Source organism: Salvia miltiorrhiza, chromosome 7 (genome assembly GCF_028751815.1).
Source record: "Salvia miltiorrhiza cultivar Shanhuang (shh) chromosome 7, IMPLAD_Smil_shh, whole genome shotgun sequence".
Classification (NCBI taxonomy): domain Eukaryota; kingdom Viridiplantae; phylum Streptophyta; class Magnoliopsida; order Lamiales; family Lamiaceae; genus Salvia; species Salvia miltiorrhiza.
The window spans coordinates 37,143,060-37,215,148 of NC_080393.1; the positions used below are offsets into that span (position 1 = coordinate 37,143,060).

At 39.9% G+C, this 72,089-nt stretch overlaps 3 protein-coding genes and 1 long non-coding RNA gene across 13 annotated transcripts; 2 read left to right on the plus strand and 2 right to left on the minus strand.

The window, feature by feature from the left end:
• Window positions 1-7,840: 7,840 nt before the first annotated feature.
• On the minus strand, window positions 7,841-10,602 carry LOC130993740 (uncharacterized). Its single transcript, XR_009091760.1, has 3 exons — window positions 10,305-10,602; window positions 8,344-8,809; window positions 7,841-8,135 (listed from the first exon to the last, which is right to left on the minus strand). It is a non-coding gene; the product is annotated as an uncharacterized LOC130993740 (long non-coding RNA).
• Window positions 10,603-11,971: 1,369 nt separating this feature from the next.
• Window positions 11,972-19,122, minus strand: LOC130993104 (ubiquitin-like-specific protease 1C). Of its 6 annotated transcripts, none has more exons than XM_057917837.1 (7): window positions 18,838-19,101; window positions 18,634-18,730; window positions 14,266-16,098; window positions 14,024-14,161; window positions 13,001-13,112; window positions 12,486-12,593; window positions 11,972-12,349 (listed from the first exon to the last, which is right to left on the minus strand). In XM_057917837.1, the coding sequence occupies exons 3-7, from the start codon at window positions 14,367-14,369 to the stop codon at window positions 12,236-12,238; spliced, it is 576 nt and encodes a 191-aa protein (XP_057773820.1). In that variant the 5' UTR covers window positions 14,370-16,098; window positions 18,634-18,730; window positions 18,838-19,101; the 3' UTR covers window positions 11,972-12,235. The 6 variants fall into 6 exon arrangements, with proteins under 6 accessions (XP_057773820.1, XP_057773821.1, XP_057773818.1 ...); XM_057917838.1 differs by having other exon boundaries at window positions 18,811-19,101; XM_057917835.1 differs by having other exon boundaries at window positions 14,266-18,730; window positions 18,838-19,122.
• A 3,612-nt stretch (window positions 19,123-22,734) lies between these two features.
• Window positions 22,735-25,198, plus strand: LOC130996242 (uncharacterized). Of its 5 annotated transcripts, none has more exons than XR_009092456.1 (4): window positions 22,765-23,315; window positions 23,407-23,489; window positions 24,308-24,469; window positions 24,908-25,198. XR_009092456.1 is itself a non-coding variant. In XM_057921753.1 (4 exons), exons 1-3 carry the CDS (start codon window positions 23,149-23,151, stop codon window positions 24,415-24,417), a joined length of 360 nt encoding a protein of 119 aa, XP_057777736.1. In that variant the 5' UTR covers window positions 22,774-23,148; the 3' UTR covers window positions 24,418-24,441; window positions 24,908-25,198. The 5 variants fall into 5 exon arrangements, 3 of the variants coding, with proteins under 3 accessions (XP_057777737.1, XP_057777735.1, XP_057777736.1); XR_009092455.1 differs by having other exon boundaries at window positions 22,768-23,315; window positions 24,308-24,824; XM_057921753.1 differs by having other exon boundaries at window positions 22,774-23,315; window positions 24,308-24,441.
• Window positions 25,199-64,282: 39,084 nt separating this feature from the next.
• On the plus strand, window positions 64,283-67,726 carry LOC130994185 (uncharacterized). The gene has a single exon (XM_057919217.1). The coding sequence runs from the start codon at window positions 64,283-64,285 to the stop codon at window positions 67,724-67,726; it is 3,444 nt and encodes a 1,147-aa protein (XP_057775200.1).
• The last annotated feature ends 4,363 nt before the right edge of the window (window positions 67,727-72,089 follow it).

Consider the following 72,089-nt stretch of genomic DNA (forward strand, 5'->3'; position numbering starts at 1 on the left):
ATCTTACGCAGATACCCGCCGCACAGAGTTACATTTCAAGATAGAAGACAAAGTTTTCTTGAAGGTTTCACCCTCGAAAGGGATAAATAGATTTGGGGTAAAAGGGAAGCTTAGACCCAGATTTATCGGCCCTTATGAGATCTTGGAAAAGATAGGTCCAATAGCATATAGGTTGGCTTTGCCGCCTAGCTTTGGAAATGTGCATAACGTGTTCCACGTATCACAATTGAGGAGATATGTTTTCGACCCAAAGCATGTGGTCTACCAAGAAGAAATGGTCTTAGAACCAGACTTGAGTTATGATTTAGGTCCCGAGATAATTTTAGATCGTAAGATTCAACAATTGAGAAGCAAATCAATTGCATTGGTTAAAGTCCAATGGAGACATCATGGTTACGAGGAAGCGACGTGAGAACTTGAGGACAAGATGCGGGAGAAGTACCCGGAACTTTTTCAGGATGGTATAAATTTCGGGACGAAATTTTGTTTAAGGGAGAGGGTATGTAATACCCGGGCTTTTGATGACTTGTTTAATTGCTAGAGTTTGAGTAATTAGGGTTTAGATCCCTTGTTTGATTACTTTGTATTGAGATGAGGAGTTATTTGAAGTTCTCTTGTTATATTTTTACAATGGTTGAAATGTTCTTTTGATGATGTGAGGATGATGTGGGATTTTATATCCGTATTTGAGTTTGAGTATTTGAATAATTCGAGATAATTATTTGAATGAGAATGATGAACTCGGAAGTGAGATCTGAGTCCGTTACGACGTTTTGGAATTTTTGACTTCTTGACGATGAATAGTAATATCTCGAATTTGAGCTGAATTCTGCAGAGCTGACTTCTGCAGAGCTAACTTTCTGCAGAGCTGACCATGTGCAGATGTCGCAGCCCGCCCCAACTAAGGATAGTTAAGCCGAGTGATCCACGACTAGGGATGGGGTTAAAGAAGAAGGGGAAGAAAGGGGCGTCATTTAAAACCGTAAAACTTACTCATCTTAAGAAAACTCGTCATAATTACTCATTAATAACATTAATGAAAGATGGCATAAAACTTAATTAAAACATTTAAGGGAATTTATCTAAAAGCCTTATGTTTTCTAAACTCATTTTCGTTTCTCAAAGTTGACTGGCCAGTCTATGTTCTCAAGTAAGTACCATATCTGTTAACTCATGTACTGAGAGGGAGGCCTCCCTTTGCAGCACTGCAATCGGCCAACCTGAAAGCCGACTCATGATCACTGTGTACACTAATTCTACCTCGCGTAGAACCATTATCATGTCTCATACAGATAGATAACATACTAAAATCTCAAATATTTTGGCAATGCAATAACTTCAAAATAGGTTTTCAGTTCATCATACATCATTAATTAAAACGCGTAAACATCTTGATTTTAGCGTAGAAAAACCCACCTTGTTGCGTCTCTGCAAACAGGTAACGTCACACTCTCTCTCTCAAGTCGTCACTTCCCAAACGGACCTTCATCGTTATGAAGAATCGATGAGAAGAAGGGTCATTATAACAAAAAACTCACTTACTAACTTAAACTCAAATAAGGAATTAAAACTTAACACTTTAAATCCTAAGTCTTGCCAGCACTGACTTGGCAGCCAGAGCTGACAACTCGACATAGCTGGACATCTCATTCCAGCGCTGACTACTCGACATAGCTGGATATCTCATTCCAGCGCTGACTACTCGACATAGCTGGACATCTCATTCCAGCGCTGAATACTCGACATAGCTGGACATCTCATTCCAGCGCTGACTACTCAGCAGAGTTGAACTCGACATAGCTGCGTTCAATAGTCAAAGCTGACCAACTCAACATAGCTGGACATCTCATTCCAGCGCTGAATACTCGACATAGCTGGACATCTCATTCCAGCGCTGACTACTCAGCAGAGTTGAACTCGACATAGCTGCGTTCAATAGTCAGAGCTGACCAACTCGATAGAGCTGAACTCAGCAGCCAGAGCTGGCAACTCGACAGAGCTGAACTCAGCAGCCAGAGCTGACCAACCCGACAGAGCTGAACTCAGCAGCCAGAGCTGGCAACCCGACAGAGCTGAACTCAGCAGCCAGAGCTGACCAACCCGACAGAGCTGAACTCAACCGCAGAGCTGACCAATCCGACAGAGCTGAACTCAACAGCCAGAGCTGACCAATCCCACTGAGCTGAACTCAACAGCCAGAGCTGAACTTCAACAGCTAGAGCTGAACTCAACAGCCAGAGCTGAACTCAATAGCTAGAGCTGGAATCCACACGTCAGAGCTGACCAACCCGACAGAGCTGAATTCCGCCACCATAGCTGACTAGCTCGGCAGAGCTGGAATTCACACGCCAGAGCTGACCAACCCGTCAGAGCTGGATTCCGCCGCCAGAGCTGACTTGCTCGACAGAGCTGGAATTCACGCACCAACTCAAAAAGCTCAACACTCACTCACTCATGCCTCAACAAACAATCAGGTCCTCATGCTTCTCTCTTCTAACATTCCTCAAAAACTTCTAACTTAATCTAACATGCTCAACAACCAACCTAGAACACATATACATACAAACATTCTTCATGCAACGTTCATAACTCACGACCAAATTCAGCCATGCACTACAAAAATAATACAACTTTCATGCTTGGAAAAATACAAGTTTAACATATAACAATCCTAGCATGCTGACTCAACCTAGACACCTCTAGTTTGACTTGCAATAGAACAAGAACATCCTAGTGATGGTAAGTTGACCCAGTGTCATCTCTCAAGGAAGATTTTTAAGGGCTTCTAATTGTATCGCAGGAAAACAATAAAGGTTTTGATAATTAAACTAAAACTTAAACTTAAAAACTGAATTAAAACCGAATTTTAGAATTACTAGACGAATTAAACTATTATCCCTAGGCAAGATTTAAACAACTTAAATTAAACCTAACTTAAGAAATTAAATACTTGTAAATTAAAAACCAACTAATCTAGACGTGAAACTAAAGTGCATGATTTAAATTGCATAATTAAAAAGAAAGCATAAACATGAACGAAAAACGTAAACATGATTAAACGAAATAAATTAAATTGAATTACGAAATACCGTAAATGTCTTGAACGTGCAATTGTGTCACTCAATCACAATCCAAGCATAAACTAAAACAAGGCTGAATCAAAAATAACTAAAACAATGAAAACCGAAAACTGAGAAGAAATTAAGAAAACAAGAAAACGCCTAAGACTTGGCTGCAACGCTGGACTACTTTCGCAAGGCAACACATAAATTAGGGCAAGGAAGATTCGTTTCAATGAAAACTAAGCCTTATTTATAGACTTCAAATAAAATCGTGTAAGATAAGGCAACTTCCAGCTGGACGCGCGCTCTGGAAAAATCAGCAAACTCTGGAAATTCAGCTCTGGAAAGTTGACTCTGTCGATTTTTAGCTCTGGCGCGTAAGTCAGCTCTGGCGATCTTTAGCTCTGCTCTGATACGTTTATTCTGCTCTGGAGATTTTAGCTCTGATAGGGAAGTTCAGCTCTGGAGATCTCAGCTCTGACTCTGCAAGTCGGCTCTGCTCTGTTACAGTGCTGGGCTCGCAGCTCTGCTCTGTTACAGTGCTGGGCTCGCAGCTCAGCTCTGCACACCAGAACACCTAAAAAACGCCAATTTCATCCAAAATTACACTCTTCCATCTATAAAACCTAAATCTTTTGCAAAGCATAAAACAACACATAAAACGCACCAAATTCCAGAAGATTTAACTCAAATCATGTATATGCAAACCCTTAAAAATAGAACAATTAAGCATAAATCACATGCTCCTAAGCACATATATCAAGTCATAACGATTAAATAAAAATCGAAGGACGAGCTATGACGACGAACATAGACGGGCTGCCCTCATGGGTTTCATAGCTAGGGTTCGAACCGTTCTTAACTCTTTCATTAAACATGCTCAACAATATGCTAAGAACAACATACTAAAAACTCACGACGATCCGACATCGTTTCAAAATAAAGTCGAGAAATCGACGTTTTTCGACGTTGACAAATCTCGAAAATCTAACCATCAAAACGTAGGTAAGGATGATACCTACCTAGATACGTGCTCGAAAAGGTGCTCGGGGCTCGTCTCCTTGCTCAAATCGGAGCTCAAAAGCTTCACCAAGCTTTAATGGAGGAAAAACGTGAGTGTATTGTGTGTTTGTGCGTGTGTGCGTGAGAGTGGGGAGAGATGGCTGGCCCACAGCCGCCTAAATAGAGAGGGGGGGGGACCTTTGGGCGGTTGGGGGGTGGTCAAGGTAGGGTAGGCCCAAATATTTAGGATATTAATCTCACTTAGTCGTTAAATATCTCATTTCGTCTCGTCACGTCTCGTTTTAACGACTAACTATCCCGTACTCTTCGTTACTCACCCTCTCGACTCTCACTCACTTTCATTATACTCGTAATTCTATATAAATATAGAAAACACAAGCTCGTTCTTGAAATTCTGATAAACGAGCTCGGTTCGTTTATCGAGAAATTCTAGTTTACTATTCACTCATCGTCCAAAAATAAAAACTTTCATTATTGGACTCGTATCGAAAAGCTAAGAATATTTCTCGACGACGTGCACGTAAGATTTTGAAAGTCGACAAAAAGACGAAATAGCAATATATTACTATTCATCATCAAGTCGTGGATCACTCGGCTTAACTATCCTTTCTTCCCCTTCTTCTTTAACCCCATCCCAAGTCGTGGATCACTCGGCTTAACTATCCTTAGTTGGGGCGGGCTGCGACATCTGCACATAGGTCAGCTCTGCAGAAAGTCAGCTCTGCAGAATTCAGCTGTGCAGCCATGTCAGCTTTGTAGAAGTCAGCTCTGCAGAAAGTCAGCTCTACAGCCAGGTCAGCGCTGCGCACCACTTTGAGCCATAATACGCAATTTTTTATCCAAAAACTCCAACTTAGCATTTTTCCTCCTGTTTTATCAAAAGCTCCTACAAAGCATCAACAAACTCATAAACGCACCAAATTCCAGAACTTTTAACTCAAATTTAGCACAATCAAACCCCCACAATAAGAACAATTAGGCATAAATCAAGCCTTTTTAGCGAAAAACCCCCTTGTTGTACTGTTTATGATGGCATGACAATTTACAATTTTATAAAGCATGTTATATTTCATATACGGGCTTATGTGCCCACTGAGTACTCTCGTACTCAGCCCTGCATATATTTCTAAATGTGCAGGTTGAGTAGCTGCCGGTTGTGATGAAGTGACGAGCGAAACTCTTTTGTCTTATTTTTATGTATTAATGAACTCTGGGGATACATGTCTTCATACATGTAATCAGAACCTTATTCCGTTGCGTACTCAAAAGTTTTATGTTATTTTGGCTAAGTCGGAGTTATCCGAACTTACTAGTTTATTTGAGTCTATATGACTTGATGCAGCCAGAACAGAGCTAAGCTCGCGCCAGAGCAGAGCGGAATCCCGCGCCAGACCAGAGCCAAGCTCGCCAGAGCTGAAGTCGTTGAGCCAGAGCAGAACAGATCGCCTAAAGCAGAGTTGAATAGATCGCCAGAGCAGAGCAGACTTCCAAAGCAGAGCTGACTGAAGTTCTGAGCAAAGTTAAGTTCCAGAGCTGGCATTCCAGAGTTGGCGTTTTCAGAGCTGGAGTTCTTCAGAGCTGGAATTTTCCAGAGCTGGCGTATTCCAGAGCTGGCGTTTTCGCTAGCCTTGTCTAATCGTGCTGAACAAGTTTTCTTTTGTTTCCTTGTTTTCTATTTTCCTTGTGTTTACGTTTATTTCCTTCATTAGATTAGGGTTTATTTTGCCTATAAATATGGCTGTTACTTGTTTGGACGAGGTTAGCTAATTTTTGATATATGATATTTGTGAGTTAATCTCTCTTGAGTTCTTCGAATTCCTCTTGATTGTGCCAAGACGAATTCAATTTATCGACGTAACAGGCGAGTTCATCATCCCTCGTCGCGTGTCATTCAGCGTCCCCGAGTTGCTGCATCAATCATACATTGGGGTTTAGGGATCTGTTCTCTAGATAATTTCGTAGATTAGATTCAGGGGTTTTGGGATATTCCACCCTTTATCGTTCAATTTATTTTATCTCTAATTTATCAAGTCTTCCGCGCGTGTTTGTTTGATCGAACCGGCAGAGCTCATAGCAATACCGGCAAGATTCAGCTCTACACCGGCGAAGATCATATCATGACTAAACCTCCGATACATTATAAATATCCCTTTTGTTAACAATGATAGAATGCGATCCTCCCTGATTGATTATTCCTCTTTCTACCCCGCTTCTAATCTCCCTCCCTTAGTCACGGTTTCCCCGGCTTAATTATCCTTAATTAGGTCCGATCGTGACAAAAATAAAGCGATGTACACGTTTTGTTAATGGTGAGTTATACAATTTTTTACAATTTTTATAACCTTTATATTATATATATTTTCAAAATTGCCACTCAAATCAATTTGAAATTGAGAACTCTCTTTTTAATATAGTATAGATATATAGATATAGATTACACGATAAATAAATATTTCATATATAAACATAAATAAAAAATTATAAAATTTTAATGAAGAGATATAAAATAACATATTTTAAATTTTAAATTTTTCAAAACTTATTCGTTTTAAATTCATTTTTGATGATTTTTATACTATAGTATTAAATTTAAAATGCATAATGAATATTTTTTTTCATCAATCAAATTTGATAATTTTTCGAGCTTTGTATTGTATTTGACACCTTGGCCTATAAATATTCTTTATATTTTTGGTGTGGGCTTTCGCTCGAGCTCGGCTGCTTTGCTATGCGGTTTCTCTTGGTTGTTTTTCTTTTGTAGTTTTTGCTTTGTTGTTGTCTTTTCCTCGGTTTGGTTTTTCTGGACCTCCCCTTGTTTGCGTATGTGCTTTCAAGGTTTTTTGCACTTTCTTCTTCAATAAAATTTCTATTTCAGCCTTGGCCTATAAATACCCTTAAAAGATTCAAGAAAAGACCCTAGACTTCACATTTTCTTATATTGACACTTGGAGATTGAAGAGACACAAGACTTGAAGATTGGAAGCAATAATTGAAGATTCATGGAACCAATTAGAGGACTTTTACTTTCCATGGTTTATTAGATGCACGATTGAGTAATTTTATCCTCGTCATTAGTATTTCTCCAATCTCCTTTCAATGGGGAATATAAATCAAACAAATTTGGTTCAAATGATATAAATTAGGGTTAAGGTACAGATACCCCCCTAAACATGACCCCCTAGAACGTATACCCCCCATTCTCCAACTTGGTACAAATTGCCCCCCAAACTCGACGGAAAGTATACAACTAACTCCAGCCCACAGACGGACGTTAGACGCCGTCCACAAAAAGGCAGGGCTGAGTTCAAGAGTGCAGGGCTGAGTTCAAGAAGGCAGGGCTGAGTTCAAGAGTGCAGGGCTGAGTTCAAGAAGGCAGGGCTGAGTTCAAGAGTACAGGGCTGAGTTCAAGAGTGCAGGGCTGAGTTCAAGAAGGCAGGGCTGAGTTCAAGAGTGCAGGGCTGAGTTCATGAAGGCAGGGCTGAGTTCAAGATGGCAGGGCTGAACTCAGCCTGCACTCTTGAACTCAGCCCTGCCTTCTTGAACTCAGCCACACCTTCTTGAACTCAGCCCTGCCTTTTTGTTGACGGCGTCTAACGTCCGTCTGTGGGCTTGTCGCAGCCCGTCCCCTAGCCAGTGATAGCGTAGACCGGGTATTGATACAACTAAATAAATTAATAAGGTAAAAAGAGAATATTAGATTGAACGTCAAGCGGAAGCAATCACTGAAACGTGTTAAATCAAGAAAGACGACATCATTATCAATAAAAATATTATTGGCTTTATAACTTTTAAATCATCGAGATTCTTGTTAAACTTTACAAAGTAGACATAGCTAATTACTCACAATGACTCGGGATATACAGAGTATCGCAGCAAAATGCGAACAGACTATATGTATGAAGACATATAGCCTAGAGTAAATTTCTTGATTAAGTTCAAAATAAACTTCAACATCTTGATGTTACCGCAAGGAATATAATTACGGTATAATGAAGATTATCTCAAACAAAATCCCTGCCAGCACCAGTCCAATCTCTCTCCTCGCTTATCCTGCACGTTTAGAAATACATGCAGGGCTGAGTACAGAATACTCAGTGGACATAAGCCGAAAAGCAATGAAAACTAGCTCTTAGAGCTATAGATTGAACTTGCCACATAAGCAATACACGAGAATTTTACTCAAAGAACCCGTGTAAGCAGTTAACAATCATAAACATCATAAATAAATGACCGGTCAAAATTCTCGTTATGTATGTACCACATCTACGAATCATCATCATAAAAGGTACTGAGAAGTAGGCCTCCTTCTCAAGTAGCGTGACCGGCCGACCCGAAGGACAGCTCACAATCACCTCTGACCGGCTGACCCGAAAGACGGCTCACGGTCACCTCTGTGTACACAATCCCGCTTGTAGCAGGACCCGAATTCGTCTCATCAGTAGAGGGTGACATACAGGCTCATCGTCATCAAAACTCGGCAAGTCAATTAGTTCAACATCAATAAATCTCAAATTATTTATCAAACTCATAAACATCATCATCAGTAATGATTTTCATCAAACTGAAATTTAACAGTTAACTCATATCATTTACTTCATTTCGTATAAGAGGCCTACGATACGCAGGTGATCTCTATATACGTATAGTAAAAATAATGCTCACCTGATGTCCTAGCTTACTCTCGTAGCGTTCGGGGTGGACTCACTGCCGTTCTCTGCTCGTATCTTCAGATACCATCACATCAGAGTAGTTCATGATAAGAATAAAAGAGATTAGTCAGAAACTTCCTGACTAAGAATACCATTCCTATCTTAGTACTATTTCATCTCCTCATCACTACACTCCGTCTATCTCGATCTCACATCGTAAACACTTTCTAAGTAATCACTATTATATTCTCAACTTATCACCTAATTTAGGTCTAGGCTCTGTCAAGGAACAACTCATAGATAAACAATCCATAAGCATATAGCAATCACATACACAACTCATTTTTTTTTTTTAAAAATAAAATATTTTTAGTCGGGGAAATTTCCCAAAAATCTATTTTATAAATCATTCTTAAACCAATTATTCAAAAATTAACTCACATAACAAGTTATGCCATTTTATTTCATTTTTCATGTATAAGCTCAATTCATCCTCACTAAGCCACATATAGGCATCTTTAATTCATATCTCATCTCATAATCAAAATCTTATTCAATTCACTCTTTCTGCACTGTCTTAACTTAAGAGAATAAATTGTTTCTCCTCGGAACTATCCTGGGTTCGAGACTCATACTATTGGAAACCCCTTTAAGTCTAGTTTCATTTAAAAAAAAGTAGGTTGAAAAAATCCAAGTGGTTTAAGAGATATGACCGTTTTCCCACAGCCTACCATATTCGGCAGTTTTGTGCAACTGGAAGTTTTGATTTTTGAAAAATAGTAGATCTTGTCATAATGACTTGAAATTTTGTGGGTAGCTAGCTAACATGTTCATCTCGTTCATATAAAAATTTGGAAACCATAAACTCAGGGGAAGCTACTGAAAAGGGTGACTCTAGTAACTGTTTCTTCCAAACTTTCGGTGGAAAGTTGCAGTTGGAGATTTATATTTTAAAATGGTAGTAAACGATGTCCAAATGACCTCAAATTTTACATGAACGTTCCTAACACTTATATATACTTACCATAAAATTTTAAAGATTTTTGGTATACGTTCCTAACACTTATATATACGTTCCTAACCCTGTCGAATTACATCAAGTCAGTAGCTCTGTAAGCTAGCCAAATTAACTCATCAAACTGCCCACTTATGCATGATAGCCAACTATACCCTATTTCTCATCAAAGTAATTTATTTCAATCTCCATCAATCATCTCTAATCATCATTCTAATCCATTAAATATCATCTCAACAATCTCAATAGCTCATATTCATAACCAAATCAACAATCCATCCATGAACTTCAAACTTCTCAAAATCATGTAAACTAACTCATCTAAAAATTCACATATCAATTTAAATCCATCCTTTGCATGTAGAAATGGACTAAATAGGATCTCAATAGTATGAATATATTCTCAATATAAGATTAGAAGATGAATTTTTTTTGAAGGGGTATGAACCCTAATTTTCGAAAATTGCAAGAATGAAGTGGGTGATGTTTTCTTGCTTGATCTATCAATATATACTCATATCTAACTCAAATGATCTAAGTAAATCTAATACTTACTCAATGATTCTTGAGTAGAAAAATAAAATCCTCCTCTTGACTTCAAGCTTTAGAATCCTTCAAATGTGCTCTTGATTCAAGGATATAAGGTGTTTAAAGCTTGCTCTAATGATGTTTGTTGGTGTAGAATTAATCTAAGAAGCTTGGAACATGATCAACAATGGAGGAAGAAAGAGAAAAGAGTGAGAGAGGGGGGAGAGGCGTGAGGTTTGGGAAGAATGAGAGAGATAAATTATTTTGTTCATAATCCCAAACTTGGTCACTAGGCTAGACATTTAATTAATGCTCAATAAATGCTACTTAGCCCACTTGGCCACTTGCTTTATCTTATCCACTTGCTTTACCTAGAGCAGAGCTCGCTAGACTTCAGCTCTGCTTCCAGAGCAGAGCTAGCTCGACTTAAGCTCTGCTTCCAGAGCAGAGACAACTCAGCTTCAGCTTTGCTACCAGAGCAGAGACAACTCGGTTTCAGCTCTGCTACCAGAGCAGAGCAGAGCTCGACTTCAGCTCTGCTACCAGAGCAGAGCTCGGTTTCAGCTCTGCTACCAAAACATAGCAGAGCTCGACTTCATCTCTGCTACCAGAGCAGAGCTCGGTTTCAGCTCTGCTACCAGAGCATAGCAGAGCTCGATTTCAACTCTGCTACCAAAGCAGAGCTCGATTTAAGCTCTGCTACCAGAGCATAGCAGAGCTTGATTTCAGCTCTGCTACCAGAGCAGAGCTCGGTTTCAGATCTGCTACCAGAGCAGAGACAACTATGATGCCAGAGCTGCTAAAAATTATCAAAAGAAAAGAAATTAACTTCATCCTTGTTCAACCAACATCTCTATAAATCCTTATTCTCTCAAAGTACTTCATTCACTAGTTCCATCATTGAAAATATAATAACTCAATCTATTGGGATATCTCATCTCGTCATATGCTATTGTTTATATCTCAATGCTCTTAATAATAAATCTCAAAATATTTAAAATGAGGAAAATGCGGGGTGTTACAGGGCTGGGGTTAGTTGTATACTTTCCGTCGAGTTTAGGGGGCAACTTGTACCAAGTTGGAGAATGGGGGGTATACGTTCTAGGGGGTCATGTTTAGGGGGGTATTTGTACCTTAACCCTATAAATTATCAAGGGCCTTGAATTACCCCAAAGTTCCAATCCATCTTAGTAAATAATGGATTAGCCTATACTATGTTAATATATTGAGGCTAATCCTCAAAAGTAAACGTCTTCTTAGAGTATTGAAACTGATGAATTTATATACTACTTGTAATTGTTGTACCCTTTACTATGTACAGTCATATTTTTGTGCCTTATGATCCATAGTTGTAGACATGTTATGCAATCAACCTAAGAAATTTGTCCAGAGAGTCAATTCACTTAAATCATCTGAAAAATTTGCATTGTTTGAGAGTCAATTCACTTAAATCCTCTGAAAAATTTGCATCGTTTTTATGAGACGAGAGTTGATTTGTGGAATGTTGTATGAAAAACTCAGAATTGATAATGGTGCAATCAATCATTTGCTCCCTGCATCTTATGAAGACATGATTGTCAAAGTTTACACCAAGAAGCCTCACCTGGTCAGAAGATTGCGAGTTTCCTTATAGTCATACAATAACCTTTTGTGGACTGAAATTCTACCGAAAAAATGTACAGGTGGAAGACATATGGGAAGAAAGTATGTGGAAGATTGCGAGTTTCCTTATAGTGAAGTGGATTCCTAAGCTCGATAACTGTTAATCTTTACATTGTAGCTACCATCATATACATCAAAATTCCCTCAATATTGTGTTAACACCAACGCGATACTTTCTAAAATTAGGTTAGGTCAGACTTCATTTCTAACACTTCTCAGGTGTGTACAAAAGTCGTTCCAAAATCTGTCTGGACGGATGTGTCAATATTCACCGTATATCCACTTCATCCTTCAATCTACACAGCAGTGGTCGGGATGACATTTGCTTCCTTAAACTCTTGTTTTAGCAAATCGCGAATTCTGCTTCTCAGTTCCGAAGCTTCTTCAGGTTTGAACCATTCCTTTTGTAACTATAGACAAATAACAATGCGCAAAGCAAATAATAAATAATACTGGGAGAAATAAGTGTGATGAACCACAAAGAAAAAGAAAATTAAAAAACGATACAGGCATCATGCAACACATTATTAGAGAATGGAAAAGTACCATATCCAAATGCTGAGTCTTCAGACGTTCAGGCACATCATTAATGAAACGCTCAATAAAGAAAAGAACAAAAAGACCACAATCGTATCCATTTGTTTGTTGAGGCACCTGTTGCACGAAAGAGAATGAGGCAGTTAGTTAAATAAACAGGCCTAGGGAAGGAGAAAGCTTAAGCCATGGTATGGTATCATCCTGTTACAGAATTGCATCCATTCAACAAGCTAAGTCGCATTTTACTCTCTTATCAACATCTTTCGCTTAAAGCCTTTTTTCACATAAGAATCAATATGGTTATGGATTGCCTTAATGATTTGTAAAACACTCAGGTTTATAAATAAGTACAGAGATGTAAAGATATTAAAAAACATAAGAAAATGATGAAACAGCATAATGCAAAAAATCTTAAACATGCCTTGTTGGAAAGAACCATACCATGTATCCTGCAGTGCTGCAGGAATTGAGATTCTCCAGAGCAGACATATACAGAATTTATTTCTTAGGAAGAGGAACTTTACCTTAAGTACTTTCTGTCCAATTCTTTGAGAGAGCTCATTCCAGATATTCTCTGCCAGGGGCAGTTCAGGCAGCCCTTCTTTTTTTAGCAACTCCCATTCTTCTACAAGAAAGCTGCCGGATAACAAATCATGGTGACATATCAATTGAATAAATCTATTTTAATAACTTTAGGTAAAAGGTCAATTAACATACATCATTCCAATTTCCAACTAAAGTGACATTTTATGATACGAGCAGAAAGAGCGTATGTTGTAAGCATAATTAATGTTATTTTATTTGATAAAATAAAAAATATAAATATAATATTTATTATATTTAATTTTTCAATTAATAATTTGGTCTATTTAAATATGCTCCTACAATTTAGGAAATAAATACCAATAGTAAATAGAGAGAACCGAATGAGGTTAGAAAATTCAGATGAAAGAACCATGTTGAGCAAGTTTTGTCATTTAATAGAACAATTTACTATGCACCCACAGCGAAATTGCATAGTCATTGACAGCTAGATACTTGCCATACAGCAACAATTTTATCTCTCCTACCACTTCATGGACCATGTACACTAATAAAATTTTCATAGAGTACCAATGGAATGAAAAATGTCTAGAAAGTCTCAAAGACCACACAAATATACTCCCTTATTGTTAAGACTTAGAAGAGAGACAAGGTTCCCAGTGTTCCATCAAAATATTACAACTTCTCATCGACTAAACTCCACCAGGGACAAGTTCACTATTATTGTATATACTTTTCTTTTTTTAGAAAAAAAAAAAAGAACCTACGCACCAACTTAAAGAGAATCAAATGTATAGTAACCAATTAACTAATAAAAACTCTCCCACTATGATATCAGAATTAATACCCAATATAAATGTCCCTAAAACACATCGTAAGCTATCTGCTGCACACACTTTGACCGTCTTTTGGCAAACTATCAATTTCTATGATGTAAAACTAGTTTCAGTTACCAGTATGATAGTGCTTGTCTCATGACATAACCAAGAACAAAATTTACTGACCTCCTCACATTATTGAAAATTGACTCGCTGACATGACATCTATGGAAATCCGAATGCAAGGAATCCAAATGCAGCATCATTGGCCCGAAGTCATCTTCTTTACTTGGCATGCTTACAATAACCAAGCTCCAATGGTCACTGAGCAATATAAATATAATATAAAAGGCAGAAATGAGATATTGCAAAATATGGTCACTGAGCAATACAAAATGCGGTTAGAAAAGAAGATCTGATATGCTTACGATCCACCAATTGGGAGGAAAATGTATGGTTTCTGGAATATATTCTCATTTTTCCAATGAGATCTGCTCCTCCTGAGCCTGAGATCAATGAGGAGATTGTTCATCTTCTCAATCAGGAGACTGTGATTGAGAATGAGAAGACTGCTCCTCTGGAAACTGAGTCTACCGTGCGTGACAGGCGGAATCCGTCTGAGAATGGGGGTCCGAATCCGCCTGAGAATGGGGGTCTTGGGAATTCGGCTGAGGATGGGGGTCTTGAGAATCCGCGTGAGGATGGGGGTCTTGAGAATCCGGCTGAGCCTAGGACTGCTCCTCCTGAGCCTGAGATCAATAAGGAGATTGTTCCTCTTCTCAATCAGGAGACTGTGATTGAGAATGAGGAGACTGCTCCTACTAAGCCTGGGTAACAATCTTGATCCTGATAGTGATTGAGATCATTGAGGAGACTCACCTTGAACTGAAACTTCAACGGCATATAAGGTTCATCTTGAGTAAATATGGAGGAAGCTTCATTATACTAGAAGCCATGCTTAAGACTTTTTTAGAGGATCTTCCTACCGTACATCATCCGATGAAAAAAGATGATTTTAAAGGAAAAGTCCTTACTTTCCTTGCAGAAAAGTATGCTTTTGAAGAAAGTTTATACAATTATCATAACAGTTTCAATCATGTAGAACAGTTTCTGAGGACTTTAATTGATGTGGATGTTGAATTGAAGATTTTATTAAAAGATGATGATTACTATTTTAGCAGAGATCTGACCGCAGAAGATGTAGAATGGAATAAGCTGCTGATCAAATTAAAAGAGGAGGTCAAAGTCAATCAGTCGAGGTAATACAGTTGTACAACCGCACTGTAATATGTATCAGGAGTGAAAGCTCTTCCTCTTAATTTGTTTCAGGAGTGAAGATGCCGTTATATACTACCCATCAAGGTACCATCTTTCAGTGCGGTTCTGCATGTACAACTGTATTACCTCGACTGATTGACCTTGACCTCCTCTTTTAATTTGATCAGCAGCTTATTCCATTCTACATCTTCTACGGTCAGTTCTTTGCTAAAATAGTACTCCTCATCTTTTAATAAAATCTTCAATTCAACATCCACATCAATTAAAGTCCTCAGAAACTGTTCTAGATGATTGAAACTGTTATGATAATTGTATGAACTTTCTTCAAAAGCATACTTTTCTGCAAGGAAAGTAAGGACTTTTCCTTTAAAATCATCTTTTTTCATCGGATGATGTACGGTAGGAAGATCCTCTAAAAAAGTCTTAAGCATGGCTTCTAGTATAATGAAACTTTCTCCATATTTACTCAAGATGAACCTTATATGCTTATGAAGTTTCAGTTCAGGGTGAGTCTCCTCAATGATCTCAATCACATCAGGATCAAGATTGTTCCCAGACTTAGTAGGAGCAGTCTCCTCATTCTCAATCACAGTCTCCTGATTGAGAAGAGGAACAATCTCCTCATTGATCTCAGGCTCAGGAGGAGCAGTCCTAGGCTCAGCCGGATTCTCAAGACCCCATCCTCAGCCGAATTCCCAAGACCCCCATTCTCAGGCGGATTCGGACCCTCATTCTCTAACACAGGCAATATGTCCATCCAACCTTTGGACTAAAAGCAACGATATTTGCTATGCAGCTTTTCATAGATAATGTGGTATGAAGTAATACTGCATTCATGATATCTTTCACCTGCCTCTAAAGCTTATGCAATAAACACTCTTATTTGTAGGTGTGGAAGAAGGTGAACTATCTCGATCGACTTCTGCAGCTATTCAGATATGTACCTCGCTAGCAATTGAGCATTACAGATTTTGTGTTTCCATCTGTTCACCGAGTTGTTTGTGAGGCGCTGCAATGATGTCTTGCAAACGAATATTATGTGATGCATGCATGATCTTGAAGTAAATGGAGAGAAAGGCGTGATTGTTGATCCAAGAACAAAACCAATCTCAAACTGATTTCGATTTCACTGATCACTTCAATTTACTTTCTTCAGTATGAGTCTAGATACTGACTTCAGTATTGTTTCTAAAGAAGTAATAATTTACCACTTGATGCTTCACATGTCACTTACAACATCTGAAATGCATACTATGAATAACATGTCCAATGAAGCAGCTACAAGTTTGATGACATGAAAGAAAACAGTGTTTATAAATTTAAGATACCTCAAACAACACATTGAAATAGTGACAAGAAAACAGAATAGATCCCTCAAACAACACATTGAAATAGTGACAAGAAATATAAAAATATTCTTGTGCATTATAGAGGTACAAATGGTAAATGATAGTAGATGTTATTATAAGTTTGACATTGTAATTCAAGTATGGTTGGTGGAGTAACCTGTTCAAAGCTTATTCCCCTTATGTCGAAATCTAATGCAAATTATACAAACTCAAGACTAAAGTCTTCAAGTTCAAGCAATAAAGCTATAAATGTATGGCACCTCCAAATCGTCATGCAACTGAAGATGTTATGGGAAGAGTATAATAGCATTTAATTAGAATTCTATTGTATGGATCAAAACAACAAATTAAATGCACCTAAAACAAACATATATAAGTTTGCAATCATAACAATATATTCAGAATGTCCGGCCAGTAAGACCTAAACTATAAGTTCGATAATAATCTTTTAACAACTTAACAAAATAGAACCCTCTTTCATTTAAAGCTAAAGGAACTATCATCCAGTTTTCTTTTACCCATGGTATGCTGCAAACTGGTCTACAAAATTGAGAAGTCGAAAGGTTAATTTGTATATCTAGGAGAATCCATGTAAATAGGACTAAACTCATAACTCATTCTCTATTTCACCATCTCTAATAAGTAATTAGTAGATGTAGATGTTTTACACATTCATACATCAAAAGGGCTTTCTGATCACCACATGCCAGTTTCCTCAAAGACTTGATAGAAAAGATAATTAACATTGAATGCATCTGAACATGTCATAAGCTTGCCTAAAGCCACAAACAGAATGAAAGGTGCTGCTATCAAATATCAATTAGTCAAAACACTCAAAACAACAAAGAAGAAAGTTAACCATTACTAGAAAAAATAGATAACAAACCCAAAAAGAAAGAAAAAAGAAAACAAGTAGAATAAGAAAATGAAGAAGCTGCTGCGAAAGATTACAAACAACTATTGTATAAGGAATGAATAGAGACGTGTACATGTTTCTAAAGAAGTAATAATTTACCACTGGATGCTTCACATGTCACTTACAACATCTGAAATGCATACTATGAATAACATGTCCAATGTAGCAGCTACAAGTTTGATGACATGAAAGAAACTAATGTTTATAAATTAAAGATCCCTCAAACAACACATTGAAATAGTGACAAAAAAACAGAATAGAAGCCCTTAACTTAACCACACGAGGCTGTTCCTATGCACTACATACCCGAAGGAACTAGCAGAATTAGGTAAATCAATGGACTGGAATTCATCTGCATCAACATTGTAGATAAAGCAAAAGCGACAAAACCCCCCGAAAACAAACGCAAACACCTCCGGATATTTAACCCAACCAACTATGTAAAGGGAATACACACTCTCCGAAGCAAACTCTTGGATTCTACACTTATGAGCTGTCAGGTCAATGTCGCGCAACAGCTTTCTCCATTCCCCAGTTTCCGGTTTCATCTCCCAAACTTGCCACAACAAATGTCCATAGCTAAGCAACAGAGAGAGATACCTCCCTGTTGAACGATAAGAATACGCGTGCATCCTCTCGTCATAATCTGGAGGAAAAATGGGGACATGAATCTCTCTCATAACTTCAGTCTCCACATTCAATGTCATGATACGAGTCCTTTCTAAAACCCAGAGCATAAATCCTTGAATGACAAGCGGAGTCCGTAAGATGTCAATTGATTGATCAATGGTGACACATCTCCAAGTCTTGTCGACTCCAACAGTTAATATAGCACATTTACAAATCGTTGACTCAAGATATGTTAGGACCACTTTATACTCCATGGAAGCTGCAGCACAAGCTATCCCGAGGAAACCAAACCTTACTTTAACAGGCAATGGAGGGAGGCTGAAGCGACACTTTGTAGTAGGATTCACAATAAACGGAACAAACTTTTCACAGAATTCGAACCCCACAGTCAAACCATTACAACTAGAGATATGTGGGAACTTGATTTCGTAATTTAACTTAGATACTTCAATTCGGCCTTGTGTTGTTGCAGTTATAAAAATTCCCGAGGATTTTGAGAGAAGAAGTCCATAACTAGTATGGTTAAGGTGTGCGTACACGAAAGGTTTGGAATGGATTAGATGGTACCATCTGCGACACACCAGCCTTACATTGGCGTAAAGATCATCAGTTGAGAGACGTACCAGGATTTCTATCAACAGCTCCTCCAACAGAGACTCTATGTTTGTCGGATTCACCTTTTTACACCTCCTAAAATAGTAAGGGCCGAGTTCTACCACTCTGCAAATAACAAAATAATCAATCGCTACTGCTCGAAATTCTAATTTCAATTAATTGAACAATTCATATGCTAAACTAACCCATCCAATTTCTTCTTCTTTACTTACCGTCCGAGCAGGAAACTGAACCCCAATCAGCGAGCTTTCACTGCACCGGCGGTGGAAGACTATCCATTGCAAAAATTTTGTTTTCTGTAGATTAATTATTTCATTCGAGGGAGTGACTGACAATGGGGGATAGAAAAATATACCTTTATCAATCGCTACTGCTCGAAATATATATGTTTTCAGATTAAATATACAAAATCTTGTGGTGGTCGGGTGGATAAAGCATCAGTTTTTACTCTTGAGGTCAAGAGTTTGAAACTCTTAATCCCCAATTCTCCTCCCCTCACTATTTTGATTTTCAACCATTTTTTTTGTTTTATTTCTTTCTTTTTTCTATATTTTTGTCCTTTTCCTATTTTCTTTATTTTTGTTTACAATATTTTTTTTCTTTTGCATTATTTTTTAATTTACTGTTTTTCTTTTGCTTTTTTAATATATTTTGGTTTTTTTATCCTTTCGGTATTTTCTTTATTTTTCTTTTGTTTTTTATTTTTTGTTTTTCTTTTGTATTCCATTTTGGAGTACATTTCTTCATAAACGTTACATTTCTTCATGTCAATAATTATTTTTTTATTATAATAATAATTATTTGATAAAATAACTAAATGTAATGTTTCTAAATAATTACATTTGTTCACGATAATTGTTACTTTTATTTTTGAGAATTTGTACTTTTAGTTATTTGATCAAATAATTATTTGTGTAAGCAAAAGTAATAGTACTTTTTGGGTTTAGTATTCCCTATTTAGGGTTTAGTATTCCGTATTTAGGTTTAAAAATATTGAATGATGGTTAATATTAATATTCACATAAGTATACATTTATGCATGAAAATGTATATCTTAGATAAAATAAAAGTAAATATTGTCATTTGGGTTTATTATTGAATGATTAGGGTTTAGTATTCAGTGTTTAAGGTTTAGTATTCCGTATTTAGGGTGTAGTATTCAGTGTTTAGAGTTTACAAAATATTGAATGATGGTTAATACTTATATTTACATAAGTATACATTTAAGCATGGAAATGTATATCTTAGATAAAATTAAAGTAAATATTGTCATTTGGATTTATTATTGAATGGCTATGGTTTATATATTATTGAATATAACTAGGGTTTAGAATTCAAGGTTTAGGGTTTAGTATTCCCTATTTAGGGTTTAGTATTCCGTGTTTAGGTTTAAAAAATATTGAATGATGGTTAATACTAATATTAGCATAAGTATACATTTATGCATTAAAATGTATATCTTAGATAAAATAAAAGTAAATATTGCCATTTGAGTTTATTATTCAATGGTTAGGGTATAATATTCAGTGTTTAGGGTTTAGTATTCCCTATTTAGGGTTTACTATTCAGTGTTTAGGGTTTACAAAATATTGAATGATGATTAATACTTATATTCACATAAGTATACATTTAAGCATGGAAATGTACATCTTAGATAAAATAAAAGTAAATATTGCCATTTGGATTTATTATTGAATGACTAGAGTTTATTATTGAATATGACTAGGGTTTAGTATTCAAGGTTTATGGTTTAGTATTCCTCATTTAGGGTTTAGTATTCAGTGTTTAGGTTTAAAAAATATTGGATGATGGTTAATACTTATGTTCACATAAGTATACATTTAAGTATGAAAATGTATATCTTAGATAAAATAAAAGTATACATTCAGTGTTTAGGTAAAAGTGAGTATTTCCTTTAGGGAGTAAATATTTTCATTTGGGTTTATTATTGAATGGCTAGGGTTTAGTATTCCGTGTTTAGGTTTAAAAAATATTGAATGATGGTTAATATATACTTATATTCACATAAGTATACATTTATGCATGGAAATGTATATCTTAGATAAAATAAAAGTAAATATTGCCGTTTGAATTTATTATTGAATGGTTAGGCTTTAGTATTCAGTGTTTAAGGTTTAGTATTCCCTATTTAGGGTTTAGTATTCAGTGTTTAGGGTTTACAAAATATTGAATGATAGGTAATACTTATATTCACATAAGTATACATTTATGCACAGTAATGTATATATTAGGATAAATAAAAGTGAATATTTCCATTAGGGTTTAATATTCAAGGGTTAGGGTTTAGTATTCAGTGTTTAGGTTTTAAAAATATTGAATGATGGGTAATACTTATATATTTAACTTTTTAGCCAAGTATTTATTGTCGTAATAAAAAGTAATTATTATTACAATGAAATGTAACGTATCTAGATAATTACATTTGTTCACGGTAATTGTTACTTTAATTCTTAAAAGTTTATATTTTTAGTTATTCAATCAAATAATTATTATTGTACGAAAAAAATAATCATTGATATGTATAAAAGTAATGTTATTTTTACTCGTTAGAACTTGTAATTTTGTATATTTGGTCAAATGATCATTGTCGTAAAAAAAAGTAACTATTGATGTGAAGAAAAAGTAATGTTTCAAAAACATTACATTTCTTCATGTCATTAATTATTTTTCATTTATTTTATGATTTAGAGTTTAGTTTTCAAGGTTTAGAATTTAGAAAATATAATACTTTATATTGAATGAAAGGTAAATATTATATTAACATATATATACATTTATTAGCACAAATGTATATTTTATACTTATTAAAAGTAAATATTCCTATTAGAGTTTAGGATTTAGTGTTTAGGGATTTAAAATATAATATTTTATTGCTTCCATTATAAAGAAATATCTCATGGGTCAAGTCTCAAGTGTTGGGAAAAAGTAATAAATGAAGTAAAAAATCACAAAAAAAAGAACAAAAAAAGAAGCAAGTAAAAAAGCACAAAAATAATAAATAAATAAATAAAACCCAAAAAAGAAGCAAGAAAACGAAAAAAGTAAAGAAATATCTCATGGGTCAAGTCTCAAGTGTTGGGAAAAAGTAATAAATGAAGTAAAAAATCACAAAAAAAAGAACAAAAAAAGAAGCAAGTAAAAAAGCACAAAAATAATAAATAAATAAATAAAACCCAAAAAAGAAGCAAGAAAACGAAAAAAGTGAAAAAGATGGGGGATTTGGGTTTTGAACCCTTAACCTTTGAGATAAAAAGGCGCACATAACCACTGCACCACTCAACATTATTGACCTCATTTATGAAACTCTAAAATATAACATTTCGATTCGGGTCGGGTCAAGGCGGACACGACCCGGCCGCATACTATGCGGGAGTCCGCACACAAGTCCTACTCTTATTAATCTATCAAGCCAGTGGAATACTTACAACAATTCTAATATTCTATTTTTCCGCCCAAACTTAATTCGATTTTTTTGACAAAAATTTAGTACTAGTAATAGAGTTAGACTTGGGTGCGGGTGTCCGCATACTATGCGGACCCGCCCACCCGACTCCATATATTATAAATTTTGATAACAAAAGCCAAATTTGTTATATGGTGCAATGGCAATTATTGTTGTTCATGCACTTACCCCGAGAGGTAGTCTATTCCATTTTTTCTAAACTCTAATAGGAGTTGTTGAAATGAAAATTTTATTGAAAAAAAGAGAGAATGGAAAAAACTTGGGCATACCCAAGGTAAATACAACCCCCAAAAACACACATCTCAAATGAGATAGGTGGTGGCGGAGGAGGGAAGTGCTTTCCAGAGAAGAGCAGAGTACATACAAGGCACATCCTTTGCATTTGGATGGGTGCCATGAAACAGAACCACAAATTGTGGCAAAACATCTATCAATTATATAATACAATACATGTTCAAGCCCCCATATTCTTTCTCTTTCCTACGTGGCACACTCACAATGCTTTATTTTATACTATCTGAAAGCCTTTTTTTCTCAATTTTTCAAAGCCTTTTGCGGTTCTGCCTTACAATTTTTGAAAGCTTCTTCATTCTCTATTATTCAGCCGTTACTTTTCTCATACTTATCTCACAATATGAGATGATTGAAAAACCCGTTTCTTTTCTCAAGTTTCCAAATTATTCAATCAATCTTCCCACAAATCATAATACAATACATGTTCAAGCCCCCATATTCTTTCTCTTTCCTACGTGGCACACTCACAATGCTTTATTTTATACTATCTGAAAGCCTTTTTTTTCTCAATTTTTCAAAGCCTTGTGCGGTTCTGCCTTACAATTTTTGAAAGCTTCTTCATTCTCTATTATTCAGCCGTTACTTTTCTCATACTTATCTCACAATATGAGATGATTGAAAAACCCGTTTCTTTTCTCAAGTTTCCAAATTATTCAATCAATCTTCCCACAAATCTCAAACAATCGGCGCTGTAATTGAGAGATTCAGTCTCTCTCTCTTTCAATTTCGATGGCACAAATTAGAGATGTGCTTCATCCATGGCTGCAAACGCCTCTTCTCGACAACTACAGATTCATCCATGGCTGCAAACGAGGCAGATTCAGTCTCTCTATCTCTTTCAATTTCAATGGCCCAAATTTGGGAGGTGCTTCATCCATGGCTGCACCCCACGCTACAGATCCATGATTCAAGGTAAGTAATTGAGAGGGATAGATTTGGAAATGCAAATCAGTGGATTTCATCCTTCCCATACGCCTTGATTTTTTATATAAATTCTTTACAGCCTATTCCTCTACAAGTGGGCTTTAGAAATTGCAGAGAGAGGGAAAAGTTGCATGTCATTTTTCATCCTTGGAGCAACAACAGGTAATTCTTTCAACTTTGACGTTCTGAGATTTGTTTTCTCATTCGAAAATATATCTATAGAATAAAGTGTTCATGTACTACTGTATCGCGAGATTTTGAGTTTGAATATCACTTAAGTTTGAGTTGTACTTCATTTTTATTATGATTTGATCCAGTTCTGCATACACATAATAAAAGGCAATTTGCTCGTGAGGTTCTGAGAATATTTCAGTATTTTTCTGATGTATAATATTACTGTCTTTGCTTTTTGTAGGTATATTTGCTTCTTATATTATTGTCGTTGGTTACATAAGTTGTGGTCTTTGTTCAAATCATAATTGTTGATTTTGCTTTTTGGGCAGCGACTTAATTTCCTCTTTCCCTTTTCCCTTTTTCCCTATTGGAGTGTAAGATCACTATTTAGTTAAGAATTCCTTGATAAATACACTTCTGAGTATTTATTTTTATTGAATTTAAGACTGCCCATTAATTTGCTCAAATTTTGAGGTTTATTGTGTGTGTCTCGGGAATTTCTTTCACCTGTGCTAGATTGTGGAAGTTCTATTCGATTGAGGTTTATTTTTCTTCAATGGTTGCTCTAGGATTGTCTCGGTGCAGATTTATTTATTTTTTCTAAAATAGATATCTCTCTTTTCTTTGTTTGTTTGAATTTTCTTGTAGTTGTATTCACATTTTGCATGATTTCTCTGCCTTTAATCTTTTCTAGGGTGGAGGAAAAGATGCTGCTGCTTTCTCTAATTTTCGGACCTCACTAGATTTTTATTTTTAGGGGTCCAAATGTACAACCTAACCTCATTGCAATTTGTCCTGTATTCCAGTTAATATGGCAGGAAAACAGAGGGACTTTGGAGGAGTGGAGAAGGGAGATGATCAGGCTACACGGCTTGATCCTCGGAAAAAAAACATTAGCTCAGATTTTTCAAGATGACTCTTTTAGGGAGTTTGAGTTCAGGTAGTATTTATTTGCCTGTCAAGCTAAGGTATGAAAGTTAATCATAAACATGCTTAGGTTTGTTTCGTAATATGTGTCATGTATGCCATGATGATCTATCATAATACAGGCTTCCCTTCTATTATTATGTTTTTCTACTACAATATTTTTACATTAAGAATTATGTTGTGGATATCTCAATGAATTGGTTGTTCTATGTGACATATTCTCTTTGTTTTTCTCTAAAAAAAATTATTACTGCTTTCATTATCTTTTGCTTTAACCTTCACGCATGCTCCAAAAAGGGTTTCTGTGACTTCAACTTCTCTTTAAATTAAAACGTCCATTTGAGGTTGCATCATTCTTTCATAATCAGCTTCTCAGGGGCATTAGCTTTGCATGAGGTATTAGCATTGAGTTCTGATGGATTCTTATCTTAATTACATTGTGTTGAATTTTTCGCCTTTTATGTGTTGGGTTCTCTCAGAGTATGTTGCCATTTTGTATGCGTGAAGTCTGGGTAATCACAGCTTGCTTGGCGTTAATCGGTGCAACTGCTTCTAACTATGAAGATGGATTAGCAGCACCTTATGTTGAAAAGGAGTTTTACTTGGTCCAAGGGGAGTTATATACTTTAGAAAAGGTAACAATGCAATTTCATAAGAGTAGTTTTAGAAAACTGAGAGTGTATAGTATCTCTCTGTTTCCTTGCCAATACAAGCGCAGAGAATGTACATTTGCCTGGAAGTTGGTCATGAAATGCTGATATTTGCTAGCATACTGTTTTAATTTGCCTCGAGATTGGTCTTAAATTTTTTAAAATTAATTCACTTTCATTTATTATTTCTTGTCTAGATGGCCAATGCCACCAAATATCAAACCTTAAAAATAGCCAATTAGATATTAAATTTTGTTTAACATATTATTTTCGTTCAATTTTAATTTTGTTTTATTGAAAACAAAAAATCAATCTTACAAAATGATTATTCACATGTCTTTGTCTAAGTTATGTGATGATGAATTAGTCATACATATAACTTGCTTTAAGTATATGTATTTTTTAAATGACAAATAAAGATTATAAACTAGAAGTGTACCGTAAATCATTTAAAGAAGTGTACCGTAAATCATTTAAAATGTTTTTTAGAAAATATATAAACATTAAGATAATCATTAGTATTTTAAATCAATTTGTATGACTAATTCATCACGATAACTCATTATAAACATTGTTTACCTTTTCTTAAAAGCTCTTTTGATTTATATGTATATGGATTACCATAAACTATATAAATTATTTTTTTATAAAATATTAAATGAGTGGATTTTTAAAATGGCCACTTTCATATTGTAAAATTAAAAATTGTCCACTAAGATAAAAATATTAAAAAATGGCCACTGTTACCAAAATACCCTTCCACATTAAAAATTAAAAAAATGTCCACTTTATATCACCCCTTTAAAAAATCCCGCAATTCACAACCAGTGTGAATTCACAACCAAAATTTTTTGGTTGTGAATTCACACTGGTTGTGAATAGTCGAATTCACAACCAGAATTTTTTGTTTGTGAATTCACAACTAGTCGAATTCACAGCCAAAATTTAATTCACAACCAGTCGAATTCACAACCAAAATTTAATTCACAACTAGAATTTTTTGGTTGTGAATTCACAACAAACGAATTCACAACCAAAATTGAATTCACAACCAGATTTATGTTGGTTGTGAATTCACAATTAGTCGAATTCACAACCTGAATTTAATTCACAACTAGAATTTATTTTGGTTGTGAATTCAAGTAGTTGTGAATTTGAGTTTTTAAAGTTTGAATTCACAATTAAAACTGTAATTTATTTTGATTGTGAATTTATAGATTTGGTTGTGAATTCATAAATGTGGTCGTGAATTCAAGAACATTAAATTGTGAATTCATAAATTTGGTTGTGAATTTAAGAACATTAAAAAAATAATTATACAGCTCAATCAAATTGCTGTACAACACCAAAATACAACAACTCAATCTACCATCAAAATACATCAATTCCTCTAAATCAACAATCGAAATACAACAAAATATTATCCGAATCAATTCAACCTACAATCAAAATACAACAATTCATTCGAATCAACAATCTCAGCATTCAATCTCCAAATCAACAATCTCAACAGATCTTAGAACGAAAATCATTCACATGTAAGACGGCAGGAATAAGACCCATTATATTACTTATTCCATAAAATTTGATATCATGGCCAAAAACCCATTTCGATCTTCACAAAAAAAAAGGGAAGTCCTAAATTTAAACGAATTCTGGACATGCTCATGTCCTTACAATCAATTCATTCAATGTTTCTATTTACTCCAAAATGAAGATGAAGCAATGCCTAAAAACGTTTTCTATAAAACCATCCTTGAAGCAATAACAGAGCAACTACACCCCTTGTCGTAGTTACCACACCATCGCCGACGTCGCGCCATCGCCATCGTTGTTGCCGCTGCCTCTCTGCCGCCCTATTTCTCCCCTCTCTAGGTTTCTCTCGTTCATCAGCTGTAGCGCGTTCGATTGCACTTCGTTCCGCCGCCTATAGCAGCGCCGTTCGTCACAACATCGCCGTCGAGACTCGAACCACCGCCTGATGAAATCTGCTTCAACGTGCCGTCGATTCCAATCTGCTACTTCAGCGATGCCCTCGGCGACAGAGCCTCCTCGCCGCCATCGCCGCCACTCGATTTCAGCGAATCTGCATCCGGTAATTTTCCTCCGCGCTCCGACATCGTCGCGGATGTTTCCACGATCTCCTGCGATTTAGATTGGCTGGTAGAGAGCCGCGCCGTCGTCATCGATTCCAATCTGCTACTTCAGCGATGCCCTCGGCGACAGAGCCTCCTCGCCGCCACCACCGCCGCTCGATTTCAGCGGATTTGCATCCGGTAATTTTCCTCCGCGCTCCGACATCGTCGCGGATGTTTCACCGATCTCCTGCGATTTAGATTGGCTGGCAGAGAGCCGCGCCGTCGTCGTCGATTCCAATCTGCCCGATCAGGATTCTATAAACTTCCATCAAGTTCTTGGGGAAAGAAGGCGAAATTCTCCGGATGACGCCGCTGCTGCAGTGAAGAAAACTCGCGACCGCGGCGATCTGAGCTCGATGGGAGGGAGGGAGAGAGAGAGAGAAGGGGGAAGGGAGTACCGTGGAGAAGAGAGAGAAAGAGAGTGGAGAGAGAGAGAAGAGAATGAGAGAGGCGAAAGACGCTCGAGAGAAAGAGAGAGAGTATATATATTTATAGAAGGGTATTTCTGTCTTTTCAATCAAAAAGTGGACAGTTTTTATTATTTTTATCTTAGTGGACAATTTTTATCTTTACAATATGAAAGTGGATAGTTTTATATATTAACTCATATTAAATCCTCTTTATAATATCCAATTCATACTAATCCATTATTATCCTTTTGTGGATTATTATTAGATATTACATGAGAGTGCTTAATATAAGATGATTTTCTAAACATAATATTTACATATAAAATAAATTAAAATATGATAAAATCGGCTTAATATATTTAAAACTAATTTGCATTGACATGTCACCATAAGTTTTTTATTGGTTCAACATGACAAAGTTATTTTTTTGTATTAAATTAAGGACAATACAAATTGACTAATCAATTGATAAGCATTTGAGCTAGGTATATGCTTATTTATAGCTCTAGACGAGATGATTCTCAAAATTCATTTATGCTATTTCAAACTTCATACCGAGATAATCTTAAAAAGTTAGAGGTGGTCTATCAAGTTCCACGAGACGTACTCAGAACTCAGTTTTGGTTCCAAACAATATGATGCTCACAAGTTAGAAGTAGTTTGTCAAGCTTCAAACGAGATGATGCTCATAATTTAATTCCGACCTTTTAACCTCAAAATGAGTGGTGCTTAGCACTCAACTCCGATTTTTCAAGCTCTAAATGACTGATGCTTAGAACTCAGCACCGTTCTATAAAAACTATGGATTGGATGATGCTCACAAGTCGATTATGGTCTTTCAAGCTCCACATGAGATGACTCTCACAAGTCAGTTTAGTCTTACGAGCTCCAAACCAAATTAGATGTTGCTCACAAGTCAGTTCTTATTTTTCAAGTTGCATATGAGATTATATTCAAAAGTTAGTTATATTTTTTCAAGCTTCAGATGGTGATACTCATAAATGAAATGTCACATTTCAAGTTTCAAACAAGATGATGATTCGAAGTTCGACGTACAAAAGTCAAATGAATATTTCGAGTTACTGACAAGATGATGCTCACATATAAGATGTGGTCTTATTTCTTACCTATTTAAGATAATTATACTCACAGCTCACATACAATATTAGTAAATCTTTTCTATATACGATTAACAAGAAATATGATATCAATACTCTAAAATCCCCAATCCCTCATCAACTTTTTATGAAATTTCATCAAATGAAAACTTATATAAAAAGGGGCCATCTATTCTAACTCCTAACAAAAAATAAATAAATAGTTAATTGACGAAAATTATTTAAATTATTATAGTTTAAACTGTACCACTAATTTAATTCTATCAAGTAAATTAACTTAAAAAAATCATATAAAGAACATTTCATATGTTATTACTCCCCCGTCCACGAAATGAGTACCTATTTGTGGATGACACAGATTTTAAAAAAATGTATTAAGTGCGGTGTTAATGGAACAAGGCTTTCACTTTTTGAAGGTATTAATTAAAGAGTTGTGTGTGGTGCACTTGCTAAAAAAGGAAATGAGTACTCATTTTATTAACGGACTAAAAAAAATTATAAGTACTCATTTCGTGAACGAAGAGAGTACTATAAATAACGTAATAATAATAATAATAATAATAATAATAATAATAATAATAATAATAATAATAATAATAATAATAATAATAATAATATAAAGTGGTTCCCCGTCGAATTTCGACGGGTTACACACTAGTTCAAAAGAAACATGAAATTCAGGCAGACAGCTCTGGAGTAACAACGCTGGAGTATCAGCTCTGATGGGTAGCTATGGCGGGCAGCTCTGGTGTGCAGCTCTGGTGGGCATCTCTGAAGCCTCCGCTCTGGAGCCGCCGCTCTGTAGCCTCCGCTCTGGTGGTCAGCACTGGAGTCTCCGCCCTAGAGCTTCCGCTCTGGCAGTCAGCTATGGCGGTCAGCTCTGGGTCAGCTCTGGTGGTCAGCTCTGGCGATCAGCCCTTGCGCCTCCGTTCTGTAGCCTCCGCCGCTCTGGCGGTCAGCTCTGGGGTCATCTCTGGGGTCAGCTCTGTCGGTCAGCCATGGAGCCTCCGCTCTGTAGCCTTCGCTGTGGCGGTCAGCTCTGGGGTCAGCTCTGGCGGTCAGCCCTGACGCCTCCGTTCTGTAGCCTCCGCTCTGTCGGTCAGCTCTGGCGCCCCCGCTCTGGAGCCTCCGCCCTGGATACTCCGCTCTGGCGGTCAGCTATGGCGGTCAGCTCTGTCGGTCAGCTTTGGCGGTAAACTCTGGCGCCTCCGCTCTGTATCCTCCGCCCTGGAGCCTCCGCTCTGTAGCCTCCGCACTGTAGCCTCCACTCTGTTGTCTATTAGATACCGTCAAGGAACTTCCTGATATCCTTGTTCTTGACATGGCATTTCTGTCAAACAAACAAAATGAGCCATGGTTAGGTTAGGCAGGCAAGGAACAAAACTGTGAGTTTGGAGAAGAAAGTTGAGCATTTGGTGATGGGCTTGTGCGGAGGAGGAGAGATTAGAGCCGTTGGATCTGTGCGGCGGATATCTGAGCGCACCCTCACCGCAAGATGAAGTCTTGGCCATTTTAAACTCTCTAAAATCTTCCTCATTTATTGCTCTATCTTGCTTCAGAAATCCGATCTGTCCAGATCTAGGCATCTTCAGAAATTCGAGCTCAGCAAATATTAATCACTTCATGTATCAGCCTCTACCTGTTCTTCATGAGTTTCTCTGTGCTCATTGTCAGAAAAGTTGTTGCCCTTGTATAGAAAAAATCGAATGAAATCATAAAAGATTATAACTGAAATAAACAAGCGAAATTGAAGGGCTGATTCCAGTAAATTAGAAAAATCCCTGGACAACGTAATTTCGACATAAATCGGCACGCTGCAGAGCCTTCAACACCACTGGGAGATGGCCAATTTTGTCTCCCAAGTCAAAGCCCCCATCGGAGGTCTCCTCTGCCCTAGACTGACGGAATGGAAATAGAGGAGGCAGGGTTCTCACACGTCGTGACCCCGGACGCGGCGATGGCGTGGCGGTGCGGACCAGGCCTGGCCGTGACCGGTGGTGCGAGCGACTCCCGCGCAGCGCTGGTGCGCAACATCCTGACGATGTTTGATGCAGAAGCAGCTTAGGGCACTGGATTTGCGAATATCCTTATGGCTCTTCTTTAATTTGGGAATTTGCCGAGAACTGGAGATTTTCCCAAAAATCGAAAGGTGATTTTCACAAAAAAAAGACCTGTTGGAATGTAGTGATGGCGTCGGCGAGCGACGGAAGGGCTGAGAAGTCGAAGGAGACGGCGAGGAGGGTAGGGCCGATCGATATCGCCTCGCGTTGGAGTTTTTCTGCCCTAGCTCTGTCAGAGGCGCGAGCGCGAGGAAGGAGAGGCCTGGGAGTCGGAGGATACGACGAGGGAGGGGAGGACCGATGGATATCGCCGTGCGCCGGTGGTGTCGATGTCGGAGATCGCCGAAGACACGATTTGGGGAGGGGGAAGGCGGAAGGATAGAGGATTTGGGGCAGACACGATTTGGGGGTGGAAGATGAATTCTATGAAATTAGATTGTAGATGACGTGAATCAATTTCTTGTCGTCTATTAGAGATTTTGTGCGGTAATAGAGGACGTGCAGTAAACCACGTCGTCTATAATGTGAACACACGACGACACATAACTACGTCATCTATTATAGGCGGTTATAGACAACGCGAGCCAAAACCACCGTTGTCTATATAGCCAATAGACGACGCGGAATAATGAATGTCGTCTATGACCGCATTAATAGACAACATACATATGAAAGAACGTCGTCTATGAGTGAATAGACAACATGATTTTAAACTTGTTGTCTATATTATGTAGTCTATTAGCAAAATTCTTGTAGTGAAAGTAGAGAACCGCGGCAGGGAAGGTGTCAGAGAAGCAGTTTTTTCTGAGGTCAATTCGGTGAGGGAGGCGAGGTCTCTGAACAACGACGGTACGCTGCCGCTAAAGCGGTTGCTGTTGTTTTGACCAGCGTGCCTTGCAAATTGGCGTGATTGAGAACTATCGCCGCCACCACTTGGCCGGCGAAATTTCCCATGAAATCGACGGAATCGGAGCAGAAGACGCCTTTGAAGAAGCAGAGTCGTCTGAAATGGCGGTTTTCTAGGCCTGGAGGGCGGCGAAGGCGACGCTGAACTGAGGCGGCGGAGGAGGAGGATGAGGAGGTCGGAGGGTTCCGCCGCCAATCCACACACCTCCGCCGCTGCCGTTAAACTCTAATAGGAGTAATTACTTTTAATAAGCATAAGATATACATTTGGTCGCACAAATGTATACTTATGGAAAAGTAAGTATTATTACAACAAAAAGTAATTATTGACAAAAAGAAAAGTAATTTTTTTGAAGCATTACTTTTCATGATTTCAAATATTATCGTGAATAAATGTAATAATTTGGCGGTTGTCGGCTTAGCTAGCTGGAGATGGAGAAACAGCGACGCGAAGCAAGGAAAGAGAAGGGGAGGTGTGAATGAGAAGTACAAATTCTCATGAATAACATTTTTTTTTTGATCGGACAAAGTCATGTTAGATGTTAGTAATTAGTTCCCCCATCCACTCCAAGAACCACCTTATCTCTCCATTCACCAAAATCCACCTTATAACTCCAATCTCCAATTCGCTCCCAAGAGGGATTGAACCCGGGTCACTTCACTTAAGTGAGGACCCGGTGGCCAGTGGGCTAAGCCCCCTGGTTTCTCATGAATAACAATTATTTGATTAAATAACTAAAAGTAGAAATTCTCATTAATAAAAGTAATAATTATCGTAAACAAATGTAATAATTTAGAAATATTACATTTCTTTGTAACAATAATTACTTTTTATTACGACAATAATTACTTGGCCAGATAGTTAAATATAAAAATACAAACGAGTGAAAATAACATTACTTTTCTTCACATCAATGATTACTTTTACTTACAAAAATTATTACTTGAGCAAATAGTTAAAAGTAAAAGTTCGCATGATTAAAAATAAACATTGTTATGAAGAAATATGTAACATTTCAAAAACATTACATTTATGAATATCAATAATTACTTTTAATTATGATAATATTTTCTTCATCAAATATTACATTTGTTTATAATAATTACATTTGTGAAAATATTACATTTGTTTATAATAATTATTACCTTTATTCAAGTAATCATTGTCGTAAGAAAAAGTAACTGTTGATATGATGTAATGTAATGTTTCTAAATTATTACATTTGTTCACGATAACTGTTACTGTTATTTATAAAAATTTGTACTTTTAGTTATTTGCTCAAATAAATATTTTTGTAAGTAAAAATAATTATTGATGTGAAGAAAAGTAATATTTTTTTTACTCGTTAATAAATTTATTCTTAACTATTTGGTCAAATAATTATTGTCGTAACAAAAAGTAATTATTGTTGATGTTTCTAAATATTACATTTGTTCACGATAATTGTTACATTTATTCATGAGAATTTATACTTTTAGTTATTTGATCAAATAATTATTATTGTAAGAAAAAATAATTATTGAAAATAATTATTACCCAAACAATGAATACTAAATCCTAAATAGTGAATACTAAACCCTAAACCTTAAATGCTAAACCTAATGGAAATATTTACTTTTATTTAGCCTAATATATACATTTCTTTGTACAAATGTATACTTATGTCCTATAAGTATTTCTTGTCATTCTATATATTTTGTAATTACCTAAACACTGAATACTAAATCCTAAATAATGAATACTAAACCCTAAACCTTGAATACTAAACCCTAAATAATGAATACTAAACCCTAACCCTTGAATGCTAAACCCTAATGGAAATATTTACTTTTATGTAGTCTAACATATACATTTCTTTGTACAAATGTATACTTATGTTTCTATAAGTATTTCCTATCATTCTATATTTTGTAATTACCTTAACATTGAATACTAAACCCTAAATAGTGAATGTGCTAAACCCTAAACCTTGAATATTAAACCCTAAATAATGAATACTAAACTCTAACCCTTGAATGCTAAACCCTAACGGAAATATTTACTTTTATTTAGTCTAGTATATACATTTCTTTGTACAAATGTATACTTATGTTTCTATAAGTATTTCATGTCATTCTATATTTTGTAATTACCTAAACACTGAATACTAAACCCTTGAATGCTAAACCCTAACGGAAATATTTACTTTTATTTAGTCTAGTATATACATTTCTTTGTACAAATGTATACTTATGTTTCTATAAGTATTTCATGTCATTCTATATTTTGTAATTACCTAAACACTGAATACTAAACCCTAAACCTTAAATACTAAACCCTAAATAATGAATCCTAATACCCTGATTATTTTTTCTTACAATAATAATTATTTGATTAAATAACTAAAAGTATAAATTATTAAGAATAAAAGTAACACTTATCGTGAACAAATGTAATAAACTCGAAACATTACATTTTATTATAATAATAATTACTTTTTATTACGATAATAATTACTTAACCAAATAACTAAGAAGAAAAGTTATAGCGAGTGAAAATAACTTTACTTTTCTTTATATAAAAAATAAAATAAAATCACAATAGTAATGTATTCAATATTACTTTTCATTATGTCAATAATAACTTTTTGCCATAATAATAATTATTTTTCAATAATGTAAATATAAATAAAATACAAACAAAATAAAATAAAATAAATATTGTAAAAAAATCAGAAACAAAGAAAAAAAATTGAAACAGTAAAAGAAAACTGAAATAGAAACATAAATAAAATATAAAAAGAAATGAACCAAAAAGCATATTTTTTTGTAAAAAAAAAGAGAAAAAAAAACGAATATATAAAGAAAACAAAAAAAACACGAAAAAAAGGAGAAAAAATGCTTAAATAAAAAAGAGGGAAAAATATGTGACAAGTGGGTTTGGAACTCATGACCTTCAAGTTAAAATGAAGGTGAGGTGGAGACCACTACACCAAGCATTACTTATAAATTAAAGTTGTGAAACAAATAATATATCATTTAAATCCGGGTCGGGTCAAGGCGGACCCGACCCGCCCGCATACTATGCGGGAGTCCGCATACAAGTTTCTGCGCTAGTAATATTTTTGAAAACCTTTTTGGCACAATACTTTTCTTTAAAGAGTATTACAGTATTATTCGCCGTCCACTAAAAAACTTTGTAGTAGAGGGTGACATATTGAGTGAATGTATTATAATTAATAGGGGTAATTGTCTGTAAATTCCTAACGTTTACACGGAATTGGTTTTTGCACCTTTTTTTATTTTTCTACTTTTAAATACCTAACCTTTCGTTTTTGTCTCGAATTTATCCGGTGATCGGTTTTTTCTCATGCCAGCGCCGGAATTGACACTGTGGCAGCCAGAATGGATGAGGTGGCAGCCGGAAATTGACACCTAAGCACATTTAATACATGTGGAAAAAAACTTAAAAAAAATAATAAAAGAAATCCACCACCTCATCTTCCCTAACCTCCCCAACTCCCAAACCCTACCTTTCCCTCTCCCCACCCGCTGCCGCCGTCGCCTGCCACCAGGCCGGCACCCGCCGCGCGCTGCCCCTTCCCCATTCCCAAAACTCGTCGGCCTTCCCCCTCCCCAAACCCCGTTAGCCCTCCCCCTTCCCTTTCCCTGATTTCGCCGCCCCTCCCCCCTCCCAAGAACCCCGTCATCCCTCCCCTCCACACATCTCGAATAAATTGGCAATTTCATGGAGATTTCGAGCCCTGCACGACGATTTGGTGAAATCGAGCCAATTACCCCTATTTCATGGCGATTTGGTGACCCCTCGGCTCTTGGTGCAATTGAGCAGCGATTTCATGGCGATCTCTGGTGTAGGCGACGGTGGCGAGGGGCGGCGGGTACCGGCCTGTTGGTGGTGGTGGCGATGGTGGTGGTGGCGCGGCAGGGGCGGCGCGAATTGGTGGTGAACTGGGGATCTAGGGCCGAATTTGAGAGACCAGAGATAGAGAGAGAGTCTATCTGGAGGGTGTTTCAGGCGCCGGTGGTTGTGGTGCGGGCGTCGTCGCCAGCGGCAGCGGGTTGGGGGATGGAGGAGGGAATTAGGGTTTGGAAGCATGAAACATTGAGGAAGATGATGATGATATGTATTTTTTTTTATTATTTTTCAAGTTTTTTTTCCACATGTAATAAATATGCTTAGGTGTCAATTTCCGGCTGCCACCTCATCCATTCCGGCTGCCATAGTGTCAATTCCGGCGCCGGCATAAGAAAAAACCGATCACCGGATAAATTCGAGACAAAAACGAAAGGTTAGGTATTTAAAAGTAGAAAAATAAAAAAAGGTGCAAAAACCAATTCCGTGTAAACGTTAGGAATTTACAGGCAATTACCCCTAATAAATATAAAGAAGTGTGAAAAAAATAAAAAATATAAATATAAATAATGGGATATAGTTCAAAAATAAATAGAAAAATATATTATGAATGTCTTAAAAAGAAAAAAAAAGGATGAATAGAGTATTTTTTAATAAAATTAGGCATTAAAGTTCAGTGATGATGAATAAAGTGGGGTTAGTTAGGCTTAGGGATTTAAAAACAGAAAATGGGCTTTGATGGTTAATTGTGGATGCATAAAGAATTAGGTAAAGTTTGTTATATTTTATTTTTCTCTTTGTATGCCAGAATGGGGTGATTCACCACGAGTGATTTTATTCATAATTTTTATTTTATTCATTATAATTCTCGTCTAAAATAATAGTAATAAAAATAATTATAAATTTATCATTTTATTCAATATTTTATAGTTTTAAAATTAAATACTCCATTCGTCCCAACTTAAATGATGCACTTCTTTTCAGCATGTGATTTAAGGAGTTAGTGTTTAGGGGTTTAAGTGTGATTTTAATTTCGTCATTAATTGTGAATTCTTCAAATTAATGATTTTACTTATATTTTTTAAGTTTAAAGCCAAAAAATTAATTTATTAAACTTTTTTTTGTTAAATTTATTAAACATTTTTTTTCATAATTTTTTTTCCAGTTTTATTTAATTTTACCCTGTTTCATAATTGAATAAATTAAATAAACTGAAATGTAATGAAAAAACAAATGTAATGAAGAAACAGATGTAAGGGTCGAATGCAATTCATTAAATTAAAAATTGAAGAATACATGGCAGCCATTCTCAAAGTTAGGCGCCAATCTGAAATTTTCAGAATTTTCACTTACAAAATATTTAAAACTCCCTCCTAAATTTTGAGGACTAGCCTATACATGACACAAGCCATTTCAGATTCAATATCACTGCTACAAACACAAAATCAGATGGCCCCCAAGGATAAAAATCTCTCTACACAGCAACAAAATGCTCTTGTCCAATTTATTCTTCGTGGATGCGTCAATGGAAAACCACCGAGAGGCTTGCTAAAGGAGGCGCAACTGAAGTTCTTGGTCTCGCGCAACACGGTGTCCAGGACCCAACATAACTCTTCTTCTGAGCGGTTAGCATAATTGACTCTCGATCTATGGATTGTATCCAACCTGCAGGCTTCGTTAGACTTGATTCATGCCTCGAATCCTCTCTTTTCAAATATTAGACCCTACTCAAATCTCAATTAGTGTAGTATTCATATTTTAGGTTATAACTTATAACGCTAATCTCTCCCAATCAAGCTAATCTCTCACAGTTCACTTGCAATTCATCAAGCACCCATGTCTGCTCTTTTCTAAAATTTAGCCGTGTAGTAGCATTTACGCTGGTATTTTGAGATGATTTTCTTAAAATATCTCTCAATTCACAACATCCTCATGTTCCACTATAAATAATGGTTTGAAGATTTATTTTTTTACCAACTCCACTCCAATCAAAATCCTACCTATTCCACTTTAGAAATCTGCCGCTCGCCGACTCCGCCAATTCTATCTCTACCAATAAAAGGTGTGTTGTTTTTTATTTTTCTTTTTGATAATTAGTTTTTATTTTTGTCTAGTCTATTGTTTGACATGTGAAATTTGCATAGGGTGAATTGTAAACTGTTACATTTTGTTTCAAACATTTAAATGTGTGTTTGATTGTGTTGTTGATGAATGGGGTGATAGATTGCATTTCCTTCCTTTGTTGTTTGCATTTTAAAAACATAATATGCTATTGTGTACTAATTGTTCGAAGAAATGCCTAAATCAAGTTCGAATATTCTATTGTCTACCAACTATGGTGAGCGTGTTGGGATCTGTTAATTGTATTTGGTCCTAATGTTTGACCTTATGTATAACGTGTAGATGCTTTAATAATTAGCAGCAAATCTCGATTTTTATTTATATCATTTTAGCTTATTAGCTCATCTACAATATTGGATGTACTTCATGGAAAAGTCTAAAATGAGAATTTTTAACTATTGGATTGAGTGAACTTTTTTTATTCGATAGCTATTAAGTCATGGAAAGAGATGGATTTAGTCCAATTTATTTTTGTAGTTGGACCCTCTATTTATTTTATTTTTTGTCTCCCTAATCGTCAATATAATAGTTCACTACAATTTTAAGTGATGAAAAATTAGATCTTTTATTTAAAAAGTATAGGACATCAAACTTTTTATACATATTGATATTGTAACTTCTTATAATATAGTTAATATTCAAATTAATCTATCATTTTTTTTATACTTATTTATTTTTATTTTTATACTGCTTTAATATATGTAATTGTATATGATAATATTAGTAATTGTTGAAAACTTAATGAAATATCCTAATACTAGTTTTGATGATACCAAAATCAATAGGTTTCACTTGTAATAGACTAGAACTGTTCGAACTCGAGTGTTAGAGTTCTTTCTCTAGTTTAGTTGGTGTTCTGAAGACTGAAGAACGAATGACTGAAGACTGAAGATACCGACTGATGTAACGATTAAGGCGAAGTCAAATACTAATATTCGAAGGATCAATTTCGACTGATTACTTAATGCGCGCCACGTGGATTCAGCGGACTGATACTAAAGTCAAGTATCAGTTAAACATTCTTCCTCGGACTGAACCTCCAATGTTCAAAGGAAGCCACGCACTCCAGAAGTACAACCGCATTAAATGCAGAGATCTCAGGATCGTCATTTCTCTGCAGGGGCTATTCTTTTTTGGTGATTACCTTTTCAGAGATGTCGCATCTCCTGCTCTTCAAAGTAACCGTTCTCACCAAACAAGGAACCTCGAAGATTGAAGCCTCAGCCCAAGTTCAAATTCTCTCTAACGGAAGAAATCTTGAAGACCATCTCCGCCAACGGATCTATTCAAGACGTCTCCTATAAATTACGCTCGAGGATCACTTCAATCTTCACCGATTCAACAACATAAGCTGAAACGCTGCCGAATTCGTTACTCAACAAAACCAAGCCTCCCCAAAGGTTGAATCGAAGAAGAGGATCACAAAGCCAAAAATCAGTCACTGTTGATTACATACATTCTCTTAGAACTTAGGGAAATATTGTATATCCAAAGCCTAGGTAAAACTGACTGCAAAGAACTTGTTCTTTGTGGTTTAGTTGGCAAGTTTTCAAACCTCTCTTCAACGAACCGAATTGAGTGTTTGTGTCGAAAAGGAGTTCAAACCAGTGTTCTGTCTCCGTGAGAATTTAGTGCCCAGTGTGCGCTAGGAGTGAGAATCCAACCCAGTGCGTTGGTACTGAAGATAGGATCTTCAGTCGTCTCGATTTGTTGTGCACCCGCAAGCACACGTTCAGGTTTGCTGTGCACCCGTAAGCACACGCATCGGTTTGCAGTGCACCCGTAAGCACTTGTCCAGTGAAGTTGTTGGTCTGATCAACCGACCGTGGATGTAGAAAGTGTTTTCCGAACCACGTAAAAATCTCTGTGTTATTTACAGCTTTCAGTACTTACCTTTTTACTTGTGCTCTTACCTTCCTAAACTGAAAACTGATTAATTGCAAAGAGAAACTTAAATGCTGACAATGTGATTAATATCACAGGCTATTTCGAAACAAAAGTTTTTCGCTGCGTGTGTTATCAGTCTAACTGATCTATCTTCTGATAGTAAGTAAGATTCATAACATCTCTCTGTTTATCAAACTCGACTGAAGCCTTACGTGTATCAGTTAAAGTCTTTGACTTAACTTGATAACTCCCTACTGAAGAGTATTCAGTATCAGTCGTCAACCCTGTTTTGACAAAACTCTTTTCAGTAAACAGGTTGAGTCAGTTTGTATTTAAAGTTTCATTTTATCGAAAAATAACCCATAGGTGTATTCCCCCCTCCCCCATACACCTATTCGAGACCCTTCGGACCTAACAATTGGTATCAGGGCAGGTTGTTCGCAAGAACAATTTTTCTTTGATCAGGTTCTACAGAACTAGATCCTTTTCCTTAAAGGTCTCGAAAACCTTTTTTTTCAAAAAAGTGCTTACTGCTTTTCTTATCTGTTGTTTTCTGTTTTCCTTTTCTATGGAAACTAACCACAACAGAGTATCCTCACTACCTATGTTTAGTATTGAAAAATACGACATATGGAAATTTCGACTTGAAAGCTTCCTCACCGCCCAACATTGCCGAATATGGGAAGTCATCACCAAATGACCCATCATCATCACGGAGGTGATCAAAAGGGTTCCTCTAGACACATCTAGAGATCCTTTTGATGAAGTCCAGATCAAATCAAAGGTTGACTTCACCACAGAAGAAATGAAGTAAGATGAGCTCGACAACCTCGCCAAAAGCATCATCTCCGGCACAGTTCCAGACAAGCACGTCACCAAGATCATCAAGTGCAGAACTGCAAAGGAGATGTGGGACATTCTTGAAGGAATGTGCATTGGATCAGAGGAGATAAAGGAGAACAAGTTATCAATAGCTTGTCAAAAATTCGACTCCTTCCTCATGCTAAAAAATGAATCAGTCGATGTTAGGTCCGGAAGGTCTCGAATAGGTGTATGGGGGGGGGGAATACACCTATAGGCTATTTTTCCTCAAAATCAGAGGGATCTCAAGATAGAGATCAAAACGAAACTTTACACGCAAACTTAGACGCCTGTTAACTGAAAGAAGTTTTGACCAAACAGGGTTGACGACTGATACTGAAATACTCTTCAGTAAGGAGTTATCAATTAAGTTACTGGAACTTAACTGATGCACGTAAGGCTTCAGTCGAGTTTGCTAAAACAGAGATGATATAAATCTTCCTGACTATCAGAGGATAGATAAGTCAGACTGATATCATACGCAGCGGAAATAACTTTATTTCGTAATAGCCTTTGTTGAGCACGTTGTTAGTCTTAGGTTTCTCTTTGCAGTTAATCAGAATTCAATTTATCAAATGTAAGAACACAAGTAGGAATGTAAAACTGAAAGCTGTAAATAACACAGAGAATTTTTACGTGGTTCAGAAAACACTTCCTACATCCACGGTCGGTTGATCAGACCAACAATCCACTCTGCAAGTGCTTACTGGTGCACTGCAAACCTATCCGTGTGCTTAGCCAGGTGCACACAACCAAATCCACTGAAGATCCAATCTTCAGTACCAACACTTCACTCGCGTTGGATTTCTCACTCCTAGCACGAACCTGTACTAGGATCTCACGGAGTCAGAGTACTTTCCTGAACTCCTTTTCACTTAAACACTCGATTCTATCTCTCGAAAGGAGGTTTGAAATCTTGCCAACTAAACTTCAAAGGGCAAGTTCTTTGGATCTAGTTTGACCTAGGCTTCTGGGTGAACAGAGGTTTGCCTAAGGTCTAAGAGAATGTGTGTAATCCGCAGTGACTGATTTTTGGCTTTGGAATTCTCTTATTCAATTCAAGCTTTGGAGAGGTTAAGCTTTTGGCTGAGAAACTATTTTGGCAGAGTTTCAGCTTATGTTGTTGAATCGGTGAAGATTGAAGTGATCCTCGAGCGCTATTTATAGGAGAGGTCTTGAATAGATCCATTGGCGGAGAATGTCATCAAGATTTCTTCCGTTGGAGAGCTTTTTGAATTTGGGCTGAGGCTTCAATCTTCGAGGTTCCTTGTTTGGTGGGAACGGCTATGTTGAGGAGCAGGAGATGCGACGTCTCTGATAAAGTAGCCACCAAATAGGAATGACCTCTGCAGAGAAGGATGATCCTGAGATCCCTGCATTTAATGCGGCTGTACTTTTGGAGTACGTGGCTTCCTTTAAACGTTGGAAGTTCAGTCCGAGGAAGAATGTTTAACTGATACTTGACTTTAGTATCAGTCCGCTGAATCCACGTGGCACGCATTAAGTAATCAGTTCCAAACTGATTCTTCAACTGATACTTCAGTTGGTAACTTCAGTCTTCAGTCTTCAGTCCTTCGTCCTCCAGTCTTCAGTCTTCAGAACAACAACTAAACTAGAAACGAACTCTAACACTTGAGTTCAAACAGTTATAGTCTATTACAATTAAGGCCTATGGATTTTGGTATCATCAAAACAAGGATTAGGATATTCCATTAAGTTCCCAACAATTTCCCCCTTTTTGATGATGCCAAAACCACAACAGTTTTAGACAAACAAAAGACTGAACTCAGAGCACAAGTTCTAAAATAGGGTGAATACTATTCCCCCTTAACAATAGAACCTAATAACTTGTACTTAGAGCCAAGAACGCAATAGTTCTAATACAGAACGAGGAGAAGACAGGAAAACATTAATCAGAGCCTAGACAAAGAGTCATTGTCTTCAGGTTGAGATCAAAAGAAGTTATTTTCATTACAAGTAAGACTGATGAGACATCAGTCGAGGTACAGAGCAAAACTTACATTGGAGTAAAAAGAAAAACAAAAACACATGGAAAACCCATGGACTCCAGCAGTTTGCATGGCTGCGCCTTGAACTTCTTGATCTTCATCTTCAGTCTTCATGTTCCTATGCTTGTTCCACTCACACTTGTTTTCCGTTGATTTGAGGTCCTACTGGCTAATCTTCCTCATGATCATTTCGCTTGATCGGCTTCAGTCTTTTGAGAGAATGAGTCTCTGAGAACTTTCCCCCTTTTTGGCAACATCAAAAAGGTAGAATTGACTGAAGGATGAAGCTAAGACCATGCGAGTAAAGGCTCGCAGGAGGGTCCAGAGAAAGATGCTGGACGTGTGATGGAGGTGGAGAATGCGGAGGTTTAGAAAAAGAAAGTGAAAGATGAAGAAGAAGGGAGGAGGATAAGGGAGACGGAGAAAGGGGCAGGGGTGGATTTGCATGGCTCTCAAGAATGGAAAGAGAAGAGAGCATCTATCATGCAAACCGAAGAGGGCTGAGGAGAGGTTTCTGGAGAAAAGAGAGTGGAGTAGAGAGAAGTGTGTGGGAAAGGAAAATCGAATCAGTGACAGTCGTGAGGACAGCCACTGTCGATGACCCAGCACCAGGCCCATGAGGAGAAGACCTTGTGCAGTGGGTTGCGCTGGCTGACAACGAGCTCCTGCTCATTGTTGTTGCACCATATGGAAGCTTCACAAAAAGGTGTGAGGCTTTCCTGAGAATCAGGTGAAGTCCGTCTTCTTGAGACAGGTACTTCAAACCATATGGTCCGTGTGATTAGCCAGGTGCACACAACCAAATACATTGAAGATCCAATCTTCAGTACCAACACTTCACTCGCGTTGGATTTCTCACTCCTAGCACGAACCTGTACTAGGATCTCACGGAGTTAGAGTACCTTCCTGAACTCCTTTTCACTCAAACACTCGATTCTATCTCTCGAAAGGAGATTTGAAATCTTGTCCAACTAAACTTCAAAGAACAAGTTCTTTGGAGCTAGTTTGACCTAGGCTTCTGGGTGAACAGAGGTTTGCCTAAGGTCTAAGAGAATGTGTGTAATCAGCAGTGACTGATTTTTGGCTTTGGAATTCTCTTCTTCGATTCAAGCTTTGGAGAGGTTAAGCTTTTGGCTGAGAAACTATTTTGGCAGAGTTTCAGCTTATGTTGTTGAATCGGTGAAGATTGAAGTGATCCTCGAGCGCTAATTATAGGAGAGGTCTTGAATAGATCCGTTGGCGGAGAATGTCTTCAAGATTTCTTCCGTTGGAGAGCTTTTTGAATTTAGGCCGAGGCTTCAATCTTTGAGGTTCCTTGTTTGGTGGGAACGGCTATGTTGAGGAGCAGGAGATGCGACGTCTCTGATAAAGTAGCCACCAAATAGGAATGACCTCTGCAGATAAGGATGATCCTGAGATCTCTGCATTTAATGCTGCTGTACTTTTGGAGTACGTGGCTTCCTCTGAACGTTGGAAGTTCAGTCCGGGGAAGAATGTTTAACTGATACTTGACTTTAGTATCAATCCGCTGAATCCACGTGGCATGCATTAAGTAATCAGTTCCAAACTGATTCTTCAACTGATACTTCAGTTGGTAACTTCAGTCTTCAGTTCTTCAGTCTTCAATCTTCAGTCTTCAGAACAGCAACTAAACTAGAAACGAACTCTAACATTTGAGTTCAAACAGTTCTAGTCTATTACAATTAAGGCCTATGAATTTTCGTATCATCAAAACAAGGATTAAGATATTCCATTAAGTTCCCAACAGTCGACGAGATGGAACTTAGATTCAACCAGATCCTGAACGAAGTTCAATCCATCTCGAAGGACAAATACACTCAACGAGATATCAACCTAAAGATTCTACGAGCACTTCCGCGAGGAGATTGACAGACCTATGCAGTGGCTCATCAGAACTAGCCAGGATTCAACTAGCTCCCAACGAACAAGCTTTTCTCTGATCTCGTGGCAAATGAGTTTGACATCCAGAGAAATCTTGAAACAAAGAAAGCTGGAGGATCAGACGAAGATGCTCCATCAGCCTCAAAAGGAGCGGCGCTGAAAGTTTCAGCAAAAGAAAACAAGAAGCAGTCAAAGGAACCAACGGAACTCAAACCAGAAGACTTCTTTCAGTCAATATGCCCTATTGACTGAAAGATTCAACAAGATGGAATCCAAATTCCGCAAGTACAGAAAGTTCCACAAGCAGCACTACAAAGAAAAAGAAACAGAAAGCACGTCCAGATATTCCACTGACAGAAGCGGAGAAAGGAAGTCAACCGCTATTAATCTAAAAGATGTGGAATGCTATGGATGAAGAAAGAAAGGGAAATATCAATCTGAATGCCCTGAATTGTTGCAGTCTGAGCGCAAAGAGATGAAAGCTAGGAGAGAACGCAAATATGCAAAGAAGAAAGCGATGGTTGCTGACGATGTAGGATCTTCCTAATATGCATTAGAATCATCTGCCTTTAACTCCACCAGCTCAGATGATGAGAGCCAAGCCCTTATGGCCAACGACACCGAAAGCGTGGCCGACAACAGCTACGACAATGGAATGAATGGGCCAGAGGTAAACTCTTACTCAAAAACTCCTTATACTGATAACTCCTTATTGTTTACAGGAGACTACTCAGAATTTGGAGATAGCTCAGTCGATGAAACTGAAGAGTACGATCAGCTCATGACTGATCACTGTCAGTTAAGGAAAATGTTCGAAGATCTTCTCATGCAGAATCAGAAAATGGAAAAGAAGATCAATGAATAACGAATCAAGAATCAGACGATCATCTACTTTCCAGATGAAACCTGTCTTGATGGACTTATCATGGAGAACAGTCGACTGGAAGAAAAGCTCAGAATTTCTACATCAGAATGTGATAGAGCATCTCATGAAATCAAGAGGCTCAATCACAAATTGGAGAAAACAGTCAAGGATTGTATGATGAAATATCCCATGATGACTAACTTTCCTTCAAAAGCTCTTGTGGAAAGCATCAGAGGAAAGGTGGTTCCTGCCAATAAAGGAAAAAATATCATGATCAAAGAAGAACTGACACTTATGAAGACAACACTTCAGAAGAGTCTAGGGATCATGATATGGAATAAATTCAGAAGCGTAAACTGATGGAAAGAAGAAATGTTCCTCCTCCTCAAAGCTACAGACGAGCTAAGGAGGCCCCCAACCAGTTCATCCTTCTAAGAAGACTGGAAAGCAGATTTCAGTCAAAATATGGGGAAGGAACATCAGGGACTGAAACAGAGTCTTCCTCACCAATCCAGGGGGAAGAACAACAGAAACAATCAGAAGCTGAAATCAGTTCAGTTCCGAAGAGAACAACAACCATGGAGACAAAGCTATGATAAGTCCAGATGAGCTAAAGGTCATCCACAACAGTGTGCAACTGGACATCATAAGACTCATGTTCCACAACATCAGTCAAGACTCCATCAGTCGAGGATAACTCACACATCTCAAAGGAGACCCTCATTGGAGCAAAGGAGACCTCAATACTGCACCAGACAAAGCTTCTACAAAAATGAGGCTCCTAAAAGGAAAGCTCAACAGAAGAAAGCTCATGTGCCAACTGAAGCACCAACCACTTCAGTCAGACAACCAGCCAAGCGGAAAAGATCAACACCAATACCAGTTCTGAAACAGATATGGGTTCCAAAAGGAACACGAGCTAACAATGAAGGACCTAAACATTGATTGGGTGCCTAAATTAACTCTTTCTTGCAGGGCAAAAATAGGAAACACAAAAAGAAGGAAGAAGTTAAAGCCTCAATCAGAACATGGTACCTGGATAGCGGTTGCTCGAAGCATATGACGGGCTACAAAGAATATCTCACTCAATATGTTGAGAAAGCTGGATCAAAAGTTGCATTCGGAGACAACTCAATCGGAGAAACAAAAGGCTATGGTGTACTCGACATGGGTAACGCCAGTATCAGTAATGTTAGCTATGTTTCTGGACTAAATTATAATTTTTTTGTCTGTGAGTCAATTTTGTGACAGCGGATTTGCAGTGAAGATCAAGAAAGATGAATTCACTATAAGAAATAGTCAGAAGAAGGTAGTTCTGAGAGGGATCAGACAAAGAAGTCTCTACGTCGTATCATGGGAAGAAAGCCCTCCTGAAACCTGTCTCATCAGCTAAAGCAGCTCGGAGCTCAACTGGCTATGGCACAGAAGACTCAACCACCTCAACTTCAAAACGATCAACAAACTTGCTAAGCATCAACTGGTAGAGGGCTTACCCTCTATTGTGTTCCAGAAGAAACAAGAATGTGAAGCATGTCAAAGAGGAAAGCAAACTAGGATGTCATTCAAGTAAAAAACAAGACACTCTTCTGGAAGAATTCTCCAACTACTTCATATGGATCTGTTTGGCCCAATCTCTCCCAGAAGTTACAACGGTAGGAAGTATACCTTAGTTGTCGTGGATGACTATTCTCGATATATTTGGGTCATATTTCTCTACAACAAAAGGGAGATACTGTTGGAATTGCCAAAGCTGTTGAGAAGACTAAGCGTTGGAAAGGAAGTCAACATCATCAACATCAGATCAGATCGAGGGACTGAATTCCTCAATGCCGTCATTCGCGACTACTGCGAAGAATGAGGAATCAGTCATCAAACCTCTGTAGCAAGAACTCCTTAGCAAAATGGAGTAGCAGAAAGAAGAAATAGGTCTTTGAAGGAAGCAACAAGGACAATGCTAGCCGAATCAAAACTCCCTTTGAAGTTTTGGGCTGAAGCAGTCAACAACGCTTGCTACACACAAAATCGCTCCTTCCTCGCTCAAAGACATGGGAAAAATCCATGCGAACTATGGAAGAACAGGAAGCCTTCAATCTCATACTTTCATACTTTCGGTTCTCGGTGTTTCATTCACAACAATGACAAAAGGAAGTTAAACACATTTGATAGCAAGGCTGATCAAGGAATTTTTCTTGGATACTCTGGAACTGAACGATCCAGCAAAGCCTATCGAGTGTTTAACTCTTAAACTCTTTGTGTAGAAGAAACACCACATGTTATTTTTGACGAGTCTACTGATGATTTCAGGAAACAGGAAACTGAAAGAATTGCTGAGAACACTGAAGTTTCCAGAACTGAAATGAAAAGCACCGAACCCTCTACAGTTTTGGTGTGGGGACCAGGAAAAGAAGAGGATACTGAAAAGCTTCAGTATCAGAAGATCAGTCAAAGGTCTGAAGATCCGACTGGAGTTACTACAGATAGCATCGGTCAAGGGGGAACTCCGACAGCCGAAGAACAAGTTGAACCTTCTGCAGCAACACCAGTTCAACACTCCCCTGCTCGAGAAAACTTTGAAGGACTCAGAACCATCCCGACTGAAGAACCCCCTCCCTCGTTAGAAGAAATGAAGAAGTATCGAAGATGGTTTGAACTCCACTCAAAGGAGAACATCATCGGAGAATCATCAGACAGTGTAAAGACTCGAAGATCAATGTGCAACCTCGTCTACGACATAAACCAAAACTACATCAATGAAGATAAGAACTTCAACTGTTTCTTATCATCTACAGAGCCCAAGGACATTGAAGAAGCTCTGAAGTCTACTCAGTGGGTCATCGCAATGCAAGAAGAACTCAATGAATTCAATCGAAATTCAGTTTGGGAACTGGTAGATCGACTAGACGATGCAAAAGTGATTGGTTTGAAATGGATTTTCAGAAATAAGAAAGACGAAGAAGGTCACGTGGTGAAAAACAAAGCTAGGCTGGTAGCCAAAGGGTACAGTCAAGAAGAAGGAATAGACTACGATGAAACCTTTGCACTTGTTGCAAGACTGGAAGCAGTCAGGCTCTTCTTAGCCTTTGTCGCTCACAAAGGATTCAAAGTACACCAAATAGATATGAAGTGCGCATTTCTCAATGGAGTGCTCACTGATGAAGTCTATGTGGAACAACCTTCGGGTTTTGAGGTTGCTGGACCAGAAAAGGTGTACAAGCTGAAGAAAGCACTCTATAGATTGAAACAAGCTCCAAGAGCATGGTATGATACTCTTTTTGAGTATCTAGTAGAACAAGGATTCAAGAAATGATCTGTTGACAGAGCCTGTTCACTCTGAAAGAAGGAGAAGATCTCCTACTTGTTCAAATTTATGTCGATGACATAATCTTCGGATCCAAATCCGAACGGATGTGCAAGAAGTTTGCTGACATTATGACTAAGAAGTTTAGATGTCCATGATGGGAGAAATGAATTTCTTTCTTGGATAACAAGTCAAGCAGACCAACGAAGGAATACTGATTAATCAGTCGAAGTACGCCAAGGAACTGATCGCCAAGTTCGGTATTCAACATATGAAATCAGTCAAGATTTCAATGAACACAAACTGGAAGGTAGATCCAAGATTGGAAGGAAAATCTGTATCTTCAACCAAATACAGAGAAATCATTGGGTCATTACTGTATTTAACTGCTAGCAGACCAGATATCGCGTATGCAGTCGGGGTTTGTGCAAGATATCAGTCAGATCCAAAGGAAGCTCATATAGATGCAGCAAAACGAATTCCGCGATATCTCAAAGGCACACCCAACTTAGGATTGTGGTATCCAGCTGACGACGACTTCAAGCTCTCCGGATACTCAGACTCTGACTTTGCAGGATGCAAAATTGATCGCAAATCAACTTCGGGAAACTTGTCAATTCCTAGGCAACAAACTTATCTCTTGGTTTTCAAAGAAACAGACTTCAGTCGCCACTTCCACAACTGAAGCTGAATATGTTGCTGCGGGAAGCTGTTGTTCACAACTCCTATGGCTAGTCCAACAACTGAAGGACTATGAGATCGAAGAAAAGAAAGTCCCTATTTATTGCGACAGCTCCAGTGCTATTGCAATCTCACAGAATCCAGTTCATCACACAAGAGTCAAGCATATTGCAATCCGACATCACTTCATTCGTGATCACGTGGAAAAGAAGAATGTCTCTGTTGAATGGATTCCGACCGTAGTTCAGAGAGCAGACTTGTTGACCAAAACTCTTCCTGAAGATAGGTTCAACGATCTTTATGGAAGGATCAGACTCATCAACCCTGAAGAATGAAGCTGTTTTTGAAGATCTCAACTGCAGTCACGATGACTGTTGCTCAGCCAACTGATGCTTCTCAACTGCTGACGTGGCAATCAAAGAAGATGAGTCTACATCTGAAGGGAAACTTATTCTTATAAGTCAACCAGAAACAGTGGTATCGACTGACTACAATGATCAGTTGATCAGTAAGTATCTTCAACTTACCCTGTGAAAATCAGTTAATTCAGTTATGAGTCCTTGATAGTCTTCAAAAATCTTTCTCTAACTGATCAGTTTGTTTCAAAAAACGCCTTTAACTGATTGTTGGAAAATGAAATATCCGTGAAGGACAAGTACTTCACTACAAGAAACTGCGCCTTTAACGACCGAAATTAACGACCGAAATTTTCGGTCGTTAATTTTGCGGCCTTAACGACCGATTTACGACCGTTTAACGACCGATTTTATTTTTTAATTTTTTTTATTTTTTAACGACCGAAAATTCGGTCGTTAATTATTATTTTAATATTTTAATATTTAATTTTTCTTAACGACCGAATTTTCGGTCGTAAAAATTATTTTTTTTTATTTTAATTATTTTTTTAATTTTAACGACCGAAAATTCGGTCGTTAATATATTTTTTTTATTTTTTTTTATTAAAAAATATATTTTTTTTAAAAATAAATTTTTTTTTCGAAAAAAAAAATTAATTTTTAACGACCGAATTATTCGGTCGTTAATTAAAAAAAATTAAAAAAAATAAATTTTTTTATTTATATTATTTATTTTTTTTCTCTTTTTAACGACCGAAATTTCGGTCGTTAAAAATAAAAAATCGGTCGTTAAATTTAACGACCGAAAAAACGGTCGTTAAAACTCGGGCGACGATGCAAACAGCGACCGAAAAAAACGGTCGTTAAATCGGTCGTTAATAATATTAACGACCGATTTTTGTGTTTTAACGACCGAAATTTCGGTCGTTAGAGCCGCATTTTCTCGTAGTGCTTTTAAGAAGATTTAAAAATTGCTTTAACTGGTCCTGATCATTTACTTAAAGTGTTTCCAACCTTTTTGCCTCTGAAATGAAAATCTTGAAAATCTCATTGATTTGACAAAATGCAATGATTTTTCTTACCTTTTGAAGCTTCCGTCCTCGGCAGTGACTGCGGACGTGAAATTTTTCTTCAAAAAGATTTTAGGCACCTTTTTCGAAAATCTTTTCATCTTCTGTCTTGGTAATATAGTCTATATATGCCTCGATGTCTTCAATTATTTTCTTCATCAACTAACATCTCTCCACAACATTCTCTGTGAGAATTTCATGCTTTCAAAAGTTGCAGAAGAATTTCGTTCCGACCAAGGAGAGTTCAATGAAAACGAAGTCATGGAGTGGGAGAATGACGCTCACACACTTGGTCTTCACAGGACCCTTCCACTGGATCTCAACGTCTCTCCGACGTCAAGCTTGTTTCTACCCTCACTTATATCCAGCGATAAGAGTGTCTTCCATCCTAATGCCCGGCGCCAAGAAGCCTCTCCGCTTCTGGATGATAAGGTTTGAAGTACCTCTCTCCAAAGAGGACTTCACCTGGCCTTCAGGCTTCTCTCACATCTTTTGTGAGCTTTCATGGTGTGCAACAGCAATGAGCAGTAGCTCGTTGTCAGCCGGCGCAACCCACAACACATGGTCGTCTCACGATAGACCTAGTGCTGGGATATCGACAGTGTTAGTCCTCACGACTATCGCTGATTCGATTTTTCCTTCTCACATCCCTTCTCCGTTTGCATGACGAGCCGCTCTTTTGCTCTACTTCTTTCACCAAAGGCTTGCCATGCATTTCTATCATCTCCCTTCTCACCTCAAATACTCATCTTTCCCACCTCTTCTTCTCTCCTTACCCCTTGTAGGTCCGTATGCATAGCCGCGTCACATGAATATCTTCAAGATGCTATGCATACTCTCATTTCACGCTTCTCTTCTCCATCTCTCAGCCTCCTTCACTTCTCCGTCTCCCTTCTCATATCCCTCCCCACTGGCGTCTTCCTCTTCTGCATCTCTGGACTCACCCTCTTCTCAAATCCTCTCACGAGTTTCTGAGACTAGGAGTTGAGTACCATCTGATCATAGCTTCCATCATCAGCTCTCATTTTGATGTTGCCAAAAAGGGGGAAAGTAGAAGTTAGAGAAAAACCTTCTCAAAGTTGGTTCTCTGCATCTTCTCGAAAGACTGAAGATAGTAAAGCAAAAGGATCACCAGAAGTTTTAAGGATGACGTTCCAGTAAGACCTCAAGTCAATGGAAAATAAGTGTGAACGGAACAAGCTTAGGAACATGAAGATGAAGATGAAGATCAAAGAAATTCAAGGCGCAGACAAGCAGACTGCTGGAGTCTATGGGTTTCCATGTGTTTTTCTTTGTTGTTTTTACTCCTTTGTATGTTTTGCTCTGTACCTCAACTGATTTCTTATCAGTTATTTTCTGTTAATGAAAAGAACTTCTTTTTGATCTCAACCTGAAGACAATAACTTTTTGTCCAGGCTCTGATTAATGCTTTTCAGTTTTGTCTTCGTTCAGTTTCTTTGAATTGTTGTGTTCTTCCTTCAGAGTGCAAGTTTTAGGTTCTATTGTTAAGGGGGAATAATATTCACCCTGTTTAATAACTTGTGCTTTGAGTTCAGTCTTTTTCTTTCTTAGAACTGTTGTGTGGTTTTGGCATCATCAAAAAGGGGAAAATTGTTGGGAACTTAATGAAATATCCTAATCCTAGTTTTGATTATACCAAAATCAATAGGTTTCACTTGTAATAGACTAGAACTGTTCGAACTCAAATGTTAGAGTTCTTTCTCTAGTTTAGTTGGTGTTCTGAAGACTGAAGACTGAAGAACGAAGGACTGAAGACTGAAGACTAAAGATACCGACTGATGTAACGATTAAGGCGAAGTCAAATACTGATATTTGACTTATCAGTCGAAGGATCAGTTACGACTGATTACTTAATGCGCGCCACGTGGATTCAGCGGACTGATACTAAAGTCAAGTATCAGTTAAACATTCTTCCTCGGACTAAACCTCCAACGTTCAAAGGAAGCCACGCACTCCAGAAGTACAGCCGCATTAAATGCAGAGATCTCAGGATCGTCCTTTCTCTGCAGAGGCCATTCCTTTTTGGTGATTACCTTTTCAGAGATGTCGCATCTCCTGCTCTTCAAAGTAACCGTTCTCACCAAATAAGGAACCTCGAAGATTGAAGCCTCAGCCCAAGTTCAAATTCTCTCTAACGGAAGAAATCTTGAAGACCATCTTCGCCAACGGATCTATTCAAGACGTCTCCTATAAATTGCACTCGAGGATCACTTCAATCTTCACCGATTCAACAACATAAGCTGAAACGCTGCCGAATTCGTTACTCAACAAAACCAAGCCTCCCCAAAGGTTGAATTGAAGAAGAGAATCACAAAGCCAAAAATCAGTCACTGTTGATTACATACATTCTCTTAGAACTTAGGCAAATATTGTATATCCAAAGCCTAGGTAAAACTGACTGCAAAGAACTTGTTCTTTGTGGTTTAGTTGGCAAGTTTTCAAATCTCTCTTCAACGTACCGAATTGAGTGTTTGTGTCAAAAATGAGTTCAAACCAGTGTTCTGTCTCCTGTGAGATCTTAGTGCCTAGTGTGCGTTAGGAGTGAGAAATCCAACCCAGTGCGTTGGTACTGAAGATAGGATCTTCAGTCGTCTCGGTTTGTTGCGCACCCGCAAGCACACGTTCATGTTTGTTGTACACCCGTAAGCACACGCATAGGTTTGCAGTGGACACCCGTAAGCACTTGCCCAGTGAAGTTGTTGGTCTGATCAACCGACCGTGGATGTAGGAAGTGTTTTCCGAACCACGTAAAAATCTCTGTGTTATTTACTACTTTCAGTACTTACCTTCTTACTTGTGCTCTTACCTTCCTAAACTGAAAACTGATTAATTGCAAAGAGAAACTTAACTGCTGACAACGTGATTAATATCACAGGCTATTTCGAAACAAAAGTTTTCCGCTGCGTGTGTTATCAGTCTAACTGATCTATCTTCTGAAAGTCAATAAGATTCATAACATCTCTCTGTTTATCAAACTAGACTGAAGCCTTACGTGTATCAGTTTGACTTAACTGATAACTCCTTACTGAAGAGTATTCAGTATCAGTCATCAACCCTGTTTTGACAAAACTCTTTTCAGTAAACAGGTTGAGTTAGTTTGTATTTAAAGTTTCATGTTATCGAAAAATAGCCCATAGGTGTATTTTCCCCTCATACACCTATTCGAGACCCTCCGGACCTAACAGTAATGAATGTGTTAATCTGAATGATGCCAAGTGTTATCGTAGTATATTTGATTAGTGAGATCACCGTTTTTTTTTTCAAAATTTTCGTCGATTTCGGCAAACCAAAAAAACTAACATTTGATTGCAAAACTCAAAAATTAAATAAGGAGTTAATTTAACTCAATTCATGAGCTAGCTAGCGGTTTTGATTGTAGTATAGTGGTTGTTTACCTCGTATTTGGGCAGTTTTTGTGTATGTTTCTGCTGTGCATTCGAGTGTGTTTCATGACTTTTTGCCCTATATTTCACGTGCTCGATGATCTTTTTGGGTGTACTATTGTCGCGTGCAGGATTCATGAGTTGCCGAGCATTTTGGCATTGTTTCGAGCGATTTTCGAAGGCAGACTCACGGCCGCCGCCGTGCCACGGCGGCCGCGGCCCCACGGCGCGGGCCGTGCAATTTTCAAGAGGAATCCGCGAAAGGCACCCATGGCGGCACCGTCTCACGGCGGCCGCCGTCCCTGGCCAAACCGGCAGTTACGTTTCACCATATAAAAACCGATTTTTAGGGTTTTATTTGACATCTTCGAACACAGTAGCCTCCTAGGCGAATTCCACACCTTTTTCCATTGTTTTTAGAGTTTCAAAACATTAACACTTGTTTTTGGATTCATTGGATCGCGGTTTTATGTCAATCAACATTCATCGGAATAGTTTCTTGGATTGCTACATTTTGTAAGAATTCGTTGATTCTCTTGGCTTATATGAATCCTTTGATTATTTGAATCCTGTGTTTTATGCTTTTGATTATTGTGATGATTGGAGATCATTGTTGTTGATTCTAGATAATTTACGTGATTCGTAGTTCGTTGTTTTTGCATACGTTTTTCCTCTTCTTGGTGAATGTTTAGCCCGTTAGAGATTTCTTTTATGGTGATTAAGGTTTTCATTGAACTTGAATCGGATGCCTGATTTAGTTTTCATGCTTTGGTTTCAAATTGATTGATGGTTATGAGTATGATCGTTTGTTTAAAGCTCTAGATTAAAACCCTAGTTGATAGGTTTAATGTTCAATCGCCATGTTTTTAGTTCTTATATGTTTTCTACATTAGTTAATGTTTGTTGCTTCCTTCTGTTTACGTCTTGGTGATTAGCGAGCGAGTTAGTGACAGACCCAATTACCCGATTAGAGTGTTTAGGTTTCCTTTCCGTTTCTTGTGAGTGATACAATCGAAGCCCTGCTAAGCCTTCCGTGTGAGACGACTTGAGTCACCTTACCGCCCTAGGACGACCTCGTATAAATTCGAGTCCATCTGTTAGGTGTTTTTGGATGAGTGAAATTTTGGCGCCGTTGCCGGGGAAGGCTTTAGGCATTTGATTGTGTTGCATATGTTTTCAGTGTTTATTGTATTTCTTTCTTTTAACTCGGTTATTTTCTCCCTCCGGTGCGTTTGATTTGTTTGTTCGTGTTGTGTATGCAAGGATGTAGAAGTTTGAAGAGAAAGCTTGCACCTTACTACGACAACATACATCGACCCCGTGAGATCCTTTCAAGCCTGGAGGAGGAGTCCGAGTCCAGTTCGAGAAACCTTGTGGAATCACAGTTTCGAGAGGAAGACTGTGAAGAGAGAATCACTTCCAACCCCATTCTGGAAGACTTTGAGGATTCACGCTCAGTTGACTTAGAAGACCCGTTAGAGAACGGTGAAGGGCGTGAGCAAGAAGAAGAAGAAGTTCGTCCCAATCCTCACCAATAAACCATGGCGGAGCAGAATGTCCAATACATGGGGGATTTCTCCAGGCCGGTCATTGGGAACACTAGCACTTCAGCGATAGTGTTTCCCACAACAGTCCGAAATTACAATCTGAAGCCCAACGATTCAAACCTGCTGCCGCTCTTTCATGGGATGCCAAGTGAGGACGCTTTACAGTTCATCCGTGACTTCTGCACTCAAGTGCAGACTTTCCCTCTATTGGAGCTCACCGAGGATCAGTTGAGACTCAAGTGCTTACCTTATGCACTCAAGGACCGGGCTAGAACGTGGTTGCTGTCCCTGCCGCCGAACTCCATCACCACATTGGGAGAGGCATGCGAGAAGTTCATGCTCAAGTACTACCCTAATCACAAGACTCAAGAGATTAGGACCCAAATAATGAACTTCATGCAAGGAGCAGACGAGCCTCTCCACGAGGCTTGGGAGAGATTCCAAGAGCTCCTCCGCCAGTGCCCGCAGCACCAGTTAGCACCCGTCATGTTGATGCAGTTCTTCTATGACGGATTGATTCAGACGGCACAATTTATGGTGGACAGTGCAGCAGGGGGCAATATTGCCCGAAAGACAGCTGATGAGCTCAAAGAGATCTTCGACACACTTGCCGCGAGCTCTCAACAAAAATCAGTTAGAGGAAGGAGGGTCGAAGCCAATGCAGTAGCCCCAAACAATGAGCTGCAGAAGCAAGTAGCGGACTTGATGAGGCAAGTGCAGCATCTAAGAATGAACCAGGTGGAGACGCCATCCGTTCAAGCACCGCCAGCTCAAGCACCGCCAGCAGACGGATGTGGCATATGTGGCGATTTTGGCCACGGAACCAACGAGTGCCATCGAATGGGGGAGTTCACACCTGAAGGGGAGGCAGAGGTCTACGCTACCCAGGGATACCCGGGGAGGCCACAATTTGAACAGAGGCCCATGTTTAATCAAGGGCAACAAAATTCCAACTCGGGTTGGAGAGCTCAGCAGAATTCTGGATGGAGGAACCAAGCGCCTGGCCAAGGGTCGGGATCAAATCAAGGAAATCAATTCCGCCGCTCTCCTCAGCAATTTGGGTATCAGAACCAGCAGCAGTTCTACCCACCTCAACAGCAGTTCCCCTTTCCTCAGCAGCAGAACTACCCTCAAGCTTATCAGCAGCAGCAGCAGCCCCCGCAGTATTAGCAGTATCAACAATTCCCTATGCAACAAGGGAATTTTCAGCAGCAGCAGCAATTCCAGACTGCCCCCCAACAGTTTCAGAAGCAAGCTCAACCGTAGAAGCCGTCCCTCGAGGATACCATGCAATCCTTTATGGAGATGACCAAACAGAACATGGAGTCACAGTCTGCTACAATCAAGCGTCTTGAGACAACCGTTGGACAACTCTCAGGGACCTTGAACCAGATGCAACAGCAGCAACTAACCAGGGAAGCTCCATGGCCAAGGATTGCAGCCTCATCAAGCTCAAGCTGTCACAGTCCTACAGAGTGGAAAAAAGGTGGACAACAAAGTGGAGATCCCTACTGACGAGCCCCCTAAGGAAACTTGTGAGGAGGAGATGGTGAAAGAAGTACCCCCACCGAGAAAAGAAGAGCAGCAAGGAGAGCCCTCGGTGAAGCTTCACAAGGCCACCAAGCCTTACAGACTACCGATCCCGTACCCAGGTCGGTTGAGGAATGAGAAGCAAGATCAACAATTCACCGACTTCTACAACATGTTGGCAAAGGTGAATGTCAACTTGCCACTTCTGGACGTGATCAGAAATGTCCCGGCCTATGTGAAGTTCTTTAAGGAGCTGGCGTCCAAGAAGAGGAAGTTTGTTGACAATGAGAAGATTCTTGTGTCCGAGGTTGCCAATTCCATCATGCAACAGCCCTTGCCACCCAAGCAACGAGATCCAGGTAGTTTTGTTATCAATATTACTTTGGGGAATGGTAAGGAGGCCTCGGGTATGCTTGATTTGGGGGCAGGAATTAATTTGATGCCGTACTCTATTTTTAAACAACTAGAGTTAGGCGATTTAAAATCCACTCGAATGTGCTTGCAATTGGCAGATAGATCAGTTAGGTATCCTCGTGGGGTCATTGAGGATATTTTAGTTAGAGTGGGTGATTTAATCGTGCCTGTCGATTTTGTTGTGCTTGAAATAGGAGAAGTTCATGAGAATGGCAAGGAACATACTTTACTGCTAGGAAGACCATTCATGGCCACCACTAACACGTTGATTGATGTGAAAAATGGAACAATAAAAATGACCGTGTTAGGAGAGTCCGTGTCTTTTTATGTGCATCATATTCGCGCTTTGCCATCATCTTCATTTACTAATGAATTCTCCTATATAGATGCTATTGACGACCTCGCCGAGATGGTTTATGTGCAGGAACAAGAGATAGTGGAGGTCTTTGCAGGATCGGCGGATATGGAGGAGTTTGCTCGGGAAGCCGAGAAAAGAGAGAGAGAACGAAGAGACAAACTCCCCATTGATGAGCCTGTGGTGCTTGAAGATGCCACGAAGTGCAAAAAGCCCAAATTGGAACTCAAGGAGCTCCCCAAACACCTCAAGTATGTGTACTTGGAAGAAGGAGAGGAGAAGCCCGTGATAATATCCGCCGAGCTCACTCATGAGCAAGAAATGGCATTGATGGAGGTGCTAAGGAGCAACAAGCTGGCATTTGGGTGGGGCCTTGCCGACATTAGTGGCATTAGCCCAGCCACGTGTATGCATCGGATTCATCTCGAGGAGGGAGCAACACCTAAGAGGGATGGCCAACGAAGACTAAACCCCGTCCTCATGGAGGTAGTATGCAAGGAGATACTCAAACTATTGGCGGAAGGGATCATTTACCCTATCGCCGATAGTGAGTGGGTAAGCCCAGTGCACGTGGTGCCCAAGAAAGGAGGAATCACGGTTGTCCTGAATGACAACAAGGAGTTGGTGCCGACCCGTCCGGTCACGGGTTGGCGTATGTGTATTGACTACAGGAAGCTAAATGCCGTCACAAAAAAGGATCATTTTCCTCTTCCTTTCATTGATCAAATGTTGGATCGTTTAGCTGGTCATGATTTTTACTGTTTCCTTGATGGTTTGTCAGGTTATTACCAAATAGCAATCGCGCCGGAGGACCAGGACAAGACGGCGTTCACCACCCCATTTGGTACCTTTGCGTGGAAGAGGATGCCATTTGGGCTGTGCAATGCACCGGGGACCTTCCAACGGTGCATGATGTCGATCTTCGCGGAAATGATAGGTGATTTTGTTGAAATTTTCATGGATGATTTTTCCGTGTTTGGTAATTCGTTTAGTGATTGCTTGGGTAAAATTAACTTGGTTTTAAAAAGGTGTATAGAGAGTGGGCTAACTCTTAGTTGGGAAAAGAGTCACTTCATGGTGACTAGTGGCATTGTTCTTGGCCACGTTGTGTCAAAAGATGGTATAGAGGTTGATAGGGCTAAGGTGGAGGTGATTGAAAAATTACCCCCGCCAATTGATGTGAAAGGAATAAGGAGTTTCCTAGGTCATGCCGGGTTTTACCGGCGTTTCATTAAGGATTTCTCTAAGATTACCCAACCTTTATGTCGTCTGCTTGCTCAAGATGTGAATTTTGATTTTGATGAAACTTGCATGCATGCTTTTGAATTGCTGAAGCTTAAGTTGAGCACTGCACCTGTTGTTGTTGCACCCAATTGGTCATTGCCTTTTGAGATTATGTGTGATGCATCAAACTCCGCTGTGGGAGCCGTTCTTGGTCAACGTGTTGATAAAATGTTGCGTGTAATTTACTATGCTAGATTGACTTTGAATAGTGCACAAGTGAATTACACCACCACTGAAAAAGAGTTGCTTGCTGTGGTTTTTGCTTTAGACAAGTTTCGGGCTTATATCATCGGGTCTAAAGTAATCGTCCATACTGATCATGCGGCTCTAAGATATTTGTTGACTAAGTCCCAAGCCAAGCCACGTCTTATCCGTTGGATTTTATTATTGCAAGAGTTCGATCTTGAGATTAAGGATAGGAAGGGGAGTGAAAACTCCGTTGCCGATCACTTATCTAGACTTGAGCAGAATGTGGTTGAATCGAGTCAAGATGTCATACATGAGTCCTTCCCGTTTGAACATACATATGAAATTGCCTCTGTGCCTTGGTTTGCTGATATCGTCAATTACCTTGCTTGTGGGGAATTAAGACCCGATCTAACATCCCAAGAGAGGAAAAGGTTTTTGGCTACTTGCAGGCAATATTATTGGGAAGACCCTTACCTCTTCAAGTTGGGAAAGGACGAGGTGATTCGGAGATGCATCCCGGATGTGGAGCAACAACAAGTGTTGACGCTTTGTCATGATGCCCATTGTGGTGGGCATTTTGGTGGACAAAAGACGGCTCACAAGGTCCTCCAATCCGGTTTGTTTTGGCCAACTCTTTTCAAAGATGCTCATACTTTTTATCTTGCTTGTGATCGGTGCCAAAGAGTTGGGAACATTGGGCGCAAGAATGAAATGCCCCTCACGAGCATTCTTGTTGTTGAGATTTTTGATGTGTGGGACATAGATTTCATGGGCCCCTTCCCTATGTCTTACGGTTTTGAGTATATTTTGCTAGCCGTTGATTATGTGTCCAAGTGGGTTGAGGCCATCCCCACGAGGACATGCGATGCTAATGTGGTCTTGAAGTTTGTGCAGGAAAACATATTGTGTAGGTTTGGATTCCCCAAGACTATCATCACTGATGGAGGCAAACACTTCTGCAACAAGCTTTTTGATGAGGGATAAGGTCCTCATCAGCGCAGCACACGACCCGTATTCCATATGTTATCAATATGAAGTTTCTACTGCCTTAATGATTATCGCACAAAATAGGAAAACTAACAGTGCAGGACAAAGAATGGAGATCCCAGCGCCCCTTTGAGAGAGCAGCGCAGTCATTCCACCCCCTGAAGGAGCAGCGCAAGTCATCACCACCCTAAGAGAGGGCGGCGCAGCACTAACACTCTTTGGAGAAAGCAGCGCAGGCTTCAACACCTAGAGATGACGACACGAGCGAAGAGCTCCCAACTACTTTCTGAAGGATACAAAAGCTGCAAGGCCGTTGGAGCAAGGACAACCACTAGTGACAACGACGCCAAGGACGTACCGAGCACGTGCCATGAAGGAAAAGACAATCTTACCCTCCCCTCTCCATCTCTTATAAATAGCATGTCTGTAATAGTAGAAGGGACCGATCTTTTCTCTTAAGTTTTACATGTATGCTTGGGTACCTGTAAAGGACTATTCCGTTGAAGAGTAAAAGGAACATCCGTCCGTCTATTTATTTCAGGTTCCGATCTATCTGCTATCAATCTTCTAGTTTAGGTGTTGGTGATTCAGTGCTTCACCAACTGGCGCCGTCTGTGGGAAAAATGCTAGTTAAGGCGTGAGTTTTTGGGTATGTTTGGGGGTTCTGTTCTTCATGTTCTTGCTTGATATAAGTGGAGATCTATGGTGTACGAGTATGCTGTGGGGAAAATCTTCAAACGTGTGTTCTGATCTGAGTTCTTTGCGTGTTAAGCATGAAAAATCTTGGAAGAAGGCATAAAAAATTTTCTTGATGCCTACTGAATTCGTGTGATTCTTAGATCCTAATGTTTTTGTTGTAAATCGTAGCTTTGGGATGGGGTGTTCGTTCTTTAGATGAGTTTTTTCGCTCGTAGAGGTTCACTTACCATTCGTATGCACACGGGAACAGTCGAGTTGGTGCGAGAAGTTTTGGTTGATTTGAGAGTTCTAAAATCTTACATGCATGCTCTGTTCTTACATGTTGTTGTGCGTAATCCTGAGGATTTTTCTTTGTTGATGTATGATTAAGGATTGCTTAAAACTTTCACTTCCCTGATATCAATGTCACTAACGTTTGTTTTCTTTGGTAATGATTACCATATAGCTGAGCTCCTTATTGTCATAATGGTTTTTTTTCTTTTCTGGTGATGAAATGTGGAGATATCTTTTCTGGGTTTATTTCCCAGAAAAACTTGATGTCCCTCATGAATATCTATGAGGAAGGGTTTTCTACGCAACTTTTCTCTTCGAGAAATCCGTACGTTTGATCCTGAATGGCTTTATGGGCCGAAGTTCGCGGGCTTCTATGAATCTTTCGTTTCGGGAATCTTTCCAGGGTTTCTCTAGGGTTTTACGGGCCCCACCCTTGCGGTCAATGATCCCAAGGATAAAGGAGACTGGGCTGCGCAGTACGGCTGCGCAGTAACAATTATTCATATATGCTTATGCAGCCGTCTATTTATTTCAGGTACTCACCATGGGAATTGATGATCCTTGTAAGAATCTGGCTAAGGATTTTGACACAGTCGCAGGAGAGTCAGTAACCGGGAAGACTGGGATCCCTTCGACCCAAGGGATTAACTTGTCTGAACTCACACCACCAGGTTTCACCACTTTCAACAACCCCGCCTCGGGGCCTACTGGGACTACTCCGGCAACAACACAGTTTCTGATCGGAACTTCAGCACCAGGGGGTACAGTGCCTACTTCCACACAAGGGCTCCTCAATGTCACGGTCACTGAACAAATGCTAGCAATGCTCAACTATGCCACAATCCGGCAACTGGCAGGGATGCAGCCCCCTCCCATTATCCCGACAGGATTGGGAGAAGCCGAGCCCGTAACACACAGGAAAACCACCACAGCACCAGCCCAGGACAAGGACCGCGAATTACCTAACATATCACACCTGGTCACGCAAAAGGAAATGGGAAATACCGGGAAAGGACAAGGGAAGAACAAGAGGAAGTTTGTCACTAACAGTGTCCAAATCGAGGATGTAGGCGACTCTACAAGTGGCACTACTCCACAGCGCAGTCGGGGCACCCAAAGGGAGAACACCAGACTCAAAGAGAGAGTATCATTCCTTAAAAGTCAGCTGAAGAGCCTAGAAACGGAACTGAGAGAGCATCCCCAAGAGACCGTAAGAAACGAAGTCTCCGATGAGGAAGCATATTCATCGGAGGAACAGGAGGAAGAGCCTCGAAGGGAAATTCCACACAAGCGCAGGGCCATGGGCACATCTGGGGGAAGAAGGAGAAATGCACCCCACCGACAGGTGCCGAGACTAAGCAATAGTCCATTCTCAGATGAAATTTTACTGGAACCTTTACCAATAAACTATCGCCCAATCTCTCTCGATTATGACGGAACGACTGATCCAGAGGCACATATGGCACGGTTCGAGGGCCTGGCATCATTACACCAGTATGGAGAAGGCATAAAATGCCGAATTTTTGCCACCACCTTATCAGGAATGGCCCAGAGATGGTTCCACAACTTGAAAAGCAGCTCCATTTACTCTTATGGGGACTTATACCTCATGTTTATGCGACAGTTTGCTAGTTCCAAGAGAATGGGAAAGACCGCTATATCTTTGATGGATGTCAAACAAGAACCACAGGAATCACTAAGGGAGTACGTGGCCAGGTTCAACATGGCCGTGTTAGACACACCAGAGGCGGAATCACAGATCAAATGTTACGCATTCGTTCGAGGATTAAAGCAAGGTCCCCTCTTCGACGCATTACAAATAACACCGCCCAAGGAATTCGACAACATCATGACTATATTACCAGGATACCTACAGTTGGAGGATGCTAAGGCCGCACGAAGGGCCGAAGCCGATAAACTCCGCGTGAAGAAAGGTGACAACGGGATGCATTCCGGTGAAAAACACCCTCAGAGAATACCATATAAGGGTCTGCCACCGAGGATGCCAGCCATGGCGGTCGAAACAAGGTCTCCCTCCCCGAGACCTGCGCAGCCAGATCGACGCAACAGAGGTGGGGATACACATGAGCGTCACCCTTTGGACAGGCCTGCTGACGAGATTTTCCATCTTGTCAAAGATGAAGCTTGGTTCCGAGCCCCATGGAATTACACCCGCGGTGATCCCAAACCAGGAAAAAATGACCAATTATGCGAATACCATAACGCTTATGGGCACACAACCGCAAATTAGCGGACACCTGATGAATCAGTTGGAGATATTGGTGAGACAAGGTCGACTAGACAGATTCGTCACTGGACCCCCGAGAGCAATGAACGGAGAACGGCACAACCGTGACCGGGATAACCATAGGCGTGATGGGGGGGAGAGAAGGAATGACCCAGATGACAGGCGGGAAAGAGAATTAAGGAATGAGGCACCAGAACGACCACCTTTCCAGAGGGAAATTCATATGATCGTTGGAGAAAACGGTATGCCCACATCAAACAGAGCGAAGAAACAACTTGTCAGGGCTGTGAGAACAGGACACTTTAACTCTAAGGTCATGGCTATCACCAGCGCAGCTAGCGAACCCACCATATCCTTTGGCCCGGAAGATGCCAGACCGTTAATGTACCCCCATGATGACGCCTTAGTCTTCTCAACAGACGTGGCTGGATGCCTGGTCCACCGAGTTTTCGTGGACTCAGGCAGCGCGGTGAACATTGTGTACTGGAACTGCTGGAAGGCCCTTGGCTCGGATGTCAATGTTGAACCAACGAATGCACCACTCTATGGATTCTCAGGAGAATCAGTAGTACCAATCGGAATGGTAGATCTGCCAGTTACCTTGGGATGATCGCAGGGTTATAAAACCAGAACAATCAGATTCTTGATCATAGACGCTCTGAAACCCACGTACAACATCATCTTGGGACGGCCCGCGCTTAACACCTTCAAGGCAGTAGTTTCCACATTCTACCTCAAAATGAAGTTTTCGATAGACGGTGGAGGAATTGGGGAGGTGTGGGGGGATCAAGCTACATCGAAGCAATGTCATGTGCAAACACTAACTCAACAGAATGATAGTGTTGGAGACGACCCCAACACCCGAAAGCAGAAACGAAAGCAAGAAAAAATCCCAGGGGAACCTAATGATCAGAGAAGGGAGAAGATGGGGATAGTTACCGCGTCAAACCCCGAACGCAGAGAAATCATGGAACTCAGAGATGGAGTTGATAAACAGCCACTCGTTTCCACGAGTGATGCATGCTTGCTCATTGAACTTTTCCCTGATAGGGAAGGATACACTACCAGAATTGGAGCAAGAATGGCACCAATCCTTCAAAGGGAAGTTACCGCATGCCTGCGCAGGAACGCGGATGTATTCGCATTCAACACTTCTGATCTTAAAGGGATAAACAGAGAGCTAGCCGAACATCGTCTTAATGTGGACCCGATGGTTAAACCAGTCAGACAGAAAACAAGACACTTTGGCGCGGAGAAGGATGCAGCTATTCGGGAACAGGTCCAAGCCCTCCTAGAAGCAGGACATATCGTGGAAATCCAATATCCCGAATGGATATCTAATGCAGTCATGGTAGAAAAGAAAGCCAAGGTGTGGAGAATGTGTGTGGACTACAGAGACCTCAACGCAGCTTGCCCTAAGGACTGTTACCCGCTCCCTCGAATAGATCAACTGGTGGATGCTACTTCAGGGTGTGAACTCTTGTCCATGATGGACGCATACCAAGGATATCATCAGGTAAAGATGCATCCGGATGATGTAACCAAAACCGCCTTCGCAGTGTGCACAGGAGTCTTCGGGTGGGAAAGCATGCCCTTCGGCCTTAAGAATGCAGGGGCCACATACCAGCGTATGATGGACAAAATTTTTAGAACACAGCTGAGGAGAAATATCTCGGTATATGTCGATGACATGTTGGTGTGCAGCATTAAGGCCAGCTCCCACGTGGCCGATCTGGAGGAAACCTTCTCAGTAGTCCGCAAGAACAAACTCATGCTCAATCCTGCTAAGTGCACCTTCGGGGTGCAGTCAGGAAAGTTCTTGGGTTACAGGGTAACACCGGAAGGGATCGAAGTCAATAATGACAAGGTTAAAGCTATTCTGAACATGACCTCACCCAGGAATGTCAAAGAAATCCAAACACTCAATGGGCGAATTACCGCGTTGAGCCGGTTCATTTCACGCTCAGCTGAGCGAAGTCTCCCGTTCTTCAAGGTTCTACGGAAAGGAAGTCGGTTTGAATGGAGTGGTGAGTGCCAAAAAGCCTTCGAAGACCTAAAAGCTTACCTGACCAAACTACCAGTATTGACAAAACCCTCTCCAGGGGAACCGTTATACTTATACATCTCCGTGGGAGTTGAATCTCTGAGCTCAGTGCTGGTCCGGGAGGAGGATCGGCAACAAAAACCCATATACTTTGTAAGCAAGGTCATCCAGGGTGCGGATTTGCGCTACACCGAAGTCGAGAAGACCGCATACACGATCATGATCACGGCCAGAAAGTTAAGGCCATATTTCTTATCATACAAGGTCATTGTGAGGACAATAATACCATTCAGACAAATCCTGGGACGACCCGATCTGGCGGGAAAGATGGTGAAATGGGCTATAGAACTGGGGGAGTATGAGGTCGAGTTCGAGCCGCGCACTGCCATCAGAGCACAGGCACTAGCGGACTTTATTCAAGAGGCAACACGGTGGCCTATGAGGGGACCATGGGTAGCGCAGGTCGATGGATCGGTCACCAAAGAAGGGTGTGGGGTGGGAATCTACATCACCTCGCCTGAAGGGGAAATCTATCAATTTGCTATCAAGTTCGAGGATAAGCTATCTAATAACGAAGCTGAATATGAGGCAGTGTTGAGAACAGCCCACATACTCCGGGAGCTCAGAGCCGACAATGTGGTGATCAAAACCGACTCACAATTGGTGGCACAACAGTTGAATGGAGGCTACGAGATAAAAGAAGAAAGAATGAAGCAGTACTTCAACAAGGTCCAAGAGATAGGGATGAAGTTTGAGAAACTCGAAATACAGCAAGTGCCGAGAGAGGAAAATCAGCGAGCGGACCTCCTGGCTAGAATGGCCAGCGCAGTCGAACAAACCTGGAGGGAGGACATTACCTTGGTATTCAAACCTAAGAGAGAAATGGCTGCGCAAGTGTGCAACATCGAAACTAAGGATGACTGGAGAACGCCCATCATATACTATCTGAAAAATGGTAAACGGATGAAAGAGGATACTTCGAGATATGCCAAATACGAGAATTACTGCATCATTGGCGATCAGCTCTATAAGAGGTCCTTCACACACCCGTTTTTGAAATGCCTGGCCCCCGAAGAAGCACAATTTGCCTTAAAGGAGATCCATCAAGGGTGCTGCGGTAACCATGGTGGACATAGGGATTTGACAAGAAAGATAATCAGAGCAGGATTCTACTGGCCCGGAATTAGCAAAGAATCGAAGGCCTTCGTGCAAAAATGCGAGGCTTGTCAAAAACACGCCCCCAAAATCAATATACCAGGGGAAGAAATGGGGATCATGCATGCTGCGCATCCTTTCGACAAATGGGGAATCGACATTGTGGGTAAATTACCAACTGCTCCGGGAGGCAAGTGCTTCCTCATAGTTGCCGTAGACTACTTCTCTAAGTGGATCGAGGCGGAAGCTGTCACCAAAATCGATGATAACACAGTGGAAAAATTCATATGGAAGAACATCTGTTGTCGATATGGGGTGCCAAAGATTTTGGTTTCGGACAACGGAACCCAGTTCACGAGCAAGAAGATCAAAGATTTTTGTTCTCAGATGGACATCACACAGAAATTTGTGTCAGTAGCCCACCCTCAAGCCAACGGACAGGTAGAATTGGCAAATCGCACCATATGTGAAGGGATCAAGAAGAGACTCGAACGAAGCAGGGGACGATGGGTTGAGGAGCTAGATACAGTGTTATGGGCACTTAGAACCAGCCCGAAAACCGCAACCGGAGAGGCTCCTTTCACTTTGGTATACGGGTCGAACGCTGTGGTGCCTGCTGAGGTAAGGCTAGAATCTCATCGGATTACTACCTATGACACTGCACAGAATGAGGAAATGCGCCGACTCGACTTGGATTTGATTGAGTTACAGAGAGAGGAAGCACAAGTGAGGGCGGCAAAATACAAAAGTATCATCAAAGCTGGTTACGACAAGAAGGTGAAGCCGCGCAGACTTGGGAAAGGAGACTTAGTACTCAAACGGGCAGACGCATTGAAGCCCGTAGGGAAATTTGAATCCAACTGGGAAGGTCCTTTTGTTATCACGGAGGTCCTAGGGGGAGGAGCTTATCATCTAGCAGATCAAGGAGGGCGACCCCTGACCAGGCCATGGAACATAAGTAACCTTAAGAAATTCTACGTGTGAGTATTCTTTTCAGTTTCCATCATGTAGACCAAACACTCTTTTTCCCACTGGGTTTTAATGAGGTTTGGGCCATGGACATCTTAATAAAATGGATTTCATGGTTTAGGGAAACCTTCTCTTACTTGCATAACACCTAAACTCACACCAGCACTGAATTTGTACCATCTTGAGGGCCGCTCTGCGGGGGTGTATCATCTGTGTTCCATTTTAAGGGCGTACCATCTTGAGGGCCGCTCTGCGGGGGTGTACCATCTGTGTTCCATCTTAAGGGCGTACCATCTTGAGGGCCGCTCTGCGGGGGTGTACCATCTATGTTCCATCCTAAGGGTGTACCATCTTGAGGGCCGCTCTGCGGGGGTGTACCATCTGTGTTCCATCTGCGGGGGTGTACCATCTGTGTTCCATCCTAGGGGTGTACCATCTTGAGGGAAACTATTCAAGGGAAACTATCACCAAGGACCTAAAGAAAGAAAATAGCACTATCACTCAAAAAGAAATGCCAGGATATCAAGAAGACGACTGCGCAGAACAAAGGGATGGTGGACGCGCAGATATGACTGCGCAGACCAAGGGGATAGTGGGCGTGCAGATATGACTGCGCAGACCAAGGGGATAGTGGGCGCGCAGATATAACTGCGCAGAACAAAGGGATGGTGGACGCGCAGATATGACTGCGCAGACCAAGGGGATAGTGGGCGTGCAGATATGACTGCGCAGACCAAGGGGATAGTGGACGTGCAAATACGACTGCGCAGAAAACAAGACAACGAATGCTTAAAAGAGGAATACACAATGGCTGCATAAATGATAGAAAAATAGAGAGCCTTGAGTTCTTCCTCTTTGCTCTGGGACACACGAGCGAGCTCAGTCTCGAGGGACTCCTTCTCCACCTTCATCTTGGACAGCTCAGCCTGAGCTTGGCGCAGCTGTTCCCGTAACTCAGTATTATCAGCCAGAGAGGCCATGAGTTCCCCCTCTTTCTCGTGAAGATCAGCAGCTGCCCGGGTCATATGTCGGGAGGCCGACAAGCACTTCGCCCGCAACTGCGCAGACGCAATCACAATCCAGGGCATGAATAAAATATCCGCACAATAGTAATGTCATAAAAGCAAGAACACGCATAGCTTACCTGCTCTACGCCCAGGCACATGTCAAAGGCCAGGTCCCCCATGTTCATGACATCGTACCTGCGCAGGTCGACAGAGGCGATCTGCGATTCCATCTGGGACCGGCACTCTTGTCCGGTCAAATCTCTCAAAGCACGAGGGCCTGGAATCTCCACAACGGAGTCAGACCCCTCCCTTGCCGGCGCAGCTTGAGGAGGCACATCATCGAGTAAGGCTTCGAAAGAATCCTTACTCTCGGCACCAGAAGCAGGGACCTTTCTCTTCTTGGATGAGACTACCCGTCGAGTCTTGCGACGCTTACGTGTACCCTCAGCGGAACTCGCATCACCTTCGTCGTGGAGTTGAAGAGGTTGAATGTCAGCAGCAGACGAACTCGGATGGGGCCGCCCAGGATTGAAAGACTCAGGGGACACATGCTGCGCCGACCCAGTCTGCGGGGTAGTGTCTCCCTCAACAGTAGGATCGGGAAGGAAACTTAATGAAGCAATGGCACCGTGCTCAGCAGATCTCCACATACCTGCGCAGGAAGGAGAATGATTAGGAAATAAAAAATTTTAGCACGAAAGACGATACAAACATTTGGAATATACCGATGGAGGTTTGGGGATAACGGGAGAAGAGGCCAGCCCCAGCCAAGACAGAGGGAGAAGCGACTAGTTTAAGGACATCAAAATCTTTGTTAGCAAAGGCTTGGCCCAGGAGATCGATGAAGGCAATTTCTAGTTTACCTAGGGGTTTTCTATTTGGGGGAGAAGAGTGCTTCGTCCGATGCCACTCCACCTCGTTAGTCCCTGCGCAGTCCGCCCAAGTCCCATTCCGCACTTGTACAAAGAAATACTTGTCACGAAATTTCTTATCCCTAGAATGAAGATTACCTAGGAATGTCAAGTTTATCTTGGGCTTGGCAGTAAAGTTGTAGTGACAATCGGTCTTTTTTAGGATGTGGGTCTGGTGAAACAACTCTACACTATGGGGGTAGTTATTAGCAGCGCAGAGGATATGTAGAATAAAGGCCCTACGGAGAGAAGAAGGAGAGATCTGAAAAAAGGGGATCCCGAATCGCTCACATATCCCCACAAGAAAAGGGGAAGGGGGTAAGCGCAGACCCGCCTTCACCTGCGCATACCAGATAGGGATGGTGTCCGGGCGCCATTGCCCGTCCGCATCAGGCATATCGCTGGATTCCCACTGCATCCGGATTTTCAGTTCGCGATCATCCGGCTTAATGCGTAATAACCCCCGTACTTCCGCCATTTGGGCGGTGGAGATGGTGGAACGAGGAAAATGACAACCTTGGCACGTCATATCATCCGCCTCATTTATTTGTTGTTGTCTGGCACCCACGGTGGCCATGGCGACCGCACGAAAAAAAAACACACACAAAACAAAAAGAAAACAGACACGCAACAACACAACCGAGAGGAAGCGAGCAGGCCGCAGGGGATAATGGAAGAAGGGAGAACCTAACCTGGTAGGAGAAGTGATGGTCGGAGGGGAAGCCTAACAAGGAAACTGGGGACGACGAGAGATCGGAGAAACCAGGAAAAATCTGAAAGGAAGTTCGGAGAAGGAGAAGAAGAAGAAGAAGACGAAGGTGATGGGGGGTATTTATAAGAGGGGAATTTGAATCGAGGGAAAGGAGGGAGAATAATCATTAGGGTTGGGATATGTGAAAGGAAAATGGAAGGTTGGGATTTCATCCCAGAATGGTAGGTGAAAACGGAGGGTCGAGATCTCGCCCTCACAAAAGTAGAAGCGTGGAAGGACGTCACAAAGTACTCAAAAACATCAGATCACATTAAATGCGATGGGACAAGTTCTGTACCATGGCAGTCAGCGCAGGCGGCGATACGAGGCCCTCCTGCGCAGGCTCACTCATTGCCTTCCTTGATATCGGCTATTCTTCCATACCTCAAAGCAAACACTTCTCATCTACGAAAATTCACGTGAAAATCTACTTCTTTTCGTAGAATAAGGGGGGGAGTAGCTGATGAGGGATAAGGTCCTCATCAACGCAGCACACGACCCGTATTCCATATGTTATCAATATGAAGTATCTACTGCCTTAATGATTATAGCACAAAATAGGAAAACTAACAGTGCAGGACAAAGAATGGAGATCCCAGCGCCCCTTTGAGAGAGCAGCGCAGTCATTCCACCCCCTGAAGGAGCAGCGCAGTCATCACCACCCTAAGAGAGGGCGGCGCAGCACTAACACTCTTTGGAGAAAGCAGCGCAGGCTTCAACACCTAGAGATGACGACACGAGCGAAGAGCTCCCAACTACTTTCTGAAGGATACAAAAGCTGCAAGGCCGTTGGAGCAAGGACAACCACTAGTGACAACGACGCCAAGGACGTACCGAGCACGTGCCATGAAGGAAAAGACAATCTTACCCTCCCCTCTCCATCTCTTATAAATAGCATGTCTGTAATAGTAGAAGGGACCGATCTTTTCTCTTAAGTTTTACATGTATGCTTGGGTACCTGTAAAGGACTATTCCGTTGAAGAGTAAAAGGAACATCCGTCCGTCTATTTATTTCAGGTTCCGATCTATCTGCTATCAATCTTCTAGCAACAACAAGTGTTGACGCTTTGTCATGATGCCCATTGTGGTGGGCATTTTGGTGGACAAAAGACGGCTCACAAGGTCCTCCAATCCGGTTTGTTTTGGCCAACTCTTTTCAAAGATGCTCATACTTTTTATCTTGCTTGTGATCGGTGCCAAAGAGTTGGGAACATTGGGCGCAAGAATGAAATGCCCCTCACGAGCATTCTTGTTGTTGAGATTTTTGATGTGTGGGGCATAGATTTCATGGGCCCCTTCCCTATGTCTTACGGTTTTGAGTATATTTTGCTAGCCGTTGATTATGTGTCCAAGTGGGTTGAGGCCATCCCCACGAGGACATGCGATGCTAATGTGGTCTTGAAGTTTGTGCAGGAAAACATATTGTGTAGGTTTGGATTCCCCAAGACTATCATCAGTGATGGAGGCAAACACTTCTGCAACAAGCTTTTTGACAAGCTTATGAGAAAAAACGGCATTACTCACAAGGTTGCCACACCCTATCATCCTCAGACCTCGGGGCAAGCCGAGACAAGTAATCGGCAAATCAAGGGCATACTCGAAAAAACGGTCCAACCCTCCCGTAAGGATTGGTCTCTTAAGCTCAATGATGCATTGTGGGCGTATCGCACTGCCTTCAAAGGAGTCCTAGGAATGAGCCCCTACCGCCT

Coding starts and splice junctions, on each gene's coding strand:
- LOC130993104 (XM_057917835.1), bottom strand. CDS start 14,369: ATGAACAATCTCCTCATTGATCTCAGGCTCAGGAGGAGCAGATCTCAT. Junction 14,162..14,265: donor TTCCTCCCAATTGGTGGATC/GTAAGCATATCA, acceptor TATATTGCTCAG/TGACCATTGGAGCTTGGTTA. Junction 12,350..12,485: donor AGACTCAGCATTTGGATATG/GTACTTTTCCAT, acceptor ATTTGTCTATAG/TTACAAAAGGAATGGTTCAA.
- LOC130996242 (XM_057921752.1), top strand. CDS start 23,149: ATGTGCTTCATCCATGGCTGCAAACGCCTCTTCTCGACAACTACAGAT. Junction 23,316..23,406: donor CTACAGATCCATGATTCAAG/GTAAGTAATTGA, acceptor AATTCTTTACAG/CCTATTCCTCTACAAGTGGG. Junction 23,490..24,307: donor CATCCTTGGAGCAACAACAG/GTAATTCTTTCA, acceptor CCTGTATTCCAG/TTAATATGGCAGGAAAACAG.
- LOC130994185 (XM_057919217.1), top strand. CDS start 64,283: ATGAAGTTTTCGATAGACGGTGGAGGAATTGGGGAGGTGTGGGGGGAT.